Raw genomic sequence first — 50,990 nt, forward strand, 5'->3', positions numbered from 1 at the left:
TATGGGATGCTGGGAATTGAACTGGGTCCCTCCCAGGTCGGCCACCTGCAAGGCAAAAATGCCCTACCACTGTGCTATCTCTCCAGTCCCTGATTTGTGTCTGGGTCAAGACTGCTCCCAGAGGTCTCAAACTCGCGGCCCGAGGGCCGTTTGCGGCCTTCCGTACAACATTTTGTGGCCCTGCCCTAGAGGAATCTTTTTTTGTTTTGTTTTGTTTTAGTTGTTTGGGTCTCTCTCTCTCTCACACACACACACACACACACACACACACACACACACACACGCACACACACACACACACAATGTTCAAGGCTTACTACTAACTTTGCACTCACACTCAAAGATTACCCCGACTTTGCCTCCTGCGGCCCCCAGGTAAATTGAGTTTGAGACCCCTGGTAGAAGGAAGTGCTGGACAGAGCAGAAAAAAATAGGGAAATGCCTTCAATTCTGGTTGTTTTGTTGTTGCTTTGAGACACGGAAAATTTGAAGTGTGTGACAGCTAATATCCAAATCCTGACGTGTGTGTGTGTGTGTGTGTGTGTGTGTGTGTGTGTGTGTGTGTGTGTGTGTGTGTGTGTTCTTAAACATTATATAAACACAGATACCTGTTTACACTTGCCAATGTGGAAAATCAGAATGAAAACAGAGAAGGAACTTTGGGGCAAGCCACCATCCCCAAGGCAGCTCCAGAACTGAAATGAGCTGGTCAGTGTGGTTAAGGGCTACCAGAATCAGACCAGGGTTAGTGCTGCATCCCTCTGGGTGGCGAGTAATGGGGCTGGGGACAATCACGCTCCACCAGGAGTGCTTTCTCCTTGGAGTCCAGCTCAGATGTCCCCCTGGACTCAGGCCCCATCTGCTGAGCATGTTACTAGGCCTCAGCCAGGCGGAACTGATTTTGCAACAGCCCCGTGGAGACCCTAATGAGATCTCTGCAGGAGCAGAGCTTAAACACTCCTCACCAGCCTTGATTCACTCGCTGCGTCCAGCTGAGTCACCGACTCTAAACAATATGAGAAATGAAACACAGGCCACGCTCAGGTGGCCAGCGGGAGCCTCCCATGCATGGCACCAATTATACCACTGGTCGCTGCTAGCCGGGCCCCCAGGAAGGCCCTGCTGAGAGACGGAGCATAGACATCCCGCAGGAGGCTCAGTGCCTGCCTGTGCAGGCAGTCAGGCACGCTCCTGAGGTCAGTTACAGGTGGGGAAACTGAGGCACAGAGCCCGAGGAGTCTCTGCACAGGTCCTATAAGGAAGTCAGAGCTGGGTATGTGAGAATGGGGTGCCTCTGTTCCCCAGCAGGGTGGTCCTGGCTCTATTATAAGTTGTCTTGTTTATTTGTTTGTTTGTTTTGGGGCCCCACCCAATGATACTCAGGGGTTACTCCTGGCTATGCTCTCAGATATTTCTCCTGGCTTGGGGGACCATATGGGATGCTGGGGGATCAAACCATGGTTCGTCCTAAGTCAGCACATGCAAGGTAAACGCACTACTGTGTTCCCATAAGTTGTCTTTAGGCTCTCTACCCCTGTCCAGACTCTGTCCCCCTGCTCTTGAGGTGTCCCCACACCCCAGACTGACTATGGAGGAGCTACAAAACCCTTTGTCAGCCAGGGGAGTAGCTGTCAATCACAGCCATGAGAGGCGGGGCTCAGACATTCCCAGGCAACATGACTGGCCTGTCATTTCTGTTTTCAGTTTCCCCTGTCTGTAAAATTGCATCTAAATTGTGAGACTGAGTCACCCTTCTGGACCCCAGATCACCTTCCATCTCAGGGTACCCAGGATTGACCCCGATCTCAGGGAACCTGGTATTATTCCTGATTTCATAGGACCCTGGATTGCCACCAATCTCATAGGACCCAGAATCACCCTCTATTTCATGGGATCCAGCATCAACGTGATACCATAGGACCTGGGATCACTCTTAATCACATGGGACCAAGGATCATTCCCAGTCTCATGGGACCCCCCAATTGCCCTTAATCCCATAAGTCCTAGGATCACCCCCAATCTCATGGGCCAGTAATGCTGATGCCAGGTCCTTGTCAAGTGTCCCCAACTTCTTCTGGGTGTGATGCCTACCTCGACTTCTGCCTCCCCAAACTGTGGCATCTCAGCTCTACTCCCATGGGCCCCCTTATCTGTCAAATGGTACCAGGCTAGAATACCTGGTGTAGGGGTCCATTCTGGCACCACCCCGGTCATCTGGGTCTACAGACAGCACCTGCGCATGTGACCCTGGAGGGACAGGGTGCTCGTGGGCAAGAGCCTGGCCTTCCGGTTCCACTGGGGAGTTGTAGTACTGGGGTGGTAGGGCTGGTCGATGTTTAGCTTTGGTACACAGTTTTAAGAGTCCAGGGCCACTAGGCCACTGAGCTCTCGAGCGCCCCTCTGAGAACTTAAAAGGGGCTCCTGCAGGGTCCAGAAAAGCTAAGGTGGTCACCAGGAGACCAGGTCCTTTCAAGAAGCTAGAAGGAACAGTGCTGCCCCCACAATAACATGCACATGACTTCCAAATGGCAGACTCCGAGCCCCCAAGAAGCTGACAGCAGAGGGCTTGTCCTTCTGGGTCTACCTCAGGGAAGGGTGCAAAGTACTGAAAGAATACCCCCAGAATGTTCCAGATGGTGCATGCAATATTCCTTGCCCTTACAGGCCTCTCAACACCCAGTCCCCCCACCCCAAGTCCTGTTCCCAGGGTCTGCAGATCCAAGAAGAGAACAGGCCAAGAGATTAAGGCACAGGAGCCAAGGACTGGAAAAAACAAGCTTCTCAGTGGCACATAGAGATCAAGAAGAGCCCAGGGCTGTCCCAGATGTTCCCAGTGCAGCCAGGTGCTCTCTGGTGGCTGGAAATGCAACAGCCAGAGCCAGGAACCAGGTAGTGGCTCATCAGGAACCAGATGGACACACCAGGCCCTGCTGCATTGAGGACCAGCCCTAGTGGCTTCAGAGACAAGACACCTCCCTGCCCACACCTGGAGAGCTGGTCACCCCTCTGCCCTTCGCCAGGGCTCCCAACACCCTCTGTGGCCAGAAAGTCGCCCACCAATGGAGAAGCCCAGCAGGACTAAGATGGAAGGAGTGTGGACAGACAGGAAAGGAAAGTCACAAACTGTCTCTTAGAAAATAAGTTTGTTGGATGGGAGAGATATAGCACAGTGACAGGGCATTTGCCTGCACACAGCCAAACCAGGACCAACGGTGGTTCGAATCCTGGCATCCCATATGGTCTCCCAACCTGCCAGGGGTGATTTCTGAGTGCAGAACCAGGAGTAACCCTTGAGCATCACTAGGTGTGGCCCCAAAATCAAGCAATCAAGCAATAAAAAAAAAGTTAAAAAAATAAAAATAGGGCCGGAGAGATATCATGAAGGTAAGGCGTTTTTGCCTTTCATGCAGAAGGTCATTGGTTCAAATCCCGGCATCCCATATGGTCCTCTGAGCCTGCCAGGTGTGATTTCTGAGCATAGAGCCAGGAGTAATCCCTGAGCACTGCCAGATATGACCCCCCCCAAATTAAATAAAAATAATAAATATATTTAAATTAATAAATAATAATCATTTTTTTAAAAAGGAAGTGCCAAATCCACTCACAGCAACCCATTGGCTAGAATTAAAGCCACATGACCACATCCACTTACAAGGAAGACTGGAAAATGCAGTCATCATTCCAGGCAGCTGTGTCCCCCAACTATGGATTAGAAATGCTGTGTTCCAGAGGAAAATATCTACTGGGTGACATCTATTAGGCTCTGCCAGAGATTGTAAGACTAATTAAAACTAATTAAGACAGTATGCTCCAGCAATTCCACTTATACCGGTTAACCAAAAGCATATTAATAAGGATTTTTTTGATCGCCGCATCATTACAAAAATTGATTAGAAACAAAATCCCTCCCGGGACTGGCAAAATTAACTGCTGGTATGTCTGCCAAGATCATTCTCCCTCCTGACAGGGCAAGGTCCCAGGGCTGTTGTTATGTGGAGACCAGTTATAGAAAGTTGGGTTCCCAGACCAAGGTAACTATCTGCATATAGGCATGCCTGTAGATCTCATGATTCCACCTCCTCGTGTCTCTGGGGAGTAGATGGGGCCATCATAGAAGAAGGGACCTTAGGGACAAAGCAATAACACAGCAATAAAGCGTTTGCCTTGCACAGACCGAAGCCGGACCAATGGTGGTTCCATTCCCAGCATCACATATGGTCCCCGGAGGCGGCCAGGAGTGATTTCTGGAGCACAGAGCCAGGAGTAGCCGCTGAGTGCCGCCAGGCGTGACCAAAAACAAAGAAAGAAAGAAGGGGCTGGAGCGGTGGTGCAAGCTGTAAGGCATCTGCCTTGCCAGCGCTAGCCTAGAATGGATTGCGGTTCTATCCCCTGGCATCCCATATGGTCCCCCAAGCCAGGGGCGATTTCTGACTGCACAACCGGGAGTAACTCCTGAGCATCACCGGGTGTGGCCCAAAAACAAAAAAAAAAAGAAGGGGGATATGCCCCCATTCCACAGAAAGTAGACACTACAGGAGTTTTCATCCATAAAATACATATCCATAAAGGGCTGGAACAATAGTACCATGAGTAAATAAAGTGTTTGCCTTGCACACAGCCAACCCAAATTTGATCCCCAGAATCCCATAAGGTCCCCCAAGCCTGCCAGACATGATTTCTTTCTTTTTTTTAAACTTGATTAATTGATTGGTTTTGGGGCCACACCCAGCAGTATTCAGGCATTACTCCTTGCTCTGCACTCAGAAATCGCCCCGGACAGGCTAGGGAACTATATACGATTCCTGGAATCGAACTGGGTCCCTCCTCATTTGCCAGGCAAACGCCTTACCGTTGTGCTGTCTCTCTGGCCCCAGACATGAATTCATCCGTGGCTGGGTTGTTTTTTTGTTTTTAATCTTTAGAGCCAAGAGGTGGTACAGGGATTCAAGTCTTGCCCTGCATCCCAGTTATCTTGTTACCAAGTCCACATACCATACAGGAACCCCTGAGCACCACCAGAGGGCACTGCTGAGCACAGAGTCAGAAACGGCTTCTGAGCATCACTAGCTTTTGTACAGGACAAAAAACCCCTGCCTTACCCCTGCCCAGCTAGCAGCTGACTCACACTGGGTTGGGAATGCCTTGCCAGCCTCCCCCTTATCCTCCCCAGACAATGCACAGCAAAAATGGGCTCTCCGCCCCCAAATAACCCAGCTTTGTGTTGGGCAAGTCTCAGTCAGGTGATAGCTTCCGGGGTCTGCACCCAGAGAGACTGGAGGTCGCTGGTTCTGCCCTTCTTTCCCGGCTGCCACACTAAAGGTCACTGAGGGACAGGAAGGCCTCCTCCTTCTCTTCCTCCTCCTCGTCTACACCTGGCCTCTGTCCTGGTCTTTCCCCTTGGTTAGCTCCTCCCACCGCTGCCCCCATTAAGAGTGTCACCCAATCTCCTGATAGTCACCATACGTGCCCCACGACCAGGCGCTGGGCTTCAGAAATATCCCTGTACAATTTTTATTGGGGGGGGGGGCACACCTGGCCTCGTTCAGGGTCACTCCTGGCTCAGAAATTACTTCTGGGGCCAGAGTGATGCCACAGTAGTAGGGCTTTTGCCTTGCATATGGTTGATCTAGGATGAACTGCGGTTCTATCTCTCATCATCCCATATGGTCCCCCAAGCCAGGAGCAATTTCTGAGCGCATAGCCAGGAGTAACCCCTGAGAACTACCAGGTGTGGCCCCCTCCGAAAAGAAATTACTCCTAAAGGCTTGGGGGAACATATGGGATGTTGGGGATCAAACCCAGGTCACGTACCAGACAAACACCTACGCGTTGTGCTATTGCTCCAGCCACTGTCCCTGTCCTCTTTCTATCCATCTCCCAGGTGGCAAATCCAAAGAGTCGGGGAAAGGCATCAGAAGCAGGGGCAGGAGGACCTGAGTCCCCAATTCTTCCACGACTGGGGTGACAGCTGACCCACAGAACACATGTGACTTCCTAAAGGTTGGGTCCCTTTGCTCCAGCAATCTGTCCTGGCCTCTTCTGTCCATTCAAAACCTCGACACCGACACCTCCCACTTCTTTGTCATTTTATTAAAAAATAGATCAAGAAAATATACACTTCAATACGCCTCTGGGGTTGGGTGAGGGGACAAGGGTGGTCACAGCCGCTGTCCTGGGGGAGCCCAGGCTTGGGAGAAGGGGGCCTGTGGCGAGCCCCGGGGGTCTGACCCTGGGAGAGCCAAGGAAGGGCCTCATGGCAGGGCAAGGTGAGGGCAGCAGGCAAGGGGGAAGCGGGAGGCAAGGGAAGGTCTTGACCGCCAAGGGAGACGGCTCTGCCCGCAACTCCAGTGCCTCTGCCTGCGCCTCCTGCCTTCACAGAGCAGACCCCATGGGCTTGTATCGCTCAGGCATTGATGGCCTTCCAGCGCTCGCTGTCTGTGCTGTTGATGCTGCCCGTGTGGTAAGGCATGGAGGCCATGTCGTCCAGGTAGGCCACGCCAGCTGAGTCAAACTGGGTGCTAGCTGCACCCACACTTGTCTCCAGGCCATCCCGCCGAGCCACGGCATAGGGCTGCGGCAGATGCACATCAGGTTCCTCGGTCTCGTCCACTTGGCATTTGTAGGAGAAGAGGATCTTGGGTTCCGAGCTGGTGAGAGGAGAGGGACCAGGAGTCAGGGAAGATAACACGCAGGGCCAGCCAGGGAGCAGGGATCCCATAAAGGGCAGGAAGGACAGATGACATGCTAGGATCCTGCCTCAATGCCTCTGTGGCACTGACTGCCCGCTTTTCTCTACCCTTAGCCCCCCAAGCTGAGCCCTCCTTGAGGGGGAAACAATTCCCCAGTTTATAAAAGGAAGCCCGAGGCAAGAGAACAAAAGATGTGTGCAAGGCAACTCCCCCATGATAAAAACCAGGGGAGCTGGAGTGATAACACAGTGGTAGGGTGTTTGGCTTGCAAGCGGCCGACCCAGGATGGACCTGGGTTTGATCCCCAGTATCCCATATGGTCCCCAGGATCACTAAGAGCGACTTCTTTTTATTTTTTTATGGTTTTTGGGCAACACCCAGTGATGCTCAGGGGTTACTCCTGCCTATACACTCAGAAATCACTCCTGGCTTGGGAGACCATATGGGACACTGGGGGATCAAACTATGGTCGGTCCTAGGTCAGCCATGTGCAAGGCAAACAAACTACTGCTCTGCCACTGCACCAGCCCCACCAGGAGTGACTTTTAAGGGCAGAACCAGGAGTAACCCCTGAGCGCCGCTGTCTATGGCCCAAAAACCAAATAAAAACCAAGGCGGGGGGGGGGGGGGGGGGAGCGGAGAGATACCGTGGAGGGCGTTTGCCTTTCATGCAGAAGGTCAGTGGTTCGAATCCCGGCATCCCATATGGTCCCCTGAGCCTGCCAGGAGTGATTTCTTTTATTTGTTTATTTATTTATTTATTTTGTTTTGTTTTGTTTTGGTTTTGGTTTTTGGGCCACACCCAGTAACGCTCAGGGGTTACTCCTGGCTATGTGCTCAGAAGTTGCTCCTGGCTAGGGGGACCATATGGGACACCGGGGGATCGAACCGCGGTCCGTCCAAGGCTAGCGCAGGCAAGGCAGGCACCTTACCTTTAGCGCCACCGCCCGGCCCCCTTGTTTTGTTTTTTTGGGCCACACTCGTTTGATGCTCAGGGGTTACTCCTGGTTAAGCGCTAAGAAATTGCCCCTGGATTGGGGGGACCATATGGGACGCCGGGGGATCGAACCGCAGTCCTTCCTTGGCTAGCGCTTGCAAGTCAGACACCTTACCTCTAGCGCCACCTCTCCGGCCCCAGGAGTGATTTCTGAGCAATGCTGGGTGTGACCCCCCCCCAAAATAAAAAAAATTAAAAAAAAAAGCAGGACACTAGCTCTCTTGTGGGGAGAGGTGTGTCGACATGCTTATAGGGTAGAGAGGTTGCATACACACACACACACACACACACACACACACACACACACACACATACACGTATGTATAGACAGCACATGTGCCAGTTTGTATGTGTTCAAGAGACATGAACAGCCTTCAGACTGTGTCCATATATGCGTGAAGCCCTGGGCATATGCATACATGAATGTGTCTACCATGCGGACAGGGTCAACCAGCCAGCTGGGATGCACAGGTGCACATGAAGGTGCAGTTCCGCCAGTAACCACACGAGGACGCCAAAGACCAAGAACTCGATAAGGCGTTCTGGACCTAGCAGAGGGGGTCCCTGGTCCCTCTGCCCAGCACCAGGGCACTGACCACTCACCCAAAGAAGCCCCGCAAGAAGGCCACGTAGATGAGGGGCGCGAAGAAGCTGAAGTAGAGAAATGTGGTGACATCTACACAGCTGAAAGAGTGAGAGGAGGTATGTCAGGGCCTCACCGCCTAGCACAGCTGTAGCTGTTGGTACAACCCTGCTGGCCAGTCAGCCGTGGGCCTCCCCGAAAATCCTGGGGGGGTGACCACTTACCAGAGCCCCTCGATGATGTTTGCACACAGCAATGCACTCCCCAGGCCCTGCAGCAAGTTCAGCAGCGCCAAGATCCCCGCGTAGACATAGAAGCTTCTGCGAGCTGCAAGTGTCAGGTGGTGAGGGCAAGGACCACATCCTCCCATGCATTCTGTGGGTCCCTAGGACACTCACCCACCGAGCTTCAGGGTCCCCCACCTCAGCCCTCCCACCCAGGTACTGGCTGCACTCACAGGGCAGAGAGATCCGCTCTTTCAGAGGCGTCTTGGGGAGCACTACCACCAGTGAGTAGACCTGGGGGAACAGAAAAGGGTTGAGCAGGACGCAGTACCCAGCACAGGGGCCCCACCCCATCACCCCATCTCATCTCATCCACATCCTCCGTGGCCTCACCAGGAAGAAGAAACAGGAGCTGACCAGCCAGAAATGGCGACCCCCGTGGCCGTAGATGTTGAAATCTTCAGCTGAGAGATGGGCATCAGGGTATAGGATCTCCAGTGTCCCCTGTTGGGGAGACAACATCAGGGAATTCAGCTCCCTGGAAAGCCACCACTCCCAAGCAGCCCCCAAGATTGTGTCCAGGTTTCCCCTCCCAGCCAGCTTGGGTTCCCTAACTCAGCCTGCTCTCACCTGGCTTGGGCACCCTAATAGGATCCCCTAAGAAAGGGGCACCCGAATGCATGTCAGGAGGTTCAGGTAGTCCTGGTTCAAGCTCCTCCTACTGGGTCAATCTTGGCAGAGGTGGGGAAACACAAAACCTGCCTTGTTAACAAAGGTCCCTTTGTTTTGGTTTTAGGGTCACACTCCACAATGCTCAGTGGTTACTCCTGGTTCTGCGTTCAGGACTTGAGCCTAGAGGGCTCAAGGGAACCAACTGGGATGGCAGGGACTGAATCCAGGTCAGCCATGTGGAGGCGACTGCCCGACCTGCTCTGGCCTCAACAAAGAAGCATTAAATTTCAAGATTTCGGGGCCGGAGAGACAGCATGGAAGGTAAGGTGTTTGCTTTGCATGCAGAAGGACAGTGATTCGAATCCCGGCGTCCCATATGGTTCCCCCGAGCCTCCCAGGAGTGATTTCTGAGAATAGAGCCAGGAGTAACCCCTGAGCGCTGCCGGGTGTGACCCAAAAACCAAAAAAAAAAGAAAGAAATTTTCAAGATTGAGGGGCCAGAGTAGTGGCGCAAGTGGTTCCACACGCTAACCTAGGATGGACCATGGTTCGATCCCCCGGCATTCCATACAGTCCTCCAAACCAGGAGCAATTTCTGAGTGCAGAGCCAGGAGTAACCCCTGAGCGTCGTCGAGTGTGCCCCCCCCACAAAAAATTTCAAGATTGCTTCATCACATCCCAGCCCTTGTCCAGGACCAGCAAAACAGTGGCTGCTCCGCCTTCATGAAGCCTGTCCTTGCCTCATCCAGGAAGCCCTCCAGATAGTGCCTGCCCCGTAGCCTACTCACCTGGGTGACTGAGTAAGCCAGGGACAGCACCGTGGTGATGGCCAGTACCCGCTTGATACTTGACTTGCTCTCCAAGTGACCTGGAAGGAACATGCCAGCCGGTCAGTGGAGCCAGTCAAAGTCAGTGGGAACCCCCACCCCCCCCACCCCAGGGGAAGTGCTCTGACCCAGCGGTTCACACACCAAAGGCAAGACCAAGAATGATCACGCTCAGCTCGATGGCCAACAGGAAGAAGCGGGTAATCTCCCACAGGATCTGAACACAGAGTGGGCAGGGGGTCAGGGGGTGCCATGTTGGCCCCCCCACCTCCCATGCATGCCTCGGGGGGTGGTCACACCTTATCTGCCACCGTCGCTGCACTGGAGGTGCTGACCGTCATGGACACCACGGCCCGGGCAATGCCTACCAGCGCCACCACGAACACCTGATGGGCAGAGGGGAGCGGGGTAGGGATGATGATGATCTTGGGGTCCTGTCACCCCAAGATCAGCAGCCAGAGACCCCCTTCCTGCTGGGCCAGCCTCCTGGGCCCACAAACCACCTGAGACTGCCATGGGGTGACCCCGGCTCTGTTGCTAGCTTCTCTCCTCACCAGAGAGAGGCTGCAAACCTGCATGTGACGAGGAAGAGTTCAGAGAGGGGGTCAGGGAGGGTACCTGCAGCTCAGCAGGAGCTCTGGAAAGAGGTTCCAGACAGTGAATCAGGCAAATGGTCCAAACAGAGGGTCTGGGCAGAGGATCTAGACCAAGGGTCCCCAAACTACAGCCCATGAGCCACATAGGGTCTTCCGAGGACATTTATTTGGCCCACTGCATGTTTTTACCGCTCATGCCCGTCCTGCTTAGCTGCCCTTGCCCCAGGCTCACAGTGCCCATGTGTGGGATGTAAGCAACTCTCTCCAATTCCCTTTTTCTCTCTTTCTCTCTCTCTTTCTCTCTCTCTCTCTCCAGTTTCTTCTCTCTCCAATTCCCCGATTCTCTCTCTCTCTCTCTCTCTCTCTCTCTCTCTCTCTCTCTCTCTCTTTCTCTCTCTCCAATTCCCCTTCTCTCATGCCTGCACTCTCTCTCTCTCTCCTCTCTCTCTCCCCCACAGTTCCCACTGAAATACTGGTAAATTTGTGGATTTAACTTTACTTATTCTTCATTTTAAATATTGCATTTGTTCCCATTTTGTTTTTTACTTCAAAATAAGGAATTTGCTGTATGTGCATAGGAATTTATTCATAAGGATTTATTTTTCTTTTTGGTTTTTGGGCTATACCCAGAGGTGCTCAGGAGTTACTCTTGACTCTGCACTCAGAAATCGCTCCTGGCAGGCTTGGGGAACCAATATGGGATGCTGGGAATCGAACCCAGGTTCATCACATGGGTCGCCCACGTGCAGCCATGTGCAAGGCAAATGCCCTATCACTGTGCTATCTCTTCGGTCCCAAATGTTTTTCTTTTTGTTTTCTTTTGTTTTGGTTTTTAGGTCACACCCGGCAGCACTCAGGGGTTACTCCTGGCTCTATGCTCAGAAATCACTCCTGGCAGGTTCGGGGGACCATATGGAATGCCAAGATTTGAATCACCATCCTTCTGCATGCAAGGCTTTCTCCGGCCCCTCCCCATATGTTTGTTTGTTTTTTTCAACTATAGCCCAGTCCTCCAATAGTGTGAGTGATAGTGAACTGGACCCTGTTTAAAAATTTCAAGGATGCCTGGTATAGACAGAGGGTCTGTGCAGCAGGTCCATTCAGTGGGTCTAGACAGAACGTCTAGACAGAGGATCTGGGCAGAAGGTCCAGGCAAAGGGTCTGGGCAGAGGGTTTAGAGAGCAGGTCTGGCAGAGGTCTAGAGAGTGGATCTAGCAGCGGATCTAGATAGAGGGTGCAGACAGAATCTGGGCATAGGGTCTAGATACAGGATCTGGGCAGAGAGACTGGACAGAGGGTCTGAGCAGAGAGTACAGGCAGAGGATCTAGACAGAGGATCTGGAAAGAGAGTTCAGGCAGGGGCTCCAGGCATTAGGTCTGGTCAGAAGTTCTGGGCAGGGGTTCTGGGCATAGGGTCCAGGTCTTGGTAAGCAAGGGACCCAGGTAGGAAAGGTAACAGCACAGCAGGTCCTGCCCCAGCGTCAGCTCCCTTCGTCCAGACCCCAGTTCTGCATTTGATTCGAGGATCCCTCCACCACAGCTGCAAGGACTAAGGCTCAGCCTTCTACTGCAGGGGGGATAATGGACCCCTGGGAGTCTCCTTATATCAGAGCCAACACACATGGTACGGGTCAGGGAAGGGGTACAACATCACCCCAGTACCAGCCCTGCTCACCACAAGGGGACAATTCCCTGGGTTGGCCTGCTGCAAGCAGCATGCAAAGGCTATCAGTTCTCAGATACAATATAAACTCAAGAGGCCAGCGTGTGCACAGGAAAACTAGCCCTGGCCCCATGAACCGCAACTGTACCCACAGACTGGTACTGGGCACATGAGCTCAGCTGCATTTTCTAGTTCAGCCCTGATATCTCCAGTGGGCCACACTGCAGGGCCACTGACTGGTGCAAATGCCAGCAATGCCCAAACCAGACTGGATGTCTGTGCCAGAGGCTTCAGGGGGGGAAGTATGTGGACAGACGGACAGTCAACGGGAACCCACATCAAGTATACCCCTGCTTCTTCCCTCTCCAAAATTCCCAGTTATCCTTCCCCATCTACCCCTCCTAGCTCCAGGGTGCTAGATTTCCTGCTCTGAGGATAAGCTCTGAAACCAGGCTCTGAGGTGGACCAGACAGAAGGCATCCACAGCAACTCTGCATGGGTGGAGGTGCTCTCTGCTGGCCCTGGCCAAAAGGTAGAGGTGTTGGCTCAGATTTGTTCTTTGCACTCTCAGCCACCCAGGAGGAAGACTCATCTGCCAACAAGGCCAAAGGACCACAGAAGAACAGGGACAAACAATATCATTAAATTCCCTAGATCCAGCCATAACTGAAGCTGGTTTCTTTACAGAGGCCAGCAACAACCCTTGCCTGGCCCCTACCATCACTCCTGCCAGCTGGAGCTGGGCTTTCTGCCCACCCAATCCACGGGAACTCACCAGAATGTAGAAGGTGATAAAAATGGGGCTGGAGGTCACGCGGATCTTGGCCCGAGCTAATGGAAGCTTCCAGAGCAGGAAGATGAAGAAGAGCACGTTGGGGATGAGCAGCAAGAGGTCCCAGTAACGCACCCTAGTAGATGGGGACAGAGGGTGTTCACTAGAGGACTGGGGTCCACCTTGAGCCCTGCAGAGCACACCTACCAGGAGAGCCTGCCCACCCCCAGGCAGGGTTGGGGGCCCCTCACCGTGATGAGCCGATGTCCACATAGAGCAGTAATAGACAGCGGTGGGGGTCACTGATGTTGGCCACAGGGGCCGTGCTGCTCCCATTGGCCCAAATTCCTTCCAGGGTGTCCATCCCACCAGCAGCTGGGCCTGGGAGAGGGAAGACACAATCAGCAGGTCCCAGGGAAGCACAAGAAGAGATTGTAACACCCTGGGCAGAAAGTGAGGGTGCAAGTAGCAAGTATTGCCTTGTATGCAGCTGACCTGGGATAGACCCAGGTTTGGATTTCTGGCATCCTGTATGGTCCCCTGAACCTGCCAAGAGTGATTTCTGAGTGCAGAGCCAGGAATAACTCCTGAGCGCCACTGAGTGTGGTTAAAAAAAAAAAAAAGTGGGGTACAGGGCTCCCCTGTGTGTCCCCATCCAAGCCCTGGACAGGGCCCAGTTCCCAGAGGTGTGTGCTGAGCACACAGTCATTTAACATCACCCCATTTTGTGTCAGGAATCCCTGGGGCCCTGGAGCCTGAGGCAGAGGTGATCACAGTGCCCACCACATAAGGAGGGCTCCCCACGGCCTCTCTGACCCAAGCCTTGCTCTGAGCACCCCCAACATGTTCAGAAGTAGCTCAGGGCTGAGTGCAGGCTCAGGGGAGTCCAGTGGTCACTAGGAATGAAGCAGGACATCATTCTGATCCGAGTCCCCCAGTTCCCATTGAGGTCACTGTGAGAGGCTGAGGAGGGGCTCTCCAGCCAGGTATCCACAGACCCACCAGAGAATGGACGGTCCAGCATCCAGCCCAGAGAGATGCGAACAAGGGGATGAGAAGCTTGTTATGTACGTGGCCAAGCCCGGTCACCGAGCACCACCATGATTGACCCAGAGTACACCCAAAGGGATTCTCCCACTCCTAGTCCTATGCACCTCCTACCTGACAAAAGACTCCACCCCTGGGGACCAGAGAGATAGTGGGTAAGGCACTTGTCTTACATGCAACTGACTGGGACTTGATCACTGGCATCCCATTTGGTCCTCCAAGCCCACCAAGAGTTTATTCCTGAGTCCAGAGCCAGGAATTACCCCTGAGCATCACTGGGTATGGCCCAAAAAACAATAAAAAGAGGGGGCCTGAAAGATAGCATGAAAGTAGGACATTTGGGGCTGAAGAGATAACATGGAGGTAGGGTGTTTGCCTTGTGTGCAGAAGGACGGTGGTTTGAATCCCGACATCCCATATGGTCCCCTGAGCCTGCCAGGAGCCATTTCTGAGTGTAGAGCCAAGAGTAACCTGAGCGCTGCTGGGTGTGACCCCCAAAAAATAAAATAAAAAATAAAAATAGGGGCCGGCGAGGTGGCGCTAGAGGTAAGGTGTCTGCCTTGCAAGCGCTAGCCAAGGAAAGATCGTGACCGGGTTCAATCCCCCAGCGTCCCATATGGTCCCCCCAAGCCAGGGGCAATTTCTGAGTGCTTAGCCAGGAGTAACCCCTGAGCATCAAATGAGTGTGGCCCGAAAAAACAAAAAATAAATAAAAATAAAAATAAATTAAAAAAAAATAAGGCATTTGCCTTGCCTGCAGGATGATAGTGATTCAAATACCGGCATGCCATATGATCCCCTGAGCCTGCCAGGAGCGATTTCTGAGGATAGAGCCAGGAGTAACCCCTGAGCGCTGACAGGTGTGACTCCCCCCCCCACCAAAAAAAACAAACAAACAAAAAAGAAAATGGCTGATGGCAGGGCACATGTGGTCATCCCAAATTTGATCCACCTATCTGCCAATGCTAGTCTCACACTGATAAGTCTGATCTGTCATTAAAAAAAATGTCACACAGCTCATGGACTTGGGAAGGCCTGGGTGGCCCTTCTGGCCTTGCCACATATTTGTCGTGTGTCCAGTGTGAGTCACTTCCCTTCTTGAGTGTCACAGCAGCGTCCTTCCTACCCAGCAAGACTGCTGGGAGGCTCAAACCAGACCACAACAGTCACAAGAAGCACTCCAAGTTGGCTGCTTCCAGGGCCTGGGGGCCCAGCCTGTCACTTGCCAGGTTCCCTTGTCATCTTAGGTTTCTCACTCAGGCTAGAGCCCTTTACTTGGGACAGTAGGGGAGCTACATTTCCAAACATTCCCAGGTGATAGCGCTGCTCTGCAGTCTGGGAAGCATCCTACGGAGGCTCAAACCCCAGTTAAAAAAAAAAAAAAGTTGTTAAAATAAAAAAAATTAAAAATGGGGCCGGAGAGATAGCACAGTGGTGTTTGCCTTGCAAGCAGCCGATCCAGGACCTAAGGTGGTTGGTTCGAATCCCGGTGTCCCATATGGTCCCCCATGCCTGCCAGGGGCGATTTCTGAGCAGATAGCAAGGAGTAACCCCTGAGCACCACCAGGTGTGGCCCCCCCCAAAAAAAAAAATTAAAAAGCAGATAGCATGGAGGTAAGGCATTTGCCTTGCATGCAGAAGGATGGTGGTTCAAATTTCGGCAACCCGTATGATCCCCCATGTCTGCCAGGAGCGATTTCTGAGCGCAGAGCCAGGAGTGACCTCTGAGCGCTGCCAGGTGTGACCCAAAAGCCAAATAAAAAAGGACCTCATTAAAAAGCAGAGAAGCCAAGATAAATAAAATACGTAGCTCCCACTTCCTGTGTGCAGATCTAGGACCAGAGTTTAAACGTTTGGAAACCTGGGGCCAGAGCAATGGCGCATTGGTAGGGCGTTTGCCTTGCACTTGGTTAACCCAGGATGGACCTCGGTTCGATCCCCAGGCATTCCATATGGTCCCCCAAGCCAGAAGCGATTTCTGAGTGCATAGCCAGGAGCAATCCCTGAGCATCACCGGGTGTGGCCCAAAAAATAAAATAAAATAAAATAAAATAAACAGTCTAGAAATCCCCTTGCAACCTCAAGGCATAGTTGAGATCTCTAAGTCAATCAGTAAATTAATCTCTACATCAATCTTGCAATCAGTAGGTCTCCCAGGCAGGTTTAACTCATCGTGTGTGTGTGTGTGTGTGTGTGTGTGTGTGTGTGTGTGTGTGTGTGTGTGTGTGTGTGTGTGTGTGTGTGTGTCCTCATGTCAGGTCAGACTTAGCTCACTGGGGCATGTGTCTCAATGAGTGTGTGTGTGTGTGTGTGTGTGTGTGTGTGTGTGTCCCCTCATGTCAGGTCAGACTTAGCTCACTGGGCCGTGTGTCTCAGTGTGTGTCACATACTCACAGGACAGCAAGAGGTCTGCAAGCTCAGATAACTGGACACTGGGCCAGCATCTAAAGGCAGGGCAGGAGGGCCCCAGAGCAATGGGAGTGGCAGGAGCCCCTGAGGAGTTCTGGGGTGCAGAGTGCTAAGGGCCCAGGAACGAGGGAGGATAGTAGGCAGTGGAGGCTCCCCAACCTGGGACTGCGTTTTCCTAACCTCAGCTACATTCCAGCGGCACCTCCCACCCCCACCTCTGCGATCACCCTGTGTGTGGGGCAAGAGGCCACAGTCACACGGTGCCCCGTGGACAAGAACCTTTCTGGCTGCTCTTCTGGGGCAGTGCAACGGCCTCAACCTAGCCCAGTATGGCCCATGGCACATCCCACCTGCACCCCAGAATCCCTCCTTCCCATAGCTGCTGCAACCCTTGGCGCTTCCAGCCCCAAAGGGTGGGGACTTCTATCCTGGAACAAAACAGGATGAGGCAGCTCACTCAGCAGGGCAGAGCCAAGTCCCCTGCACCCCCACTTCCTCTGTAGAAGCCACATAGGCCTCAGCAAGCACTATTCCTGCTAACAGACCAGTTGCTCAGAACTCAGCCCGAGAGCCTCAACCCTTCCCTGGCACCAGACCTGCCCACTGGCTGTTCCTGTGGCTTTATTTATGTCCCAATGCAGCTCCACTGCTCCTTATCAATGAATACACTGGGGGGGGGCAGAGAGATAGCATGGAGGTAATGTGTTTGCCTTGCATGCAGAAGGACGGTGGTTCGAATCCTGGCGTCTCATATGGTACCCTGTGCCTGCCAGGAGAGATTTTTGAGCATAGAGCCAGAAGTAACTCCTGAGCACTGCCGGGTGTGACCCAAAAACAAACAAACAAACGAATGAATGAATGAATGAATGAATAAATAAATAAATAAATAAATAAATAAATAAATACACTGGGCCTCTGTGCTGACTCTTACTACAAAGGTCTTATCTATCCGGCCACCTCTTCAGGGAAGTCCTCCAGAGGAGCCTTCCAGAGTCTTGCTGTCAAGTCATCTCCTGCATGAAGCCCTCCAGAGTTGCTCCGTCTGGGTACCTCCTTAAAGAAGCCTTCAGCTTCACTTAGCTATCATGCTGCCACCACCACCACCACCACCCAGAAGCCCTCCAGAATCTCCACTATCAGGCCACCTCATCAGAGGAGCCCTCTCTGACTGCTAGCTTTTCTTTACACTACCCTGTGAAGTGTCCTCTACCTTTGAGTGCAATCCAAGTGCACAGCAAGTCTGGCCCTGCCCTGAGGCATAGGCAGACTAGATCACAGCCCAAAGATCAGAGGAGCTCTAGGAGCAGAAAGAAATAAGCCCCCAGGGAAGAGAGCCAGCAGGAAGGGGGAGAGGAAAACTGGGGACATTGGAAGGAAGAAATGAGCACTGGTAGAAGTGGTTGTACATTATATGACTAACTCAATCATCAACTTTATCTGTAAAAAAATATAAAAAAAAAATAAAAAACTGTATTATGAACAACCTTGTAACCACTTGTTTAAATATTAAAAACTGGGGGGAAAGGAGCCACTGAGGTGGTGCTATAGGTAAGGTGTCTGCCTTGCAAGTGCTAGCCAAGGAAGGACCATGGTTCGATCCCCCAGTGTCCCATATGGTCCTCCCAAGCCAGGGGCGATTTCTGAGTGCTTAGCCAGGAGTAACCCCTGAGCATCAAACGGGTGTGGCCCAATACAAACAAACAAACAAAAAAAAAAAAACTGGGGGGGGAAAAAAAGAAACCCTCAAGCCTGGAGGTGATGACCCCGAAACTGGGCTTGTGGCAGAGCAGGTAAACAATCTCTTGGCGATCTGAGCTTGCAAGAGAGGTCCCAGAAACTGAGCATTGCTGCTGGCAGTAATCTCCCTGCACCAACTGCAGCCTCTGGGCCCAGGAGCTTCAGGGTCAGTGCCCTCACCCCCATAGCGATTCCCTGCTTCCTCTTCCTGGAAGCCCTCACTTTCAGGATCCCCCTGCACTTTCTGAATGTCACACACATTACAGATTGTCCTCTGGGACACCCCCCCTCCTGGATCCCCCACGAATTGTCCTCTGGGTCCCCCTGTGTGCTTGAGCAGAAAGGGGTCACTCTCCAGGATGGGGTGCCTGGGCCCAGTTCAGACCTGGGACTGGGGAACTTTTCCCCAGCACTGAGGCTCTCCCACAGCCGTGGCAGCTGAACCCCGAGATGCATCAGGTTCTGGGGAGCAGGGAGGCTGGGATGTGGCTGCAGAGGTGGCCTGACTTCACCCCTCCAGCCCCCCAGGCCTAGCTGGACACCCAGCCCCAGCTGGAGGGGGACGCTGTAAGCAGGGACAGTGCTGTGTCTGCAGCAGTGGGAGCAGGAGAAGGCTCAGAGAGGAGGTCCCCCCTTACCTGAGGGCCCCCCGAGCCGCTCATCCGCCTGTGTCTGGCTGGGGTGCACAGGCCAGCTGGGGTCCAGGCCTAGGGACTTGGGCCTCCAGCCTCTGGGACTGGCAGCTGGGGCCAGGGAGCGTCGCGCAAGTGACAGAGAAGGGGTGCTCCCTGGGAAACGAAGGGAGTCGGTGAGGGAGGTGAGACGCGGTTAGATCTTCGGGGAACCCCGTCCCCCAACACCCGGGATGATTCTCTCCGGCCGCGGCGACGCAGAAGCTAAACTGGTCCTTTTCGTTCAAGCCCAAGCTTGGAAAATAGCCCGGTTCCTACGTGTAGCTCCCGGTAGCCAATAGAAATCGAGATCCGCTTTGGGGAAACAAGCCATGCAGCAATAAGAGCCAATCAAGTCTGAGAGTGGGCGGGGCGTCGCTCTGACTTCTTAAAGGAACCGCGCACACACAGGCAATGCGGAGAGGGAAGTGGCAGAATTGCTCCCCGGGAAGGGAGGAGGCTGGAGCGGTGGCTCAAGCGGTAAGGCGTCTGCCTTGCAAGGAGGGACCTTGGTTCGATTCCCCCGGTGTCACATATGGTCCCCCAAGCCAGGAGTGATTTCTGAGCACATGCAGAGACAGGAGTAACCCCTGAGTGTGGCCCAAAACCAAAATAAACAAACAAATAATTGCTCGCCCAGAAGGTAAGGACCTATGGATACTCATGCCTGGCAACTTTTGGCAGCTGTCAACTGACCAGATCACTTCCTCCAGCTCTCCTCCTCCAGGCCAGAAGCGTCCACAGACCTTTCCTTGCAAGCTGTCCAGTGCACCCTTCATTGGGCAGCCCTGCCTGGTGACCTCTGGCTACCTGGTTGAAGGAAGAAGGATGAAGACATTCCCCCTAGCCTGGAATGACGCATCTCATCTGCATGCCAAGCTGCTAGGAGATTCAGGATAAAAGTACTGAGGCATTTTATTGAGCACCCCTGAGGTCCATCCTCAAGCACCTTGCAGGGAGGTTGTTATTAGTGTGCATTTTAAGGAGGAGGAAAAAGACTCAAGACTTTTCCCAAAGCAAAGCTGCCTGGGATGGAAATGTTGGAAATGCTCTATCTCCCACCTTCAGCTAAATAAAGTTAGCTCCCCCCAGGAAGTCATCCTGATACACCCTGAACTTTGCCTGAATCACCACCACCACTGAAGCTCTGCAATGTTCAGTCCTGACTTTTGAACCGGCTTTACACACCCCCGCAGCCGCCACCCCCTTATTCTGAATATTGCAGTCACAGCTGGCCTGTTTCTGTTTCTGTTTCCTGTTTCTTAGCCTAGGGGATCTCAGCATCTGGGGCCTGGCAAGCTCCAGGTCTCTTGATCTTCTCTTCCTCCTCCTCTTCTTCCTCCTAAGAGCAAAAGAGCCTTGACAGCCTGTCCTATAATACCCCTTTATATGCCACCAATAATGTCGATCCAACAAGATGACATTCATTCCTTGGCTTCCTACTTTCCCATCAGCCTGCCCAAACACTCTAAGGTCAGTGTGTGAGCACAAAACACGACTTGTCCTCCTCCATGTAATATCCAGAGGCCAACTCAGTGCCTGGTGCAAATTCTGGACACCCACTTAGCACAATCACCCCATGATCCGTTTCCCAGAAGAACACTGTGGCCTCCCAGTTAGGCTAGAGAGAAGTTCCTATTCTAACAGGGGATGGTGAGGCAGGAACAGCCTGGTGATTTGACCATTGGAGATTTTTTTATCTGGGACTTCCCCAGCGTGGCCCACCCTCCCTGGTGCAGCTGTCTGGGTCTTCCCAGGTCTGTGCCTGCTGCCTGCAGCTCTGTGGGAGGTAGGTCAGCTGTTCTGCTCACATTTAATTGGCAAACAATACAATCACATCTAAACCAATTCTAACCTCCCGTGAGTGGGAAGTTCCCTTTGACTCAGTGCCAGGAAGGAGCAGAAGGGAAGTAGCATTGACATAGACTCTCCATCTTCAGTTTGATGCTTCAGGGAATCACTCCAACTTTTAGGAAGAGGTAGATGGCATTTGCTAGTGGCAGCACAATTCTGCCATTTGTCTTGGAAGTTTTGGGTCCCATGAGTAGGTTTCCGTGGGACCTGAACTGTGGAATTGAGGGTGGCATTCTCATACCTTCCCCTTAAGGTAAAGGCAGCAGTCGAGGCCAGTCTCACAGGATACAGCATGTTCAACAAATTATTTTATTTCATAGGTGGGAGGTGTGGAAGGGGACTCTCCCAAGCAGTGCTCAGAGGGCCTAGCTCTTCAGGACCAAGGACTCATTGCTTGAGCCTCGAGGTACAGTGCTGATGGGCCCACGGTGCTGCCAGTCTTCAGGTTTGCACCTGAAGATGCTTACGGGACTGTGAGATGCCAGGGTTCCAACTCAGGGTCCCATACACCAGGTATGCAGACCAACCTTAGAGCCATCTCTTCAGTCCCTGATGAATAGTTTCATTAAACAAAGTTTATTAAACAAAGATATTTTAAATTTTTATTTATTTATTTATTTATTTATTTTGGGTTTTGGGCCACACCTGCTGGTGCTCAGAGGTTACTCCTGGCTCTGTGCTCAGAAATTGCCCCTGGCAGGCTAGGGGGACTATATGGGGTGCTGGGAATCGAACCTGGGTCAGTCCCAGGTTGGCCACATGCAAGGCAAATGCCCTAACACTGTGCTATTACACTGGCCCTAAACAAAGATTTTTACTCCAATTTCTTTCCTTGTCTGATATCAGAAGTGGTCCCCTTCTCTTGAGCAACAGATGCTGTTACAGAAGTGCGCTGACTCCCAGATGAAAATGGGGATCCCAAAATTATTTTGGTTGTTGTGTTTTTTTTTTGCTTTTGTTTTGGGGGTCACCCCAAAACCCCGGCAGTGCTTAGGGGCTATTCCTGGCTCTGAGTTCAGAAATTACTCCTGGCATGCTTGAAATATGAGATACTGGACATTGAACCCAGATCAGCTGCATGCAAAGCAAATGCCCTAATATACTATACCATGCTATGCTATTGCTCCAGCCCCAAGAAATCCTAAAATTCTAGGGCTAAGGGCTTACCTGTCCCACCAACAACATGTGTACAATTGTCACTGACCCGCCATGAGCAAAATTACAGCCAGGCTGGCTGAGTGTGGTACTGGAGTGGACAAATACAATATGTACGGGCCCATATTTGTTCCTTGCTCTTCCTGCATGCATATGTATGTATGTATGTCGTGTGCACATGAATGATGTGTGTATATATGTGTATGTGTTGTATGTAGCTGTGTGCCTGCGTGTACATATATGTGCGTGTATGAAGCAAGAATTTTCAGATATAAAGACAAAGCCACTGACATTTTCCTCCACCCACCAAGATCGGAAGCCAAGATAGGAATTACAACTCATACATTTATCATATGCTAGGGAAACGGCAGATTAGTAATACCCCTGTTTGTTCTAAAGTACAGGGTGAGGGGGGGGGCCCCATCCGATCCCCTTAATTCAGCCTTAATTAAGCCTGACCTTAAAGTAATACAGGGGCCTGGGGGATTAGTACAGGAGGTAAGGCACTTGCCTTGCATGTGGCTGACCCTGATTTAATCTAACCTTAGCACAAATCCAGAAGTAGCCTCATAGTACTGCAGGGTGTGACCAAAACTCAAACAAACAAACAAAAATCTGTTTATCTGCACCAGAGTTAACATAGAGGATAAAAGACTTGCCTTGCATGTGACCAACCCAGGTTTGATCCCCAGAACCCACAGATGGTTCTGGAGAACAGGTCAGGAAAGTTGCCTGAGCACAGAGCCAGGAGAAAGCCCTGAGCACCACTGGGCATGGCCTGCAGACCTGTAAAACCAAACAAGAAGACTGGGACTGGAGAAATAGCTCTAAAGACTGGATCAGGGGCTTATATCTCCCACCAACATAGTCCCTAGCAATGAGCCCAAAGTTGCATCTGAGTACTGCTGGGTGTGGCTCCCCAAAAGAGAAACCAAAACAGAAACTTCAAACCTTCAGGAAACTCAGTAGATTACTACACTGCTTATAAAGAACCACAGGTGATGGTCACGGTCTTGCACCCTAGGCTCTGGTAACTGTCTCGGTGATCACATGAAGGACCCAAGTCATCTGGATGATTTGCAGAGGGCAGTCTGGCTTTCTTTTTATTTATTTATTTATTTGGTTTTGGGGCCACACCCGGTGACGCTCAGGGGTTACTCCTGGCTATGCGCTCAGAAATTGCTCCTGGCTTGGGGGACCATATGGGATGCCAGGGGATCAAACCATGGTCCGTCCTAGACTAGAGCGTGCAAGACAAATGCCCTACCACTTGCACCACTGCTCTGACCCTTTGGGAGGGGTGCACAGCCTGGCTTTCTGAGTAAGTAATCTTGCAGTTCTGCTGAACAAGAAGTCAGACACACATGCCTGGCTCCAGAGGGTGGAAGATACCCCTTAGGTGACATCTTCTGGGGGGTTGCCACTATCATGAAGGTCAAGGGAGGAACCCAGTGGTCTGTGGTAGAGCTGGACAGCCCTTCTTTTTTTTTTTTTTTTTTTTTTGGTTTTTTTTGGTTTCTGGGCCACACCTGGTAACGCTCAGGGGTTACTCCTAACTATGCGCTCAGAAGTTGCTCCTGGCCTGTGGGACCATATGGGACGCCGGGGGATCGAATCGTGGTCCGTCCAAGGGTAGCGCAGGCAAAGCAGGCACCTTACCTCTAGCGCCACCGCCCAGCCCCTGGACAGCCCTTCTAAAGGGCTCATCCCAGCCCAGAAAAGGAAGCCAATAACAACAGCCCCACTTCGTCTTCCTCACTTGGAACACTGCTCTTTATCCCTGCCTTGCATTGTTGGGGCTTCCCAGGCTCCAGGCCCAGACCACCCCCTTGCTGCTGACTCTTGGGCCAACTTGGCCCATGAACCTCTTTGGAACCCAGGCAGACAGTTAGTACAGCCAGATAGTAATTCAGCCTTTTTGCCCCTCATCATTATTTGCCTAAGCCAGAGCCACAACCTATGGTTGCCTTCTGAAGTTCGAACTTCCTAGCTAGACTTGGAGATCTTCTTTTTTCTAGCTAAGCCTTGTCCCAATCTGAGCACCACAAGTTCTCTGAGCAGAATTATCATGGTGCTGGAGAGAAAGCACTGAAAGTAGGACAAGGTAAGACTTGGCACACAGCCCACCTGGGTTCAGTCCCTAGCACTCCTTATGGTCTCCCGAGCTCAGCCAAGACTGATGCTTGAGTGTAGAACTAGGAGTAGCTCTTAACATCTCCAGCTGTGTGTGTGTGTGTGTGTGTGTGTGTGTGTGTGTGTGTGTGTGTGTGTGTGGCGGGGGTAGAGGTGTGGCCCTAAAACCAAAAAAAAAAAAAATTACCTTCTTTTTATTTGTTTTTTTGAGCCTTACCCCGTGGTGCTCAGGGGTTACTCCTGGCTTTGCTTTCATCCCAGGTGAGCCATGTCCAAGACATCCAAGGCAAAAACTTCCTACCACTCAGGTCCATTCCTTTCTCTATTTATTTATTTTGGCTTTGGGTCACACCTGGGGGCGCTCAGGGCTTACTCCTGGCTCTGTGCTCAGAAATCGCTTCTGGCAGGCTTGGGGGACCATATGGGATGCCAGGATTTGAACCACAGTTTTTCTGCATCAAGGCAAATGCCCTACCTCCATGATATCTCTCTGGCCCCAAAATTTTATTTATTTATATATTTATTTATTTATTTATTTATTTATTTATTCATTTATCTATTAGTTTTTGGGTTACACAAATGCCCTACCTTCATGCCATCTCTCCAGTCTCTTTCAGGGTTTATTTATTTATTTATTTATTTTGGTCTTTGTCGATTAGTTTTAATATATGACTTTTATCCTTCTTTTATTAAAATTGATATTTTTAATTGAGATTTAAAAAATTAAAAAAAAAAAAAAAAGAAAAAAAGAAAACTAGGCCTCAGTTGCAGCAGATCTGGAAATAGCCATAAAGTGACCGAGGTCGCGCGCGGCCAGCAGGTGGCGCTGGTGACTGTCGGCCGCCACTGCGCTGGCTTCCTCCCAGATTGGCGGAACCATAGAGCAGAGCAGAGAGTGGGCTGGGCCGAGACATGGCCACGCCCACCCCACCAGGCTGCCTGGCGCGTCGCCGTGACGTCACGACGCGGGACCACTTCCGGGAACACTTCCCGGGCTCCGCTGGGTCACGTGATCCGGTTTTGGCGCGAAAACTGGTGGTTGCGGGAGCCTGGGAGACGAGCTCGGTGCAGCGATGGCGGTGAGTGCGGAGTTATTTAGTGCACCCCACTTTCTCTATACCCACTCCCTGATTTTGCTTCCTCCCTCTGAAGCTTCTGCAATGCAAAGGCCCTGGAGTCCCTGATTTTGCTTCCTCCCTCTGAAGCTTCTGCAATGCAAAGGCCCTGGAGTCCAACCCAGGTGGACCAATTCACATGGTTTTGGGGTGCCCCCTAAACTAGCACTTTTGGGGGCCCCCAGGAGGCTGCAAAAGGTACTTGGCGTCTCCTGGCAGCACTTTTTTTTATTTTCTTTTTCCTTTCCAGGGATTAACCGCACACAAGCAAGGCTAGTGCTCCACTCACTAGCTGCTATATTCCCATTCCTGATCCCCCTTCTCTGCCTTTTATTTTATTTATTTCATTTTACTTTTTTGCTTTTGGACCCCAGGGGCTGCCACCAGAAACGACGTGATCATGGATGGCATGGGAGTCTGGCTGCTTACAAAGTATGCACTTCAGCCCTCAGAGCCACTTCCTAGACCTATGTTCCTACTGTACTGTCTTCTTTTTATTTATTTATTTTTTGGTTTTTGGGTCACACCCGGCAGCACTCAGGTTCCTCCTGCCTCTACGCTCAGAAATCCCTCCTGGCAGGCTCGGGGGACCATATGGGATGCTGGGACTTGAACCACCATCCTTCTGCATGCAAGGCAAACTCCCTGCCTCCATGCCATCTCTCCGGCCCTGCACTGTCTTCTTACTGGCTCTGCATTCAGAAATCGCTCCTGGCAGGCTCCATATGCGATGCCAGGGATCAAACCCAGGAGGGCCATGTACAAAGCAAATGCCCAACCCTCTGTGCTATCCCTTTGGCCCTTGTTATTCTTCCAGTCCAAGGAACCAACAATCTCTTAGTGTGTTCTTCACATTTGCAGGTCTTTTTATCTTTTTCCTCTCTGACTCCTACTCTGTATGTAGGTTCTATCTCTGTTTAGCTTTATTTAGATCACTCTGTGTCCCTGTTCTTTTTTTTTTTTTTTTTTTTTGGTTTTGGGCCACACTCGGCATTGCTCAGGGGTTACTCCTGGCTGTCTGCTCAGAAATAGCTCCTGGCAGGCACGGGGGACCATATGGGTGGGACACCGGGATTCGAACCAACCACCTTTGGTCCTGGATCGGCTGCTTGCAAGGCAAACGCCGCTGTGCTATCTCTCCGGGCCCTGTGTCCCTGTTCTTAATCAAAGTGCCAGGCACATATACCTTGTGAGTGCCCACAAGGGTGGTAAGGGTGAGGAGGGTGGGACCCACCAGGATCTGGGAAATGAATGACAGCCACTTTGAAACTTCATCAGGAAGAGGACAGAGACTTGGGTGTTCTATTCCTTTGCTATTGAGCCAGAAAACTCAGTGGGTAGCATTCAGGCTGAGAATCAGAACAGTGTGAGAGCCAGAAGGGTTTGAGCATTTGGAAGACAGGTCAAGAGGGAGCTCTGGATCAGGAAGACCATGTTTTCCATTTTGGGGAGAATTTTCCTGGCTGTGTTTATGGGCCCCTATGTGGTTCTATAGTTTGACTGTCTTCCCATGCACAGTCTCGTGACCTCCTTTTGATACAGAATTCAGTTCTTCCTCCTGCCTCTTAACTGTAGGAATCTTCTGAGTCCTTCACAGCATCCAGTCCTGCCCAGCGACGACGAGGCAATGACCCCTTCACTTCCAGCCCAGGCAGGAGCTCCCAGAGAATCGATGCCCTCACTTCCAGTCCTGGCCGTGACCTTCCTCCCTTTGAGGATGAATCTGAGGGGCTGCTGGGCACTGAAGGACCTCTAGATGAGGAGGATGAAGATGGAGAGGAACTCATCGGAGATGGCATGGAGAGGTACTTACATTCTTTCTGGTCTCCATATTTACTCAGTCAAGATATTGATGCACAGTGCATGCTTTAAGGACCTTGTTTTGGGTGTTTAGGGCTTAGACACATCCTCAGCCTTGTCTGCATCTTCATCTAGAATTTGGGGGGAAGATGGGCTTGGAGAGTCACTAAGTCCAGTGTAACTTGGCTGTTGAATTTGAACTAGACAGGACCTGGGTAAACCCCACTTTCATGAGCAGTGTGTATACACACCCCAGGGCATGCAAGGACACGTTGATGGGGGATAAAGCTGTAACAGGGAGACCACTAAGGACTGGAAGCAAATGGCCAAGTTGGCCAAGGTTTTCTTGCAGTTTAAAGAGTCAGTGTGTCAGGGCTGAAGCTATAGTACAGTGGAACGCTTGCCTTGTTTGAGGCCAACCTGGGTTCGATTTTCCAGGATCATCAGTGGTTCCACCCTACCCTGCCTGCTGTGATTCCTGAGTCTCAGAACCAGGAGGAACCCCTGAGCACTGCTGGGTGTGGCCCAAACCCACTCCCAGAAAAAGAAACTATCAGTGTGTGGGGCCTGGATCAGAAATTGGTCTCCTGTCCAGTGACTGCATTCATGATCTTGTCCATGCCAGCCCCTGTGATTGTGATTGATGCTCATACTTTTGTGGGTTTTTTGTTGTTGTTGTTGTTTGTTTTTGGACCACTTCTGGTGGTGCTGAGGGGTTACTCTTGGCTCTGCTCTCAGAAATCACTCCTGGCAGGTACCAGATGGGATGCTGGGGATCGAACCCAGGTCTGTCCTAGGTTGGCCGCATGCAAGGCAAATGCCTCACCACTGTGCTATATCTCTGGCCCTGATGCTCACACTTTTGAACAGGTCTGATTGCACATGGAGGCTTCCTGCTCTAGGGGTGGTGTCTGCAACAAACAAGATGGGGTTCTTGACTCACCTACTTCAAAATCTGCACTAGATCTGTAGGCACAAAGCTGTGTGTATAACCTGAGCCATGTATGCAGGTGCTTTGTATCTCTCCTTAGTCTGACTCTGGTCCAGGAGAATGGCTCTAAGGAAACCCTTTTCCCTTCTCTTTCTAGCTCACTTTTTCTCTAGAGAAACCAGGTCCTTTGCTAGAGGAGTCTTGAGGTCAGGTGGAGACTTACTAGACCCTATTAGTCCTGATCTTTTTTTAGTCCTGATCTGTCTTGATTTTAATTCTCTTTGGGTGGAGGGAGAGCTATGCTGAGCCGAGCCACACCTGGCTGTGTTCAGGGATCACTCTACAAGAGACTTGGGGGGCTTTTTGCAGGGTTGGGAATCAAACCCAGTTGGCTACTTGCAAGGCAAGTGCCTTAACCCCTGGAATATCTTTCCCCAACCCTAGTTTTTGAGACCATACTCAAAAGTGGTCAGCAGTGTGCTCTTTTCGGCAGCACATATACTAAAATTGGAACGATACAGAGAAGATTAGCATGGCCCCTGTGCAAGGATGACACGCAAATTTGTGAAGCGTTCCATATTTTGTCCCCTTTTTCCTGAAGCCCAGTGACTCTCGGGCAACGGGTCTCAACTCCTGCCATATCCTGCCCCATGCCTGCGAACCCGGAGCCACACCTGATGCTGTCCCTGGAGCCTGCGGTTCCAGGCTGAACATTTGACAACTTCTTTAGGGCTAGGAGCTCTATAGCAACAGCGGGGTAGCCGGTTGCCTTCCGGGTTTGATCCCGGTTTCCCATAGGGTCCTCTGAGCATCCCCGGGTTGATGAGCAAAAAAAAAAATAAAAAAGTGCTCAGGAGTGAACCCTGGGAATCTGGGGGACCGACCATATGTGGTTCAGGGAATTATAATAGCCTGGATGCAATGCAGGTGCCTTAACCACTTCTCTCTCTCTTTGGGCCTGTTTAAAATTTTCTGAGCTGTCCTTGTTAATCAGATTCCCCTGTTGGTGCAGCTCTGTACTATTCGGTTTTTTGTTTTGTTTTGTTGGGTCTCACCTGTCAGTGCTCAGGGGTTACACCTGGCTCTACGCTCAGAAATCGCTCCTGGCAGGCTCAGGGGACCGTATGGGATACCGGGATTCGAACCACTGTCCTTCTGCATGCAGGACAAATGCCTTACCTTCATGCTAACTCTCCAACCCAGCTCTGTGCTTTTCAGGCAGCCTTCAGGGACCACCTTCATCCTGATAAGATGGAACTTTGGTGTACTGTTATCCAGTCCATCTCCCTGTCCTGTCCCCTGCCCTGCTTCACCCACTTCTAGTTTTGGGGTTTGTGATTGTGGGTTCAGAACAGACGTTGAATGAATAGTGACCCCTTTACACAAGGCTTGGTTTTCTGTGTCTGTCCATGGTTAGCTTCTGGTTCTCACTTGGTGCTTGGGTCTTCAAAAGTACCACTCACAGGGAGATGAATCCCTTTTATTTCTCTGCTCATTTATTAAGGGCAATCCAGGCATTCCATGTGGCCCCTTGAGCCTACCAGGAGTGATACCTGAGTGCAGAACCAGGAGTAACCCCTGAGCGCTGCCACGTATGGCCCCCAAACCAGAACAAAGTAAAATAAAATAAAATATTTCTCAAGGGGTCTGAAGGTTGGTCCCCTTTCTCCACATTGTTGCCGTAGACTGGAAGTGGGTGGAAACAGCCCAGAAAGAGGAGGATGTCTGATGAAATGGTGCTTTAGCCTTTTTGTATCTCCTTTTTTTGTTGTTTTTGTTTGTTTTGTTTGTTTTTGGTTCACACCTGGCAGTGTTCAGGTATTACTCCTGGCTCTGTGCTCAGAAATTGCCCTTGGCAGGCTCTGGGACTATATGGGATGCTGGGATTCGAACCACCATCCATCTGCATGCAAGGCAAACTCCCTACCACTGTGCTGTCTCTACGGGCCCTCATCGTAGAGATTTTTGGGAGGACAGGCATACCTGGTGTGCTTATATGTTTCTCCTGATTCTGTACTCAGGAATCACTTCTGGTAGTGGTCAGAGAATCATATGGGGTGCCAGGGATCAAACCTGGGTTGGCTGCATTTAAGACAAGTGCCCTACCCTCCTGGCAGGGGGACCATAAGGGGGTGCCGGGGATTGGACCCAGGTTGGCACTTGCAAGGCAAACAAGCTACCCACTGTGCAATCACTCTGGCCCCTAACTTTTTATCTTTTTAGATTTAATTGTACTTCGGTTGTTTTTATTTATTTATTTATTTATATTTTTGGACTATCCTTGGTTGCTCTCAGGACTTGCTCCTGGCTCTGTGCTCAGGGTTCACCTCCTGACTGGTTTTAGGACCATATGGAGTGCCAGGGATTGATTCTGGGTTGGACAGATGCAAGGCAAGCACCCCAATCTCTGTACTCTTGCCAGCACCAGACTTGTAATTGGGGGATGGGGCAGCCAACTCGGGTTACTCCTGACTGTGCTTAGAATTTAGTCCTGATAGTGCTTGAGGACCATATAGAATGCCATAGGTTGAACAGATACCATGTACAGGGTAAATCTTGTACCTGCTGTTTATCTCTCCCAACTCCTAAATGTAAACTTATTTGGGTTTTTGAATTGCTCACAGGCTTCTGGCTCAGCTCTTGGGAGTCACTCCTGACTTTGCTTAGGAGATCCTGGTATTCCAAAGACTCAAACCAGAGCTCCTCCTTTCTCTGCAATCTGCACTTAATCCTTGGAGCACCTCAAGTCTAGCACTTCTTGGGGGGGAGGGGGGCTTACCTGGAAGTGCCTCTGGGTTGCTGGGCAATGCTGAACAGTGGTTAGAGTCAAATTTATTTGTATTCTTTGAGGCAAGGTAGTTTTTTTTTTTTGTTTTTTTTGTTTTTTTGGACCACATCCGTTTGATGTTCTGGGGTTACTCCTGGCTAAGCACTCAGAAATTGCCCCTTGCTTGGGGGGACCATATGGTACGCCAGGGGATCAAAACGCTGTCCTTCGGCTAGCGCTTGCAAGGCAGACACCTTACCTCTAGCGCCACCTCACCGGCCCCTAAGGTAAGGTAGTTTTTAATTGGAACTTATTTATTTAGGGAAACTTAATTTAGATTTTTTATTTTTTGGTTTTTGGGTCAGACCCAGCAGTGCTCAGAGGTTACTCCTGGCTCTATGCTCAGAAATCGCTCCTGGCAGGCTCGGGGGACCATATGGGATGCCGGGATTCAAGCTGCCGTCCTTCTGCATGCAAAGCAAACACTCTACCTCCATGCTATCTCTCCGGCCCGAGAAACTTAATTTAGAAAGATGTGAAGGAAGTATGTGTTCAGTTGGCTTCTCCAGAGTAGAAAGTTTTTTCCCCAGCATCCCATATGGTCCCCTGAGTACCACCAGGAGTGATTCCTGAGTATAGAGCCAGGAGTAACTCCTGAGCACTGCCTGGTATGTCATGCCCCCTCCAAAACAAACAAACAAACAAACAAACAAAAAAACTAGAAAGAAAATGCAAGATATAGACAAGTAAATGAGATACCTGTTCCAGGTATTATCAGGGTTTGGAGAGATTCAAATATAAGGCATTGTACAAACCGGCACACTCTTCCTGCTACTTGAACTGTTTCCTTGATTGTCTTGCACTTTCGTTTTTGGGCCACAACCAGCAGGACTCGGGGGGCCATATCAGGGCTGGTGATCACTGTACTAACTCTCTGGCACTCTTTTGGGGGAGATAGAGACCTTGATTGAATTCTTTCCCTTTCCCCCACTGCTCTGGCTGTGACCCTTTGGGAGTGGCCCTGAGACTGCCTGCATTAGCCAGGTAGAAAGAAGGGCCCATCCCTGGGAGAGCCTGAGAGAGAAAGCACTGAGGGACACAGCTGAGGGACTTCCAGCTTGGCCGCTGTGCTCCACCCATTTCTGACTGGTGACACATGTCGGAAAGAACTTTGTTTTGTTGGTGACCAGCTGGCAATTGGACCATGGCCAGCTTGGGTCTTCAGAGCAGCCATCTTCTGTTTTCATTTTCTCTGTTCTATGTGCAAGGTGTCATTTGGTCATTTCTGATGGAGACATTCAGGCCGGCCTTGTTCAGTGATGCCAGGGGTCTGTGCCCTGGCGGGGATGGAGAGTTGTTGTCTGTCCCCCCACGGTGCTAGTGAGATAGAGGCAAATGCATCACAGCTGCATGATGTTCCCACGCTCCAGCTGCACCCCCATTTTTCTCTTTGTCTCTGGATGGACACAGGTGGCTGCATGGAAACTGCCGAGGCAATGAGTGCAGGCTGAAGTTGTCCTTCAACAGAGCACTGTCATTCCCTTGAGATATAGTCCCAATCCTGGGATTGGTGACTTTAACTTAAAATTCTGAAAAAAGATAAAAAAAAACAAGGCCCTCAGTTTCCTGAGTACATGAAGGAATCCAGTCTGAAGAGTCAAGTGAATTGTTTCTGGTATTTGTGAGCAATGGCTTTTTCCTTAGAGTGTAGCAGGAAAGAAGAAAGGGAAAGGGGCTGCATCATGGTTACAGCAGCTCCAAGAAAGGCAGGATCTGAGAATGGTTTTGGGGTAGTTTGGTTTTGAGCTACCTCCGGCAGTGCTCAGGAGTTACTGAACTCTGCACTCAGGAATTACTCCTGGTGAGTCCAGGGGACCATATGTGGTGTTGACATTTGAACCTGCGTTGGTCATGTACAAGGCAAGGACCTTACCCATTGTACTATCTCTCCGGTCCTCATTGAGGCTTATTTTTGGGAGTGTCAGGGAAAGCCCTAGTGATCTGTGTTTCACCAACTGCATTTAATGCTGTGTTCTGCTGAGTAACCGGGTTCGGGGGACCATCTGGGATGCCGGGGACCGAACCTGGTTGGCCACATGCAAGGCAAACTCCCTACCAACTGCACTATCACTCCAGCCCCCCAAGGACCTTTTGGATTTGAAGGTCTGCTGGTGCTTAGGGACCATTCCCTGGTCTGTTCTTGGGATACCACATAGGGCTAGGGACCAATCCAGGGCCTTCTGGATGCAAAGCTGTGCTCCAGTCCCCAGTCCCTTTTCTTACTGGGTGCTTCCAACCATTCTGAGATCCCCAACCCCACCCCTTTCTTGTTGTTGAAGGGCGGAGGCAGGGCACCTTTGACAGGGTTTGAGCTCAGGCTTGTAGTGCCAGGACTCAAACCTTGGGCCTCCCACACGTCAGCTTTATGCTGAACCCCTAGGCTGTAATTTTTGCCTGTCCTGCTTTTCCCTAAAAGCTGGGTCTCAACCTGGTGACAGGTTTTCCCTGTTCAGGATGGTAGGGTTAGATTGCAGTGCTGTCCTAGCCTTCCCCTCACAGAGGGGGTCTAGTTGGAGGAACAGACAGACAGACAGACACTCTGTTGTTTGCTCTTCTGTTTCTTCTGCTGGGTTGGGGTTCCCAGAGCCTTTCGAGCATTTCCAGTTTCTGGGCGGGATTGTCTTGGGGCTTACATTTGGGATTCTCTCAGGGACTATCGTGAAATCCCGGAGCTGGACACCTATGAGCCAGAGGGACTGGCCTTGGATGATGAAGACGTCGAGGAGCTCACAGCCAGCCAGAGGGCGGAGGCGGAGCGGGCCATGAGGCAGCGCGACCGGGAGGCTGGCCGGGGTCTGGGCCGCATGCGACAGGGCCTTCTGTATGGTAGGTTTGGGGTGTCTGCACTGGGGTTTGACTCGGCTCCCACCTCAGGGTCAGTTGGGTGTGTAGCAGGGGCTGAAATACAGTACTTGAGGGTGAGGGTATCCCCTGGACCATCTCTGCCACAGACAGCGATGAGGAAGATGAGGAGCGACCCGCACGGAAGCGCCGGCATGTGGAGCGGGCCACAGAGGAGGGTGAGGAGGATGAGGAGATGATAGAGAGCATCGAGAACCTAGAAGATCTCAAGGGCCACACGGTCCGCGAGTGGGTGAGCATGGCGGGCCCCCGGCTGGAGATCCACCACCGCTTCAAGAACTTCCTGCGCACACACGTGGATGGCCATGGCCACAACGTCTTCAAGGAGCGCATCAGCGACATGTGCAAAGGTACGGATGGGTTTGGCACACTTGGCACCCACGGCCACTCTGGCCAGCCTCATGCCCCCCGGAAGTGACTTGCTACAGCCTAGAACTGTACAGTCACAAGATACGGTGTTTCGTTTGTTTTTGGGTCACACTTAGCAGTGCTCCAGGGTTACTCCTGGCTCTGTGCTCAGAAATTACACCTGGCAGGCTCGGGGGACTATATAGGATGACGGGGATTGAACCTGGGTTGGCCACACGCAAGGCAAATGCCCTTTCTGCTGTGCTATTGCACCGGCCCCACACGAGACATGATGAGGAGAAACTGTAGAATTAATTCAATTAATAATAGTCCTAGATGGTGGTGGATGATGGTGGATGGATGGTGAGGCTTTTCTCATCCAGCCCAGGCCAGGTGCCCGCAACTCCTTCCAGCCAGCGGGTCTGTGGGTTCAGGGTAGTGAGGAGACTTGGGGTGGGTCTGAGCCTAGTAGTTTAGGCCATGAAAATTGGGCCTGTGTCTCTGGGCCAACACTTGGACAGGTCACGGCCTCTTCCTCATCGCTGCCCTCCACCTTGCGGCCCCCTGATATTTAGAGAACCGCGAGAGCCTGGTGGTGAACTACGAAGACCTGGCAGCCCGGGAGCATGTGCTGGCGTACTTCCTGCCGGAGGCCCCCGCTGAGCTGCTGAAGATCTTTGACGAGGCTGCACTGGAGGTGGTGCTGGCCATGTACCCCAAATACGACCGCATTACCAGCCACATCCACGTGCGCATCTCCCACTTGCCTCTGGTGGAGGAGCTGCGCTCGCTGAGGTGAGCTGAGACCAGGGTCCCACATAGGGTTGGGGATGAGGGACTGGTGAGTGGGTCACAGCCTACATTCACCCTGACTCCACCAGTTTTGGTATACACAGGTTATTGCATCAGCTGGCCCCTTGGGCCCACATGTCCAGGGTCTCTGCTAAGACACTAAGACACTCACCTGTGACCCTGACCTCTTCAGAGGGTGCCCTCTGTCCCCCCTCCTCCAGCACCAGGACTCCAGTTGTGCTGTTTTCTTCCCCTCCCTTAGGCAGCTGCACCTGAACCAGCTGATCCGCACCAGCGGTGTGGTGACCAGCTGCACCGGCGTTTTGCCCCAGCTCAGCATGGTCAAGTACAACTGTAACAAGTGTAACTTCGTGCTGGGGCCCTTCTCGCAGTCCCAGAACCAGGAGGTGAAGCCTGGCTCCTGCCCTGAGTGCCAGTCCGTGGGCCCCTTTGAAGTCAACATGGAGGAGGTGAGTGCATATGGCGCCCCCTGCTGGCTGCCCCAGGTCCCACTTGCATGATACCTGTTTTGGACAGATGGCAAGTTGGAATGATAGGATGGCCACTCCTGGGGTGCCCTGGGTGAAACAGAACTGCTCAGCCAACTTCTGAATCTTGCCCGTGAGGTGTCAGCAGTGACCTTAAATCAAGAGACTGAATACAGAAAAAAAAAAAGAGATTGAATACAAACATCAAAGTTTAGGGTCCCAGGCAGGGGTTTAGGTACTTGTTTGCACACAACTGATACTGGTTCAACCCCCTCGTACTGTAGAACTAGGAGTAAATCCTGAGAACTGCTGGGTGTGGTCCAGTGCTGTCTTCCCCCCACTCCACCCCCCAGGAAACCAGCATCAAAGTATATTGCTTCTCTTGAAAAATGAAATTTTGCCCCTTTAGCTTTTTTTCCTTACTTGCAGGACTCTGGTACATTTCTTTCTGGGTTTGACTTCGGGGACCCCTAGTTATAGCCACTTAGACCCCTGTGGGCTCCAAGACCTCACACACATTCCTTGGTGCCTAAATTACTTCATTTGAAAAGGGGGCCCTCAATGGCTGAGAAGGCCTCTCAGATCCTCTACAACTTAATCCCCCTTGGGCTGCTGACTTTTCACTGCATACCTGCCTAAGCTGGAGCATCCTGTCTACAGGAAATACCTGCAATGTCACCATGTTTGTGGCAGCCACAGCATAAGATTGTTGAATGGGGCTAGAGAGGTGACTCAAAGGGCCTGTACAGGTTTTGCTTGGGGGGTGGTGAATCAGACCCTGCACCATATGGTTCCCTCTAAAAATACTGCTAGGAGTGGCCCAACCTCCCCCTTCCCCACCCCAAAATTGACTTGTTGGAAGTCTCAGGTTTCTAGGTCACTGTATTGGGGGGCGGGGGTGGCTGTGAAGACTTGCAGCTTCAGTTTCTGGAGCCTAGGCATGTACCCCATCCTGTGGATGCTGTCAAGTTGCATATCCATAGAAGTATTTTTCAGGATGGGGGCTCAGCCAGGAGTGCTTGCAACCAACCATGTAGCACCTGACATAGAAAATGGGGCTCTAGGCCTCTGAAGCATCTTCTCAGAAGCCTCCCACTAGTGTCTTGTACAAGAGCAGATTTGCAGGCTCTGCTTCTGGGGAAATCAAGGTAGAGGCTAGTATAGGGTGGGAATTAACGGTGAAATGTTCTAAAATGCTTGGTGGTAGCTTATCTCTGGTATACTGTATAGGGTATGTGTTTCTAGTACCTCAAGCAAATCCTTTTATGGTCCCATTTTCCAAAAAATGGTACTTAGAGAATTAACGTCTCAGTCCCTATCCTGGAAGTGGCCTAGAACTGAGACACTCAGATATAGAGCAGATGCTTGTGGGGGAAGGAGATTTTTTTTGGGCCACACCTGGTGGCACTTGGGTTACTTCTGGCTCTGTGCTCAGAAATCTCTCCTGGCAGGCTTGGGGACCATATGGAATGCTAGGAACCGAACCTGGTCTGTCACAGGTCTGCCGCGTGCAAGGCAAACGCCCTACCTCTGTGCTATCTCTTTGTTGTTGTTGTTGTTGTTTTAGGCCACACCCGTTGCCACTCGGGTTACTCCTGGCTATGAACTCAGAAATCACCCCTGGCTTTGGGGAATCGAGCTGTGGTCCATCCTAGGCTAGCGCTGGCAAGGCAGACACCTTACTTCTAGCGCCACTGCTCCAGCCCCAATCTCTCCAGCCTAGAGCCGATGCCTTTAACTGCGGTGTCACCCCCAAGTATTGAACACAAGTTGCCGTTTTTCTGGAGAGTTAATATGAACCAATAGGCATTGACCTAGCACAGTGCTGGCCCGTGACCCAACAGTGGAGTCCACAATGGCGTGATGTCCTACTGGTTGGGCTCATATGAAGGAAGGTGCATGGGTGGTTCAGAGATACCTCATTGTTGGCTGCAGCTATGGAATTAGCTCCCCCGTCTCTTGGAAGGCACATAGATAGAGGTAGTCACTTGCCCATGACCACACAGGGTTTATGCTCTTGAATTAGGATATTCATGTCTAGGCAGCAGGAATGGACACCATGGACAACTCTTCCCACGAACTGTAGTAGACCTAGGGTGATGTAAATCAGTGCTTGAAGGAGGAGGAGGAGGTGAGGTCTGGGCTGTATACAGTGGAGTCTTGTGACCCTGCATCTGTCCCATGAGGACCTAATGGCCTTGTCCTGCGGGACCTGTGACCATGTGTTTGTCTGGTGACCCCGTATTTGTCCCACACAGACCATCTACCAGAACTACCAGCGCATCCGGATTCAGGAGAGCCCGGGCAAAGTGGCTGCTGGCCGGCTACCACGCTCCAAAGATGCTATTCTCCTAGCCGATCTGGTGGACAGCTGCAAGCCAGGAGATGAAATCGTAGGTGTTGGGGGACCTGGGACAGCTCAGTGGGTAGCGAACAGTGTTTGGGCTAGGGAGATGCAGGGACAGAGGCAAGCTCAGGGCTTATGTCCCTGAGGCAGCCAATGGAGGTTGGGTGTTGAGTCATGACATCACATGACAGCTGGGAGCTCAGGTGAGTAGGTGGGGGCCAGACTCTGACCTAACCTTGCCCCGCTCCTCAGGAGCTCACCGGCATCTACCACAACAACTACGACGGCTCCCTCAACACCGCCAATGGCTTCCCTGTCTTTGCCACCGTCATTCTGGCCAACCACGTGGCCAAGAAGGACAACAAGGTCGCCTTGGGGGAGCTGACAGATGAAGACGTGAAGATGATCACTAGCCTGGCTAAGGACCAGCAGATTGGGGAGAAGGCAAGTGGCTTTCCTTGGGGTGGTAGGCATGGCTGGGCTGGTCATCTGGGGTTCAGAGCCAAGCCGTGTCCTGCTCTGGTCCTCTGCCTTTGGACATTTTACTCCTTTCCCTGAAGCTCTCCATCAGCCTGTGCCCCCCAGCTCAGAGAGGCTGTGGTGAGAGCTGACTAGGACACACACAAGGAGTTTAGCACAGTCACATGCTGTCATGAACAGACTGGAAGGTTTGGAGAGATAGTACAGTGGGGATAGTCCTGATCTCGTCCCTTTGATGTCTGTTTTTTGGAGGTGGCAATTAGGGTCTTTCATAATCAGGGTCAGGCTAGATTTTGAGCCTCTTGAAGTTCTGTGATTCTTTCTCAGGGGCTAGTGTTTTTAGGACTCGGCATCAGAGACCCAGCTGGGTCTGAAGGCAATGGGGTGCCGTGAAGCAGGAGCTTGGAGCTAGAGGTGGCCCCATGCCCAGAGACCGAGCCAGGGGGACCTGCTTGGTGAGGCCTTGCCCCAACTCGGCACAGTGCTCAGTCTCTCACCATCTTTCCTCCATCTGCAGATCTTTGCCAGCATCGCTCCTTCCATCTATGGCCATGAGGACATCAAGAGAGGCCTGGCGCTGGCTCTTTTTGGAGGGGAGGCCAAAAATCCTGGTGAGCCACGCTAGCCTCCCCCAATTCATAACTACAGATGTCAGGCAGCGGGGTCCTGGGAGTGAGCCTGTGCATGGTTGCCAGCGATAGAAAAGTCAAAACATTTTCACCCCCAAATCAGTTCCCCGAATGTCATGTCACAACCTTTCTTTTTATGTTTTGGGCTTGATTCCTTCTAGCACTGCCAGAAGTAATTGTTAAAAGCCAGAAAAAGGCTAATAATGTTGCTGGTGGCGACAGTTTCATAGAGTTCCCCAGACCCTGCGTGGTTATGTTCTTAGATGTAAAGTGCAGGGTTATTTCAGAGCAGCTGCGCTGTGTCTCTTTTGCATTTTTTTTTCCGGCCACACCTGTTTGATGCTCAGGGGTCACCCCTGGCTAAGCGCTCAGAAATTGCCCCTGGCTTGGGGGGACCATATGGGACGCCGGGGGATCGAACGGTGGTCCTTCCTTGGCTAGCGCTTGCAAGGCAGACACCTTACCTCTAGCGCCACCTTGCCAGCCCCTGCTGTGTCTCTTTATAGCCTGTATTGTCTGTGCCCGAGGGAACAGAGATCACAGGCTCGCTTGCTCATCAGCAGGTCTCTGGTGTCTTTATATTAGTGCCTAGATCAATCATAATTTGGTCTCAACCCAGCACACAGTCTGTGACTGGCTGAAGCATGTGTCATTAGTGTGTGGGCTCCTGATGCACAGTCTCTGGATTTTGGGGGGGGGGTTTCCACACCTGGTGATGCTCAAGATTTCCTCCTGGCTATGCACTCAGAAATCGCCCCTGGCTTAGGGGGGACCATATGGGATGCCAGAGGATCGAACAGCAGTCCCTCCTAGGCTAGCACAGGCAAGGCAGATGCCTTACCACTTGCGCCACTACTCCAGCTCCATTGTCTATGGATTTTATGCTCATGAGAAGGGTTGCCGGTCCTGGGGTATTAGCCCCCTTACTCTCTAGGGAGAACAGCTGTTTTACCATTTGTGGCTAGAGAAGTTGCCCTGACCCCTCACCTCTCTTCATTGCCTCCCCTGTCTCTCCCAGGCGGCAAGCACAAAGTGCGGGGGGACATCAACGTGCTGCTCTGCGGAGACCCCGGCACTGCCAAGTCTCAGTTCCTCAAGTATGTGGAGAAAGTGTCCAGCCGGGCCATCTTCACCACGGGCCAGGGCGCCTCAGCTGTGGGCCTCACGGCGTACGTGCAGCGCCACCCGGTCAGCCGGGAGTGGACACTGGAGGCCGGGGCCCTAGTGTTGGCTGACCGAGGGGTGTGTCTCATCGACGAGTTCGACAAGGTGGGTCCTCCCCAGGGGAGCAGAGACACAGGGAAAGGGGGCCAAATGGGTGGGCAGCAAGCAACGCTTGTTCTCTGGCAGATGAACGACCAGGACAGAACGAGCATCCATGAGGCTATGGAGCAGCAAAGCATCTCCATCTCCAAGGCCGGCATCGTCACCTCCCTGCAGGCTCGCTGCACCGTGATTGCAGCCGCCAACCCCATCGGTAACAGAGGGCATGACTGCAAGGTTGGGGTGCTGGGGTGGTCTGCTTCCAGCAATGGGGAGCCACAGTCCTGAGGAAAGAGGTGACTGTGGCAGAGCCTGTGGGAGATGAAGGTTTGGGTTGAGCTGCATCCTCAGGACCTCCCTTTGTCCTTTTCCTTAGGCACTGTTCTTTTTTGTTGTTTTATTTTGGGCCAACCTGGCAGTGCTCAGAGTTAGATTACTCCTGACTCTGCACTCAGAAATTACTCCTGGCAGGTTCGGGTGGGACCATATGGGATACCAGTGATAGAACCCAGATCAGCTGTGTGCTAGGCCAATGCACTACTTACTGTGTTATCACTCTTGTCCCCCAGGAACTCTTCTAAGACAAGAAGGGTTGGGAAGGAACCTGGCCCACTGGGCTCCCTCACCTAATGTGGTTCTGGTTCTGTGCAGAGGCCGATTCAGGCAGTGGTTGGATCCAGCACTTTTTGTTGTTTTGTTTTGGGATCTCACCTGTTAATGTTCAGGGGTTGCTCCTGGCTCTGCATTCAGGAATCACTCCTGGCAGGCTCAGAGGACCGTATCGCAGCCAAGAATTGAACCTGGGTTCATCCACATGCAAGACAAACACCCTACCTGCTATACTATTGCTCTGGCTCCTCCATCGCTTTTCTGTGTCTGTCCAGAGGCTTGATGGGCAGTAGGTGCTGAGCTACAGTCTTTCAGATGTCTCTCTGGATTCTAATTCCTTCTCACCCAAGTGACCTAGGTTGGGAGAGCTCCCTGTATCTTGTGGGGACTGGGCAGGAAACTGTAGGCTGTGGCTGTGACAGAGGTGCCTTTTGCCTTTCAGGAGGCCGCTATGACCCGTCCCTGACCTTCTCAGAAAACGTGGACCTCACGGAGCCCATCATTTCCCGCTTTGATGTCCTTTGTGTTGTGCGGGACACAGTGGACCCCATCCAGGTACCTTGCCTGTGAATCCGTGCTTCCTGCTTCATATCCCCAGGTCCTTGAGTGAGACTTGTGCTGTGGTGCCAGGCACCAGACATAAGGGACACATACCGCCATGACATTCTCACTCCTGTTCTCTTGTTAGTGTCTTCTGGGTTTCTGTCTCCTAGACAGTCCCTTCCCAGCTGCCCACTTTGCCAGCAGCTCCTGGGGTTTTCCCTCCCTAGTCCACCCCAACCCCAAGTAGTCATCGCTGCTGGACCCCTATTTAGACCTCTCCATCCCTGAATCAGCCTCCTGCATAGTTTCCCTCAACCAGCAGGGAAACCTCAACCTCATGGCTGCCACCTTGGACCATAGTCCCATTCTGCTTCCCACCTTACAGATGTACCCCTCCTGGTAATTCTCAGACACTTGAGCTGACTCCTCGGTGCAGGGATCCTAGGGAGCCACCTTGGAGCCATCTGGAGCTGGGATTGAACCAGGCTGTCCTGAGCAAGGCACAAGCCTTTACCCCAGAGCACAGACACAGACTTAACCCATCTCCTAACCTGGAAATTCCTTTAGCTGCCCTGGTATCATGCCTGGAGAAACCTCTTCAGGTTTCTGTCCTGTTCAGCACATTACTTCCTTGGTTACACTTGAGAAGGGTGTTCGGAGCTGTTTCTGTGCTGGGGGTCAGCTGCGTGCAAGACAACTCCCAATACAGACCACCTGGTGCTCTTGTCTTTGGCCCTTGGGTTAGGATTTTTGTTCTGGTTTTGTTTTTAACCCTGAGGCTGTACCTAGCTGTGCTCAGGGCTGACTCCTGCCTCTGCACTCAGTGATCACTCCCAAGTAATCTTATGATGTATATGATCATGGACCATAGGAGGTGTTGGTGGAGAAATTGAGCCTGGGTTGCTGTGTGCAAGGCACGTGCTCTACATGTTGTATGTACTCTTTCCAGCCCACTGGTTAATCTTTTGTTGTAGTTGTTTATTTGGACTATACCCAGCAATACTTTTTGAGTTATTATTCCGGACTACACTCAGGAATTACTCGTTGGGGCCGGAGAGATAGCATGGAGGTAGAGCATTTGCCTTGCATGCAGCAGGATGGTGGTTCGAATCCCGGCATCCCATATGGTCCCCTGAGCGCTGCCGGGTGTGACCCAAAAACCAATGAATGAATGAATGAATGAATAAATAAATAAAAAGGAATTACTCCTTGTGGGGCTTAGGACCTTAGGGGGTTGCCAGGAATCGAACCTGAGTCAGCCATGTGCAAGGCAAGCCAAATGTCCTATCTGCTATACTTCCCTGTCTGTCCCAGGATGAGATGCTGGCTCGTTTCGTGGTGGGCAGCCACATTAGACATCACCCTGGCAACAAGGAGGAGGTGGGACAGGGCGACATCCCGGAGCCTGCCATGCCCAACACCTACGGCGTAGAGCCCCTGCCCCAGGAGATCCTGAAGAAATACATCATCTATGCCAAGGAGAGGATCCACCCGAAGCTCCACCAGATGGACCAGGACAAAGTGGCCAAGATGTACAGCGACTTGAGGAAAGAGTCCATGGTGCGGGTGCAGGGTCCAAAAGAGGGGTGGTGGTGGCTGGGAGAGGGGTGTTGCAGCAACTCTTTAAGCTGAACAACAGTAGACTGGGAGCCTGTGGGGAAGGGGAATGAACTTCGGAGGCATTAGCCAGTTTGTCAGGCAGAATTTACTGGGCTAGCGCCTTGATTGTCTGTTCGTGAAGCGCCATGCTGACCAGCTTAGCTCTCCACCTGAGGAGCGTGTGGCCAGCCCTGGCATGGGGTGGAATATAAGCATTGTGCAAATAGCTGCAGTGCAGTAATGTTCTGTGCATGCATGGACCCTTCTATAATTATCTAAACAGCCACTTTTTTTTTAAGCAGGGGTGGAGGTCTGCCGTAGTGCTCAGGGAACACTCCTGGCTTTATTCTTAGGAATCAGTCTTGGTTATTCTTGGGGGTCTATATGGTGATAGAGATTGAATGAGGCTGATTGCATTAAATCAAGCACCTTAATTCTTTTTCCATCTCTTTAGCCCCTAGACAACAACTTATAAAAACAATTTAAAATTTTTATTTTCATGGGGGCTGTTAAGCAGTACTCCGGGTTCACAGGACCACTCTTCAGTGGTAGCTGGCCAGACTCTGCAGGTGAACGGTTCAATGCTTGGATCCAGTTGAGGGCCCGACAGTGGTGAGATTGAGCTCAAACCTCTGTATGCCTTAGGTGCGCTCTAGCCCTTTGGGCTACCATCACATCCTGCAGTTTTTGCTTTCGTGTGGGGATATCCAGCTCAACTTGTTCAGAGCTTGCTCATGGTAATACTGGGGATCAAAATCAGGCCCTCCCCATGCAAAACACACCAGCTTTTTTTTTTCTTTTTTTCTTTTTTTTTTTTGTTTTGTGGGTTTTTGGGGTTTTTTGGGTTTTGTTTGTTTGTTTTTTTTTGGTTTTTTTGGTTTTTTGGGCCACACTCGGTTACACTCAGGTGTTATTCTTGGCTGTGTGCTCAGAAATCACCCCTGGCTTGGGGGACCATATGGGACGCTGGGGGATCGAACCACAGTCCTTCCTAGGCTAGCGCAAGACAGATAGATGCTTTATGGCTTATGCCACTGCTCCAGCCCCAAGCCCTTTGACCTATCTTGTATTGAGTCCTTTCAGCACATTCAGCTTGGGTTTTAGAGGAACTGCACTGGTCCTATTTTCTTAGTATAGTGCGAGGATTAAGCCCAATTGGGCACAAGTAGAATAAGCCTTAGAGAATCAGGTTGTACAAGAGTGAGGCCATGAAAGTGTTAAAGCGGGTTGGGCATGACATATTAGCATCCCTGGGTCCCATTGTGTTTGGAGAACAGTGGGAAGAAGTAAGTGCTTCTGGGGCTCAGGTGAACCCTTGGACAACAGGACTGGCCTGTGCCTTCTGAGTCTGGAGCCCTTTCCTCATCTTCTAGTCCTAATGTCTTGTCCCTCTGCAGGCAACAGGCAGCATTCCCATCACGGTGCGGCATATTGAGTCCATGATTCGCATGGCCGAGGCCCACGCGCGCATCCACCTGCGGGACTACGTAATCGAGGACGATGTGAACATGGCCATCCGCGTGATGCTGGAGAGCTTCATTGACACCCAGAAATTCAGCGTCATGCGCAGTATGCGGAAGGTGGGTCCCAGGCTTGGCGGCTGCTCAGGCCATGTGGAAGGAAGTAGGGGACCCAGGGCCATTATCCTACTTTTGTTCCTCTGCTTCTCCCACAGACCTTCGCCCGCTACCTTTCCTTCCGGCGAGACAACAACGAATTGTTGCTTTTCATCCTGAAGCAGTTAGTGGCAGAGCAGGTGACATATCAGCGCAACCGCTTTGGGACCCAGCAAGATAGCATTGAAGTGTCTGAGAAGGACTTGGTAGACAAGGTAAGTTGGGGGCTAGGGGGAGAGGCAGGGCCTACTACTGGCAAGCCAGCAGCCCTCTTTGGGGTGGTGGTGGTGAAGAATGCTTTTCCCATCAGCTGCTGTGAACAGCATTTATTTACAGATTCTGTGTGCCTTTCTATTCCCTTATGCTCTTGTTTGGTTTTGGGCCATACCAAGTGATACTCAGAGGTTAGTCCTTGCTCTGCACTCAGGGATTACTCTTAGTGGTGCATGGGGGAACCATATGGGATGCCAGGGATCGAACCTGGTTGGCTACTTGCAAAGAGAGTGAGCGTTCTCTCTAGTGTACTGCCACCTGGGCCTCTCCCTTTGCTTTTGATGGCAGCTAAATGATGGGAGGTTCTATTGTTGGCCCTTGCTGCTGGGCAGACAGAGTATACAGCCAAGTTCCCCAGCCACTATAATCCAGGGCCTCTGTGTTTGAGTTCTGAGTTCAGTCCTGGGCAAGTCCTGGGTAGCCAGGCTCTGCGTGTGCAACAACACATTGAACCCTATGTTTCCGCCTCAGGCTCGGCAGATCAACATCCACAACCTCTCGGCATTCTATGACAGTGAGCTCTTCAGAATGAACAAGTTCAGTCTCGACCGGAAGCGGAAAATGATCCTCCAGCAGTTCTGAGTCGTCCTCACAGGGGCTCTTTCTGCTTCCTTCAGAGTTGAGGGGCTCTGTGCTAGACACCTGTGGACTTCACCCTCACCTGCTGGCCCTTCAGGGAACCTGGGGTTCCTTTTCATCTCTGCTTTCTGCCAGGGAAAGGTCAGGGCCTGCAGTGTGCACCATCAGAATTTCTTCCCTGACAGCCCTACAGATCTGCCTCCTGGACGTTTGGTCATCACTTGGTTCACTGTACTCTGGACACGAGCATATCCAGGGAACCTGAGGGCCGAGTCCCCTGACTGAAGACCAAGTTCAGGGCTTTGCTAGTGTTTTTCTTGACTGTGACCTAAGTTTTGCTGGGGTTCTGTGGGTGTGGAAAGACATGGGCAGGGAACAACCTTTCGGGTTCTGGTGACAGCCATGATCCTGCTTCCCTGTAGTGGGAGGGTTAGGGAGTGATGGGGATAGTCCCCAGTAGGAGTAGTCACTGCCAGTGCCCTGCTTATCAGCTGCTTCCCCATCCTTGTCGTTGTGTACATTCAAGTTTTGTTGCTGTGTTTCTCTAATAAAATGGAGTAAAATCTGGTTGCTGGTATCTGCATCTTGTGAAGGGTTTTTTCCTTACCCCAAGACAGACGATGCAGCCTAGATGCTCTTTGGTCCTCATTGGGGTGCCATGGAAATCACAAACCAGCCCTGACACCGACCCCCCACTTCGCCTCTTGCACTTCACTGTGTTCCTGTCTCTGTCTACAACCAAGCAAGAAACAATTCCCCAGGCACTGTTGGGTACCTACAGTTCTTAGTGTTTTATTCTGAAATTTAGCAGAAACATGTGATCCTATTGTCCAGAATTTCCCTCTCAGACTTTCCAAAACATTTTCCTTCCTGTGGAAGTCTAAAATAAAAGGAGCAAGACCTGGAAGGAAGTCCTGACAGATGGAATTGGAGCAAATGGGTGGAGGAGGGCACCCATATCCTGTATAGGCGGCTCCTTAGAAGGAAAAGAAAAAGTAGAGCAGGCATGACTCAAGTGGGAAGAGGCTGAAGGTTGGGGTGTCCAGGGTCATTAAATAGGACCCACCCCCCTCTGTTCCCCCATTCACTGCACACGTACCAGGTGTCTGCTATTGCTATGGTTAGCCCAGACCCCCATTGAGGCTTCAGGCCCACTAGACTGCATCTGACTTCAGACACAAGTTACAAGTAGTGGATTCCTAGGTCACCCCACTTCTATTTGACTTATATGTGATAAGTTCCTAAACTACATCATGGGCTTGATCATTTGCCCTCTAGTTCATGGCACCCTAGGAAACAAGAGACTTGGTTCCTGTGGCATCTGGGGTGTTCTGTCTGCCACGTGAATGTTCTTCCTCACTAACTGGAAGTTCTTAGAACCCCTCTGGGTTTGGTCTTGTGCTTTGGTATTTAGGCCAAAGTGTTTGGGGGTTGTTGTGGATGGATCACACTTCTGGCCATGCTCAGGGACCATCAAGCACTGAGTTGAGCTCTCTAGCTCTAGGTAGGGTTTTGGGGGAAGTCTCACGAGGCATGAAGGTTAGGTCAGTTTCCAGTCTCAAAGTTGGGAGTCAGAGTGAAGGTCCTGCTCTCTCATCCCCTAGCAGTCAACCCCAGCCTTAGGATTAAAGTTTGCTTTGAAGATACTTGCTAGGAATGATCAAAAGGCACTCCTTTTCCTTTCTTCACTTCCTGTTTGAGGGTCTAGGGAAAACCCAAATATATAACAAATGACCTAGTTTGATTTTATTTATTTATTTTGGTTTTTGGATCACACCCTGCAGCCCTCAGGGGTTACTTCTGGCTCTATGCTCAGCAATTGCTCCTGGCAGGCTCAGGACCATATGGGATGCCAGGACTTGAACCACCGATCTTCTGCATGAAAGGCAAACGCCTTACCTCCATGCTATCCAGCCCCAGTAGATCACTCTTACTATATTCCACTCACACCAGTCTGGAAGCCTGAGAAGGCCTTTAGTCTGAGCACAATAGAAGGTCCTTGTAGGTGTTATTAAAGAGGAGAATAACTTGTTCCAGGGTGGTGGAGTTTGTAGCTGCTGCAGCTCCATGTGTGGGGAAGAGCTTTACAGAAGGTGATGGATAAAAGACATCTGAGATGCGGTTTGCAGCAGATTAAATAGGATTAACTGAATAAGAAGGCTGCATGGAAGAAAAGGCCATGAATGTGACCAGAATTCTGGCAGAGAAATCGGTTGAGGTTTGAGGAAAAGCAGAATGTCTCTTAAGGCAGCGAGACATGCCTTTCAACACCCAAGTAGAAATGTGAGCTGTGCAAGCAGATTGCAGTCTGGACTGCTGGGTTGTGGTCTGGCTGTGATCTGGAGGCACAGACAGCTGTCACTAGGGCTGAGGGTTACTACTGAAGGAGATATGGGAAGAGTAAGTGAAGGGTGCTGAGAAGTGGGCCAAGGGTGGGAGAAAAGCAAGGTGGTGGAGAAATTTATTGAACTTAGAAGAAGGAAAAGCCTTTAATTTGGGGGGAGGTCACACTCAGATGCTTGGTGGTGCTCAGGGACCAGATGGGATGCTGGGGATTAAATTTGGGTCGGCTATGTGCAAGGCAAGTGCCCTACCTACTGTATTCTCTCTCCAGTGTTGAGAAAGAAAAGTTTCAAGGAAGCTGAGGACAAGCCAGGGGTATAGGAGCAAAGCCATTGCCTGACATACCTGAGAATACTCAAATATTATTCCTGACTAAGCACCCTGGAATTACTCCTAGCAGTGCTTGGGGGTGGAGGCAATATGAGACACCTGGTATCTAACACAGGTTAATCAGGTGCAAGGCAGGTGCTATACTTGTATTATCTCACCAGTTTCTGATATTTTCTCAACATGGGAGCTACAGAAGGTTTGGAGATACTCTTTGTTGAGTCAAGAAATTTTTCTCCATTTCTTATTTATTTCCTAAAGGTGTTGAAAAGCATATTAATTATAGAGTGTGGATGGGGCTGAATGATTGTGAGATGGATGGAGGGTGAGGCCTTTCTCTGCTGGCCTGGGCCATGTGCCTGCAACTCTCTCAAGCCGGTGGGTCTGAAGGTTCAGGATAGCCGCAGGAGTAAGCCCTGAGCATCACTGGGTGTGGCCCCAAAACCAAATACATAAATAAATAAAAACAAATACTTTGGGGGGGGGGAGAACTGTCCTTAGAAAGACTGTTTCTTGGAGCTGGAGAAATAACACAGAGTTAGGGTATTTGCCTTGCACGCAGTCAACCTGCAACCGACCCGAGTTCAATCCCTGGCACCCCACATGGTCCCCTGAGCCTGCCAGAAGCGATTTCTGAATGCAGAGCTAGGAGTAACCCCTGAGTGCCACTGGGTGTGGCCCAAATCCCCACCCAAATGAAAGAAAGACTTTCTTGGACTCACTACAGAGAGAGTAAAACTAGGGGGCTCTCTCCTAGGCTGTCTTTGCATCTCTAGGATAAGTCTTGTTTCATCATTGTATATTAATAGCTTTTAATACATTGCTGCAATCAACATGCACATTCTTTCATTTTGTCTGGTGAGAGAGGCAGCACCCGAAGTGTTCAGGGGCTACACCTGGATGCGCCCCACCCCCTCAGCCTCAGTATTTCCAGAAGTCCCGGCAGCCATGCCCACCACTCCCATGCGGTGATGCCACTAAATGAGCACAAGTAGCCCAGTCTCATAGGAAGTCCTGCAAACATGGTCTCACAACACTTGCACGATTTTAATACTGACTTCCAGTAGAAATCTACCAAATTAGACATGAAGTTATCCTAGAAGCCACATAAGCACCACAAACAAAATTAACAGGATTCTCAACTAGCAATAGACAGCTTAATATATCATAATGACCCCACTGAGAGATCTGATAATTTTCAGACCTTTCCTCTTAATCACATTTTTTTTTTTTTTTTGGTTTTTGGGCCACACCCTGTGACGCTCAGGGGTTTCTCCTGACTATGCGCTCAGAAGTTGCTCCTGGCTTCTTGGGGGACCATATGGGACGCCGGGGGATCGAACCGCGGTCCGTGCGCAGGCAAGGCAGGCACCTTAGCTCCAGCGCCACCGCCCGGCCCCAATCACATTTTTTTCAATAATTCAATTGCCATTGAGTTATAACAAGAAATATCAAGTAAATTTTTGTGTCTGCCAAGGGGCAGACTCAAGGGACAATGGTGGAGGGAATGTTACTCTGGTGGTAGGATTGGTGTTAGAACATGACATGCAAGAAATAATTGTATTATGACAACTCTGTTACTGACCTCAGTTATTAAAAAAATCTTATTTGTAATTTTGTTCCCTTTGAAATTCCTAATTACTTAAGTCTTCTCATTTTTCTTGATGTCATAGAGATTATTGTTTTATCCATCTTTTCAAATAACACAATTTTGCAATAAGTTCTATTGGATTTTCTATTTAACAGCAAAACTATATTGGGTCTGTTTTGTTTTGCTTTGCTTTGTTTTTTGGGCCACATCAGCAGTGCTTAGGGGTTTCTCCTGGCTCTGAGATCAGTAATTACTCCTGGCAGGTTAGGGGAATCTTGTGGAATGCTGGGGATCAAATCTTGGTTGGCTGTGTGCAAGGCAAACACCCTACCTGTTGTGCTATAGCCCCAGCTCTAGAAATACATTGTTTTATATGTGTTTTGTTTGTGTTTTGTACATGTTTGTGTTATGTGTTTTGAAGCTTTTGAAGTTGAAAAATTAGCTCATTACTTTGGGGGGGGAGGCATACCAGTGATACTGAAGGCTTCTCTTGGCTTTGAATTAAGGGACCACTCCTGGTGGGGCTCAGGGACCAGACCCAGGCCAGCCATATGTCCTTGCCCACTGGACTATCTCTTTGTCCTATAGTTTATTACTTTTTGTTTGTTTGTTTTTGGACCATACCAAACTGTGCTCAAATATTACTTTTGGCTCTGTACTCAGAAATTATTCCTGGTGGTGCTAGGGACCAAATCCAGGTTGTCTGCCTGCAAGGCAAGTGCTCTACCCACTGTACCATTGCTCAGTCCTCCAGTACTATTTGAACTCTTACATGTATATGTATCTCTCATTTCTTTCTTTTTGTTTTTCTCTCTATGAGCTTACATCCAACTAATGCTCAGGGGTCACTCCTGCTCTGCACTCAGGAATTAACTCCTAGTGGTGTTTCGGGGGACCATATGGGAGATCAACCCTAGGTTGGTATTCAGGGAACAATGTGGGATGCTGAGTTGGTTGCATGCAAGGCAAGTGACTTACCTGCTGTACTATTTTTCCAGCCCCACTCATTTCTTGGAGGCAAGGTACATGCGATCCAGGTAAAAAGTCCAGGTTTCCATTGATACTGATCAATGATTCTTATACTTCTTCATGGGCCTATCACAATCGCCATCCTGTGTGCTTTTTCTTGGGTGTGTTTCCTCCACTTGAAACACATGCATTCCTCATGCATGACTTTTGGAGGCTTAAAGGACCAAAAAGACTTATCAAAAACTACAGAGACGCTGTCCTAATCATGTTCCAACCTTTTCTTTTTCTTTTTTTGGTTTTTGGGCCACACCCGGTAACACTCAGGGGTTACTCCTGGCTATGTGCTCAGAAGTCGCTCCTGGCTTGGGGGACCATATGGGACACTGGGGGATCGAACCGCGGTCCGTCCAAGGCTAGCGCAGGCAAAGCAGGCACTTACCTTTAGCGCCACCGCCCTGCCCCAGCCTTTTCTTTTTCTCTCCTCTCTTCTCCTCTCTTCTCTTCTCTTCTCTTCTCTTCTCTTCTCTTCTCTTCTCTTCTTTCTCTTCTCTTCTTCTCTTCTTTCTCTTCTCTTCTTCTCTTCCTTTTCTTCTCTTCTTTCTACCACACTGGTGATGATGTTCAGGGTTA

At 51.0% G+C, this 50,990-nt stretch overlaps 2 protein-coding genes and 1 non-coding gene across 3 annotated transcripts; 2 read left to right on the forward strand and 1 right to left on the reverse strand.

Moving 5' to 3' along the window:
• Positions 1 to 6,071: 6,071 nt before the first annotated feature.
• Positions 6,072 to 13,401, reverse strand: TPRA1 (transmembrane protein adipocyte associated 1). The gene is made up of 10 exons (XM_049766537.1): positions 13,275 to 13,401; positions 13,027 to 13,159; positions 10,292 to 10,378; positions 10,137 to 10,209; positions 9,954 to 10,033; positions 8,887 to 8,997; positions 8,727 to 8,787; positions 8,494 to 8,596; positions 8,290 to 8,370; positions 6,072 to 6,647 (listed from the first exon to the last, which is right to left on the reverse strand). The coding sequence occupies exons 1-10, from the start codon at positions 13,385 to 13,387 to the stop codon at positions 6,404 to 6,406; spliced, it is 1,086 nt and encodes a 361-aa protein (XP_049622494.1). The 5' UTR covers positions 13,388 to 13,401; the 3' UTR covers positions 6,072 to 6,403.
• Positions 13,402 to 25,019: 11,618 nt separating this feature from the next.
• On the forward strand, positions 25,020 to 45,683 carry MCM2 (minichromosome maintenance complex component 2). The gene is made up of 16 exons (XM_049766501.1): positions 25,020 to 25,108; positions 26,720 to 26,949; positions 33,353 to 33,528; positions 33,654 to 33,914; positions 34,488 to 34,707; positions 34,967 to 35,174; positions 37,451 to 37,585; positions 37,792 to 37,983; positions 38,537 to 38,630; positions 39,667 to 39,917; positions 39,999 to 40,125; positions 40,963 to 41,075; positions 42,378 to 42,623; positions 44,060 to 44,242; positions 44,338 to 44,493; positions 45,023 to 45,683. Exons 1-16 carry the CDS (start codon positions 25,103 to 25,105, stop codon positions 45,131 to 45,133), a joined length of 2,709 nt encoding a protein of 902 aa, XP_049622458.1. The 5' UTR covers positions 25,020 to 25,102; the 3' UTR covers positions 45,134 to 45,683.
• Positions 28,353 to 28,459, forward strand: LOC125998299 (U6 spliceosomal RNA). Its single transcript, XR_007491890.1, has one exon. It is a non-coding gene; the product is annotated as a U6 spliceosomal RNA (small nuclear RNA).
• Positions 45,684 to 50,990: the final 5,307 nt, after the last annotated feature.

Source organism: Suncus etruscus, chromosome 20, assembly GCF_024139225.1.
Source record: "Suncus etruscus isolate mSunEtr1 chromosome 20, mSunEtr1.pri.cur, whole genome shotgun sequence".
NCBI lineage: Eukaryota > Metazoa > Chordata > Mammalia > Eulipotyphla > Soricidae > Suncus > Suncus etruscus.

Excerpts from the sequence above, each read along its gene's own strand:
- TPRA1 (XM_049766537.1), bottom strand. The coding sequence starts at position 13,387 with ATGGACACCCTGGAAGGAATTTGGGCCAATGGGAGCAGCACGGCCCCT. Across the intron at positions 10,379-13,026 it reads TTATCACCTTCTACATTCTG|GTGTTCGTGGTGGCGCTGGT; the intron begins GTGAGTTCCCGT and ends TCTGCCCATCAG. Across the intron at positions 6,648-8,289 it reads TTCTTGCGGGGCTTCTTTGG|CTCGGAACCCAAGATCCTCT; the intron begins GTGAGTGGTCAG and ends TCCTCTCACCAG.
- MCM2 (XM_049766501.1), top strand. Across the intron at positions 34,708-34,966 it reads GAGGAGCTGCGCTCGCTGAG|GCAGCTGCACCTGAACCAGC; the intron begins GTGAGCTGAGAC and ends CCCCTCCCTTAG. Across the intron at positions 44,243-44,337 it reads TCATGCGCAGTATGCGGAAG|ACCTTCGCCCGCTACCTTTC; the intron begins GTGGGTCCCAGG and ends CTTCTCCCACAG.